At 45.1% G+C, this 72,089-nt stretch overlaps 1 protein-coding gene across 1 annotated transcript; it reads right to left on the bottom strand.

Annotated features, from left to right (window-relative positions):
• Nucleotides 1-7,880: 7,880 nt before the first annotated feature.
• LOC121871294 (N-acetylated-alpha-linked acidic dipeptidase 2-like) lies at nt 7,881-43,072 on the bottom strand. Its single transcript, XM_042373513.1, has 4 exons — nt 42,936-43,072; nt 42,623-42,728; nt 18,878-18,959; nt 7,881-7,993 (listed from the first exon to the last, which is right to left on the bottom strand). Exons 1-4 carry the CDS (start codon nt 43,056-43,058, stop codon nt 7,897-7,899), a joined length of 408 nt encoding a protein of 135 aa, XP_042229447.1. The 5' UTR covers nt 43,059-43,072; the 3' UTR covers nt 7,881-7,896.
• Nucleotides 43,073-72,089: the final 29,017 nt, after the last annotated feature.

A 72,089-nucleotide genomic window follows, 5' to 3' on the forward strand; every position in this document is an offset into this window, starting at 1 on the left:
GTGCTTTAGTGGTATTCTTGACTGATTATATACTGGTACAGTAAGGTACAGTACTGCACAACACAGATCACATATGGAAACAGCAGTGAAGGACTGAACAAGTGTGTACAATGACAGCAAACAAATAACTAAGAGTGTCATGATGCAAAGAGTTTAAGGAGATAGGCTATGAGATACATCCACCAATTGTAGGCATCCAAATGCAGTCACATGACAGTATAGTAGTAGCCAATCGTAGCTCACGAGCACTCTGAGCTCATTCTCCCACATTCCCGCCATGTGTCCTCACATCATAATCATGATGATTGATTGATTGATTGTGGTACAGTAAACCCTTGTTATTCATGGGGGTTAGGTTCCAAGGAATGGCGCGAATACGTGAAACTGCAAATAGCAACTTATACCACCTTAGTGCACTACTGTATACTTATACCAAACAACTGACCAACCACGGCAGCACTCATCCTCTCTTTTAACTTATCGAATAATTCAAATTTCTTTGTCAGGGTCATCGCTGACTTCGTCCTTTTATGTTTTACTCTGCTAGCATCATTAGCACTGAGAATAGGGAGCCTTTTAGGGGCAATTTCACACAGAAACACTAAAGTTTTGAGCGCAACACAAGAGATGGTATACCGCAGGCAATGGTTGAGCACAAACAAGGGAGAGGAGATGCTGCGGGTGTGTGGGGGTGACTCATTGTGCTGCAAGAAAGGCTCATAAGATAGCCACCATCTGCTTACCAGTAATAGTCGAAAACGTGAATCGTAAACCCGCGAATAACAATGGTTTATTGTAATTACATTCCTGGTGACACAACAACTCAGGTCATATGTCGCTGTATTAAAAGAAAGGCTTAGAAGACTAAACTGAAATAATGCAAGGTAAAAATCCTAAATAATAAATAGCATAAAACTTTTGTAAAAACCATTTAAACGTTAATAGAAAGAAGTAGAAGGTTGTGTAGAAGGCCTGCTTCCTTCACGAAGGAGAGGACGTCCCGTCCCACCCCCAGCACTGGGAGAGGCGCTTACGACAAAGATCTCTGAGAGTGGAGCATTTCACCAGGTGTTGAACAGTCATGATCATTATCATCATCTACCTGCCTCTGATATGAAGCCAGTAATAAGAGCTGCCATCTGCTAGTCGTCGAAGATAATGTCTAGGAAACAGATTTCTGTGACACACTGCACACGACGATCATAGAGCTGTAGATTGAGACCAGGGTGAACACCTCGGAAGTGGCAGAAATGCATGGCAATGGTCTTCAATGGAGAAAATCTGAAACCATGTTCTGTGGTCCAACGTGAAACCTTGTCTAGTGCAAGTTGCATGCAACATTCAGTCACTGACATGCAGGAAGCTGCATACCAAATGGCCGAGTCATCTACATATAATGAGATTGATACACCACCTGGAACCGATGCTGCTACCCCATTTATTGTGATGGCAAATAGGGTCACACTCAAAACACTGCCCTGAGGAACCCTGTCCTCCTGAATATGTGGTGATGACATTTCTGTGGCAATGTGGACCCTAGAGGTACGATATTCCAAGAACTGACTTATTACAGTATTGATGCAATGTCTTGCAAATTCGTTCCCATGAAACGTATAGATTTTATCAGAATTTTCCATTGTTGTGCAGGATGATATCCTTGGAATTTGTTCTCATGGTCAGAATGGAGAGATTTTTCCCGGAATATTTTGGATGACTAATTTTTTTCCCCAGCTATTGGAGAGCTCCGGGGATTGAAGATTCCAGCTAACAGAGAGATTACTACCTCCTCTTCTTACAAAAAATGCATCTGATGAGGGATTCAAATTTACACCAAGGTATTGGTAAAAGTAGTTGTGGTTGTTAGTAGTACTTGTGGTGGTGCTATGAGTGTGGGGGAATTGTGAGGCATCATATTGTACACATTTATCAGCTCTCGACATGGAAATACATTAACACAGTAAACAAGAAATAAATAAACTGAAATTTTTTTTTTCTTCTAATGTTGGTGTCTTAATGTGCAATGGATGTTACATAGAGCCACAGTAATATTGAATATAAGAGGTGAAAATTCCCATAAAGGATACACCAGGTTGTGTAAATTAGCAGTGTCCAGCAGCTCGGACATGCCCAGATTTGGGGGACAGACAAGTGATTTCAAGTCCGTGTTTCCACCACTTGTCTGGCAGTTAAGTTAATAGTTTGAGAGGAAAATACCCGGACGGGAATTTGTCAGGTGATATGTGACACCACCTACCTGTATATGTTTAAGCAGTGGTGTCTGTCATCTGGTGAGGTGATGGGGGTGGTGGTATTGGATATGATGGAGAGGGGGCTGTGTGTGTGTGTGTGTGTGTGTGTGTGTGTGTGTGTGTGTGTGTGTGTGTGTGTGTGTGTGTGTGTGTGTGTGTGTGTGTGCAGACAGGGTGGTATAATGTGTCTAGTGAGGCAGCATTATGTTTGTCTTAAGGTGCAAGCAATGCTTGATTCCTCTCACTTTCAGCTACCGCTGCTGACTATCCCTTGTGGCAAACAGGGAAGCAACTTGCATAAGTCTTCCCCTGCCAGTACACAGCCTCTTCACCATCAAGACTCCTGCTGTGCCTCCTCGTGGCAACACACAGTAACTGGGTGCCTCGTTGGCCCAGGTTAGACCAACAGGGAATCTCGGAGTAGCAGTGGGCACCAGAGGGACGGTGCATAGGCGAACTGGCAGGTGGACATGTCCTGGCGCCTACCAACCGCTGCGACGCTGCCTTAAGGATTAACTTTGGTAGGTATAAGGCTACGGGAGTAAACCCCGATCGAAAAATCTGTGGTGGAGCCCCTCATCAGGCAGACATACTTACAGAGCTCCAAGACCCCAACATGGGAACCCAACGACTACACCAGCATATGAAGGCAATGCATGACGGACAGGCTACTACGGGCGAAACCCAACAAACTGGGCTGTAGGCAGTCCATTGCAACTCTCTCTTTCCCTAGTCGCTGCAACACTTGCACCACTGGATCAGGAAAAGGGGAGCCAAGATGAGTGGTTGCAGTCTGCACTCCTGCCTCACCACATAAATCAACTAACGCACAGCCATCATCCAGCTCATCATACTCCGCATCATCATCAAACCCTTATATCCGAAAAGTCCTAGGGCAACGGGGACAGGCAGAGATGACTGCCGGGAGACTCTAGTCACAACTCTGCACAGGGACGGCACAAATAAAATGATCGTTTACGCACTGGGATCTAGGCAGCAGTACAATCCAATCCTGTCTGTGCGACTGAGCAGTCCTTTCGAGGAGCCACTCTGCTCACCCTACATGAGGAGGGGGCTAGAAAAGGTGCCCTAAACTTAGCATGCCTAAAGAACCAACCTGACTGGGCAGCTGCACCCAGTAATGTCATCCTGATGCAATAAAAAACACAATTATAATATCAGATCAAAACAAAAACAAACTATAAAAGTTCTTATGGACACTGCATGGAATGTCAAGACCCTTCTGGATACTGGCACAAATGAGAGTCCCGAAAGAAGAGCCGTCCTTGTGGCAAAAGAGCTGGCTAATAACATCGACATAGCAACCATGAGTGAGTCCCGGCTCCCAGACGAGGGTCGACTCACAGAACGGGGGTCTGGCTATACAGTAGGGTCGGGATATATCGCAAAATAGGGTCTAAAGCTGTTCGCTAAACTGTATACTAAATCGCGATATATGGGAAAAATAGGGTTGGGTTCTGGAGGCCCAAAAAAGTGACTAAACTTGACTTAACTAGTTCATTTTCTTACTAATTAAAGCGCCAATGAACACCAGACTCGGGAACAACGGGCTATATCAATATCAAGGAACACCAGACTCAGGAACACCAGACTCAGCAGCTGACGCACCATCCTGGGAGCACCAGACTCGGCAGCAGGCGCCACAATGCCACCCTCACTTGACAATCCCACACCTACATAAACGAACACCAAAAATATTAGTTACAGTATTAAATCTTTTCCATTAAGCTTTCCATTATCTTTACTTCACATTTCACGTCACTGGCAACCCATTTACACTCACTTTAGAAATTTGAATCTGCACCAGACTCAGCAGATGACACACCATCCCGAGAACAACAGACAACACACTGCCACCCTCACTTAACAATCATAAACGAACAAACCAAAAATATTAGTTACTGTATTAAATCTTTTCCATTAAGCTTTACATTATCCTCACTTCACTTTACACATCACTGCAACACATTTACACTCACCATAGAAGTCGCAATCTGCAACAGAGTCGGCTGATTTCTCGTCACTCACTCAGAAAGACTGAGCGGGCGAGCGTGAATATGTGAGTGAGAAGCCACGGTGGCGCCTCTGGTGGGCAAATAACGCATTTGTTTGCCATGGCGGTACATTTGAAATATTTCCCGCCCGATTTCCCTCACAAAATAAAAAAATTATCGCTATATATAGGAAAATTTTGATAATTTTGGTAGCTGCGATTTAAAAAAATCGTTATATAAAGTTGCGATATATCCCGACCCTACTGTATCTTTTTCTGGAAGGGTAAGCCTGCTGCGGAGAGAAACAGCATTTATGGATTTGGCTTTGCCATCCGCCAACACATCCTACACAGGCTAACTGAAACGCCTGTTGGGATCAACGAGCGCCTCATGACACCCATAGTCCCACTGAATCAGTCACGTCATACCTTCTTTATCAGTGCATATGCCCCAACACTGGATGCAGTGGATGACATCAAAGAGGCCTTTTATGCTGACCTTGACAGAGTGCTAATCTCTATCCCCAGAGAAGATAAGGTTATGCTCCTTGGTGACTTCAATCCCAGAGTTGGCAGGGATGCTAACATTTGCCAGGGAACCATAGGGAGGAATGGACAAGGCAAGTGCAATCTCAATGGCCTACTCCTCCCCAGGAAGTGTGCTGCACACAACCTCACTATCACCAATACTTTGTTTAGGCAGGCTGACAAGTTCAAGGGTTCATGGCAACACCCACGATCCATACACTGGCATCTCATGACTACATCATTGTCAGAGAAAGAGATCGCCGAGATGTCCTCATCACCCAAGTAAGCGTGGGTCAGACCACTGCGACACTGATCATCGGCTCGTCAGAGCTAAGCTCTCACTTCAAGTCGCCCCAAAACGGCGAAGGCAACAAGCCTCAAGAAGAGGTTTTAACACTAAGCGTCTGGAGGATCCAGCGGTAGCATTTGCTTCAGAGAACAGATCGAACATGGCTGATAAACAACCCGACAACAAACAACCCAAATCCCAGTGCCAAATGGGGTATTCTCGACACTGTCATGACAAAAACCAGATCGAAAGAATATACCAGGACCGGTTTGATGAAAATGACCCGGAAATCAATGATGATAAACGTGCTGCTTTAACTGACTGGCAGAACATTCCTCAGTCTCGGACCAAAGCTGATACCTTCCGCAAGAAGAAGGCAGCAGCCCAGCGGGAACTTTGCAAACTAAAGAACGACTGGTTTAAAAATAAAGCATGTGAAACGCAAAAACTTACAGATCAACAAAAGATGAGCGAATTTTTCAATTCCACTAAAACATTTTATGGGCCAATCACTCATGTCACAGCCCCCCTCCGTTCATCCGACGGTAACTCCCTAATTAAAGAAGAAGAAGGCATCCGCCAGCACTGGTAAAAGCACTACCATTCGCTGCACAACTGACACACCGATGTGGATGTCCTGACTACCCAGCAGGTCCCTCAGCATCCAGAGCTGATCCACCTCAGCTATCCTCCATCCCTGGACGAGGTAGTTACTACCACCAAACAGATGAAAAATAACAAAGCCTCAGGGCCTGATAGAATCCCAGTCGAGGTGTATAAAGGAGGAGGACCTCTGCTCATCAGCCGTCTCCACTCTCTCCTGGAGAATACTGTATATGGGAAAAGGAGGAAATCCCCCAAGCTCTTAAAGATGCCTCCATTGTCAATATTTAGAAGAACAAGGGAGACCGGTCAGACTGTTGCAACTACTGCAGGATCTTGCTGATATCCGTAGCCGACAACATTATCGCCAGAGTCCTCCAAAACAGACTTCTTCTTGGGGCAAAAAACTTCCTCCCAGAATCTCAATGTGGCTTTAAACCATCACATGGCACCACTGACATGATCTTTGCTGCCCGCCAGATACAGGAAAAGTGCAGAGAACTGCGTCGTGATCTGTACATGGCCTTCATCGCTCTAACCAAGGCCTTTAACTCAGTCAACAGGGAAGTCCTCTGGCGGACCCTCAGCCGTTTTGGCTCCCCACCAAAATTCATCACCATCATGTGGCAACTCCACGATGGCATGAATAGCAGCGTCCTGCACAATGGCACCCAGTCTGAGTTCTTCCCCATCCAAACTGGGGTAAAACAAGGATGTGTACTGGCACCAACTTTCTTCTCCATTTTCTTAGTTGCCTTCTTACTCGTGCCAGTGCCAATTTAACCAGCAGGGTGGACATTCAGTACCAGATGAAGAGTCTTTTAAACATAAGACAACTCCAGGCAGGAACAAAGGTGTCGGCAGCTTCCATTACTAAACTTCATGATGTAGATGACCTCACCCTTGTCGCTCACACTGAATGCGAACTACAGGAAATCCTGAACACCTAAGCAAATGCCTATGCACATTTTGGCCTTGACACTCAGATTCTCTTTCACCCTGCCGCTGGTTCAGCCACACCTCCACCATCCATCCAGTTTAACGGTACTACCCTCTCTAATGTTACCCACCTTCAGTATCTCGGCTCCCAACTGTCCACCACCGCGGACATCAATGAAGAGATTCAACATCGGATCAGATGTGTATCTCAAGCCTTTGGCAGACTCCGTACCCGTGTTTCAGCTGTAGGGAGCTGAAATTATTTACAAAGTTGCACGTATATTGAGCAGTGGTATTTCCCACCCTGCTATATGGCAGTGAGACATGGGTCACATACAGGAGGCACCTCAACACACTTGAAAACTTTTACCAATGTAGCCTACACTCCATACTCCCAGTTTGTTGGGAAGACAAAAGAACAAATGCCAGTATTCAGATGACATCAACTGTAGGAGCATCGAGGCTACCATTATCCATGAACAAGTATGTTGGACCGGCCATGTTACCCGCATGGATGACAGTAGACTGCCAAACCAGCTACTTTACAGTCACCTAACGAATAGTAAACGTAACGTCTGCGGGCAACTGAAAAGGTATAAGGATACTCTTAAGACAAACCTGAAAAAATGCCATCTTAAAACTCACCAATGATGGTGACATCCTTAATAACTCATATTATTGTCTCATAGCTGGATGATCGTCATACTTGATTCCGTGTGACAGCAAAGCAGTAGTAGTAGTAGTGTATGTGTGCATGCTTGACTTGATGCTACATTATGAGATGATCCCTGACTTTTGTGTTCCGATAATGACCTGACCTGTTCAAGAGGTGATGTCACAGCTGATCCCTCATATTTCTATTGGTCTATTTTCATAATGAATTGACCTGAAAACTCTGTTTAAAAGCTTCCACTGATTTATGTGAAAGCAAAGTTGTTCTATAAATTGAACTGAAATCATTAACTTGAATAAGAAGCAAGGAAAATTGACTGGGCTCTTTAAACGTCACTGAGAGGCGCAGGGGGAGGATTAAAGACATTTAGATGGAGCCAACTGATGTGAATAACCATATATCTAAATATATTTATAAATAAAAGAAGAAGAGATAAAAAAAAAAATTATATATATATATATACATATATATATATATATATATATATATATATATATATATATATATATATATATATATATATATATATATATATATATATATATATATATATATATATATATATATATATATATATACCTGTATATTAATATATAGAAACTTACTTGTACTCTGGACGTCCGGGTAATCCAAGGGGATCAATAAACGCTCGCTCCACCATCATTAGCTGATCGTTAACACGACGAACAGCTAGGTCACTGAAAAGTATTTATTCTTCATTATTCAGTCAGTCCAATTTCACTCAAGTCATTTACGTTTAGTGGTTATAACTAACTAACTTAAGAATAAAGAACTATTAACAGAGATGTCATGCAAGAAAAAAATTGGCAAATTTGGGGGAGCCACAGACTTAAGACCATGGGTATAGCCCATGAGGGGGATCATGATCATCATCAACCATGGGTATAGCCCATGAGGGGGATCATGATCATCATCAACCATGGGTATAGACCATGAGGAGGATCATCATCAACCATGGGTATACACCATAAAGAGGATCATGATTATCATCATTATTAACCATGGGTATAGACCATGAGGAGGATCACGATCATAATTTACCATGGGTGTAGACCATGAGGAGGATCATGATCATCATCAACCATGGGTATAGACCATGAGGAGGATCACGATCATAATTAACCATGGGTATAGACCATGAGGAGGATCATCATCATCATTAACCATGGGTATAGACCATGAGGAGGATCACGATCATCATCATAATCAACCATGGGTATAGACAATGAGGAGGATCATGATCATCATTAACCATGGGTATAAACCATGAGGAGGATCATGATCATCATTAACCATGGGTATAGACCATGAGGAGGATCATCATCATAATCAACCATGGGTATAGACCATGAGGAGGATCATGATCATCATCATCACCAACCATGGGTATAGACCATAGAGGATCATCATCATCATTAACCATGGGTATAGACCACGAGGAGGATCATGATCATCACTAACCATATGTATACACCATGAGGAGGATCATGATCATCATTAACCATGGGTATACACCATGAGGAGGATCATGATCATCATTAACCAAGGGTATACACCATGAGGAAGATTACGATCATCATTAACCATGGGTATAAACCATGAGGAGGATCATCATCATAATCAACCATGGGTATAGACAATGAGGAGGATCATGATCATCATTAACCATGGGTATAGACCATGAGGAGGATCATCATCATAATCAACCATGGGTATAGACCATGAGGAGGATCATCATCATCATTAAACATGGGTATACACCATGAGGAAGATTACGAGCATCATTAACCATGGGTATTGACCATGAGGAGGATCATGATCATCATCATCACCAACCATGGGTATAGACCATAGAGGATCATCATCATCATTAACCATGGGTATAGACCACGAGGAGGATCATGATCATCACTAACCATATGTATACACCATGAGGAGGATCATGATCATCATTAACCATGGTGTATACACCATGAGGAGGATCACGATAATCATTAATCATGGGTATAGACCATGAGGAGGATCACGATCATCATTAATCATGGGTATAGACCATGAGGAGGATCACAATCAACATTAAACATGGGTATAGACCATGAGGAGGATCACGATCATCATTAACCATAGGTAAAGACCATGAGGAGGATCATGATCATCATGATCATCATCACCAACCATGGATATAGACCATAGAGGATCATCATCATCATTAACCATGGGTATAGACCATGAGGAGGATCACGATCATCATCAACCATGGGCATAGACTATGAGGAGGATCATGATCATCATTAACCATGGGTATAGACCATGAGGAGGATCGAGATCATTATCATCATCAGCCATGGGTATAGACCATGAGGAAGATCATGATCATCATCAACCATGGGTATAGACCATGAGGAAGATCATGATCATCATCAACCATGGGTATAGACCATAAGGAGGATCACGATCATCATTAACCATGGGTATAGACCATGAGGAGGATCGTGATCATCATCATCGTCACCAACCATGGGCATAGACCATAAAGAGGATCATCATCATCATGAACCATGGGTATAGACCATGAAGAGGATCACGATCATAATTTACCATGGGTATAGACCATGAGGATCATCATTAACCATGGGTATAGACCATGAGGAGGATCATGATCATAATTAACCATGGGTATAGACCATGAGGAGGATAATGATCATCATCATCATTAACCATGGGTATAGACCATGAGGATGATCATGATGATCATCATCATCAACCATGGGTATAGACCATGAGGAGGATCACGATCATCATTAACCATTGGTATAGACCATAAGGAGGATCACGATCATCATTAACCATGGGTATAGACCTTGAGGAGGATCGTGATCATCATCATCGTCACCAACCATGGGCATAGACCATAAAGAGGATCATCATCATCATGAACCATGGGTATAGACCATGAAGAGGATCACGATCATAATTTACCATGGGTATAGACCATGAGGATCATCATTAACCATGGGTATAGACCATGAGGAGGATCATGATCATAATTAACCATGGGTATAGACCATGAGGAGGATCATGATCATAATTAACCATGGGTATACACCAGGAGGAGGATCACGATCATCATCATAATCAACCATGGGTATAGACCATGAGGAGGATCATGATCATAATTAACCATGGGTATAGACCATGAGGAGGATCATGATCATAATTAACCATGGGTATAGACCAGGAGGAGGATCACGATCATCATCATAATCAACCATGGGCATAGACCATAAAGAGGATCATCATCATCATGAACCATGGGTATAGACCATGAAGAGGATCACGATCATAATTTACCATGGGTATAGACCATGAGGATCATCATTAACCATGGGTGTAGACCATGAGGAGGATCATCATCATCATCACCAACCATGGGTATAGACAATGAGGAGGATCATGATCATCATTAACCATGGGTATAAACCATGAGGAGGATCATGATCATCATTAACCATGGGTATACACCATGAGGAGGATCACGATCATCATCATAATCAACCATGGGTATAGACAATGAGGAGGATCATGATCATCATTAACCATGGGTATAAACCATGAGGAGGATCATGATCATCATTAACCATGGGTATACACCATGAGGAGGATCATGATCATCATTAACCAAGGGTATACACCATGAGGAAGATTACGAGCATCATTAACCATGGGTATTGACCATGAGGAGGATCACGATCATCATTAACCATGGGTATAAACCATGAGGAGGATCATCATCATAATCAACCATGGGTAGAGACAATGAGGAGGATCATGATCATCATTAACCATGGGTATAGACCATGAAGAGGATCATCATCATAATCAACCATGGGTATAGACATGAGGAGGATCATCATCATCATTAAACATGGGTATACACCATGAGGAAGATTACGAGCATCATTAACCATGGGTATTGACCATGAGGAGGATCACGATCATCATTAACCATGGGTATTGACTATGAGGAGGATCACGATCATCATTAACCATGGGTATGGACCATGAGGAAGATCATGATCATCATCATCACCAACCATGGGTATAGACCATAGAGGATCATCATCATCATTAACCATGGGTATAGACCACTAGGAGGATCATGATCATCACTAACCATATGTATACACCATGAGGAGGATCATGATCATCATTAACCATGGTGTATACACCATGAGGAGGATCACGATAATCATTAATCATGGGTATAGACCAAGAGGAGGATCACGATCATCATTAATCATGGGTATAGACCATGAGGAGGATCACAATCAACATTAACCATGGGTATAGACCATGAGGAGGATCATTATCATCATTAACCATGGGTATAGACCATGAGGAGGATCACAATCAACATTAACCATGGGTATAGACCATGAGGAGGATCATGATCATCATTAACCATGGGTATAGACCATGAGGAGGATCACAATCAACATTAACCATGGGTATAGACCATGAGGAGGATCATTATCATCATTAACCATGGGTATAGACCATGAGGAGGATCACAATCAACATTAACCATGGGTATAGACCATGAGGAGGATCATTATCATCATTAACCATGGGTATAGGGTATAGACCATGAGGAGGATCATGATCATTAACCATGGGTATAGACCATGAGGAGGATCACAATCAACATTAACCATGGGTATAGACCATGAGGAGGATCATGATCATCATTAACCATGGGTATAGACCATGAGGAGGATCACAATCAACATTAACCATGGGTATAGACCATGAGGAGGATCACAATCAACATTAACCATGGGTATAGACCATAAAGAGGATTATCATCATCATTAACCATGGGTATAGACCATGAGGAGGATCACAATCAACATTAACCATGGGTATAGACCATGAGGAGGATCACAATCAACATTAACCATGGGTATAGACCATGAGGAGGATCACAATCAACATTAACCATGGGTATAGACCATGAGGAGGATCACGATCATCATCAACCATGGGCATAGACTATGAGGAGGATCATGATCATCATTAACCATGGGTATAGACCATGAGGAGGATCACGATCATCATTAACCATGGGTATAGACCATGAGGAGGATCACGATCATCATTAACCATGGGTATAGACCAGGAGGAGGATCACGATCATCATTAACCATGGGTATAGAACATGAGGAGGATCATGATCATCATTAACCATGGGTATAGACCATGAGGAGGATCACGATCATCATTAACCATGGGTATATACCATGAGGAGGATCATGATCATCATTAACCATGGGTATAGAACATGAGGAGGATCATGATCATCATTAACCATGGGTATAGACCATGGGAAGGATCATGATGATCATTAACCATGGGTATACACCATGAGGAGGATCACGATCATCATTAAACATGGGTATAGACCATAAGGAGGATGACGATCATCATTAACCATGGGTAATACCCATGGTTAATGATGATGATGATCCTCTATGGTCTATTCCCATGGTTGGTGATGATGATGATGATCCTCCTCATGGTCTATACCCATGGTTAATGATGATCATGGTCCTCCTCATGGTTTATACCCATGGTTAATGATGATCATGGTCCTCCTTATGGTCTATGGCCATGGTTAATGATGATGATGATGATGATCCTCTTTATAGTCTATTCCCATGGTTGGTGATGATGATGATGATCCTTCTCATCGTCTATGCCCATGATTAATGATGATCATGATCCTCCTCATGGTCTATACCCATGGTTGGTGATGATGATCATGATCATGATCTTCCTCATGGTCTATACCCATGGTTAATGATGATGATGATCATGATCCTCTTTATGGTCTATACCCATTGGGTATAGACCACGAGGAGGATCACGATCATTATCATCATCAACCATGGGTATAGACCATGAGGAAGATCATGATCATCATCATCATCATCATCAACCATGGGTATAGACCATGAGGAAGATCATGATCATCATTAACCATGGGTATAGACCATGAGGATGATCATGATGATCATCATCATTAACCATGGGTATCGACCATGAGGAGGGTCACGATCATTATCATCATCAACCATGGGTATTAGGGGGCAGGGAAAAAACACTTTTATTTGAGTTGCAGGCTGCACTTTTCAGGCATCGTTTGTATGGCTGTAACAAACACCTGTGCAAAATTTCATGCCATTTCATGCATACTTACCCTGCCGCATCGAGAACGACTTTTTGTCAACTTTTAGTGTATACCAAAAATTAGGTGTCATTTAATGTTTTCCAGGATAATGATACATTTTACATGGGTGACATCGATTTAATTCACATGTTATTTTACAGGTACACCGTATAGAAAATCATTACAAGTTCATATTGAAATTCTTTTTTGTGCGGAACCTTGGCATCATTTTCCAAGACAATAATCTTTGCCTAATATATCCATCTCTCGATTCGTATCCCGTCACTTCAGTGCAAGCTTCAGTCATCACTTTTATGCCTCTCTCGACCGCCTGAGTGCTGTTTGGCCACTTGGGCACCACTAATGGTGTCTCAAGAATGTCATTAACCTGTAGATTTGACAGAGAAGCAATGTAAGGAGGCTCAGTCTTGAGTTCATTCCTCCAGTTAATCATGGAATGATAGTTTTTTGCTTGCCACTTTAGTTTCGGAGTCACCACCTTTCTCATGTTGACTACAGGAGGCACATCCTCATTCCCATCTCCATCTTTACCCTCCTCATCAGTATAGTTTAACAAATTCTCGTCAACAGCAGCATCAGAATCTTCCTCCTCCTCTTCAGATCTGCCAGTGCATTCTTCCTTTTGCTGATTCTCCTCTTTAATTTTTCTTATCATTGAGACAGCTTTTTCTCTATCAGTCATGTCCTCATCTGCACACATACCAAGAAGAAGTTGATCTGTGTGGGCGAAGTATGCATTTCTCTGGACAGCCTTCTTCACTATCGTCTCCTCCTCACTATTCAGGTGTTTCATATATAGCAGGGACTGGAATACGTTCCTTGAGCCGTGTGTTACGTAAGGGTGTATCTTGATGTAAAACCACATTGGAGCACTGAACTTTATTATTGTAATGACAATTCTTTTCAACTCATGGCTGGGTCTTGATGTTGCTACATACAGCCTGAGGATTCTACTCCATAAGGTGTTCCACCTTGACACACAGGGAGGACCTGGTTCAATAGCAGCCAAGTCATCTTCAACAACACCTGTGATAACTCCTTTACAAATCCTATACAGGTATTTCTGATCCCGGGACAGATCTTTCTCCACTTCATCATTAAACACAGGGAAATCAGGGAAACTGACTTGCTGGAAGGCGACAACTGGAAGCTCAGACAAAGACTCCTTGATCTGCTTTCCAATGGGACCACGCCAATGCTCAGGACCACTTGGTTTACCATCATAGTGATAAAAAACTGCGCGGAAAGGCAGCTCATTTCCGTGAAGCTGACATATGAAATAATGGAGCGGGTGACCAAGTAACATTTCAAGATGATGAATGACTCCATTTTCTGATCCTACATTTACATTGGTTCCATCACAACCAACACACACAATGGGCTGCTGGGTTAGATTTTTCTCCACCAGAAACTCGTGAATAGTTTTAGCAATCTGCTTTCCGTGTCCAGTCTTGGGAGTCACATGTGTGAGATATTCATTGCCAGGCTCAACCATGATGACATAACGATATTTCACCATCATCCTCGAACTCCATTTCTCGGTCTTCTCATTCTTTATCATCACACGAGTGGCGGTCTTCTTACCATCAAAATAGAGTGACGTCAAATTATGAAAAAAAAGTTGATAAACACTGAACAGAACATTGCACCGCCACAGCGGCTGTTTGGCTAGTACTGTAGGTAAATTTAAAAATTTCAGTAGAAAATGCGGCAAACTAAACCTCGACATATCAGCTTCAAATTTGGCATGGAGTCTTAGATATGTATAAGGAACAATGCCTGAAGAGTGCAGCTTTGAGCAAAATTTCACTGCCCGCTAATGGGTATAGACCATGAGGATGATCATGATGATCATCATCATCAACCATGGGTATAGACCATGAGGAGGATCACGATCATCATTAACCATTGGTATAGACCATGAGGAGGATCACGATCATCATTAACCATGGGTATAGACCTTGAGGAGGATCGTGATCATCATCATCATCACCAACCATGGGCATAGACCATAAAGAGGATCATCATCATCATTAACCATTGGTATAAACCATGAGGAGGAACACAATCATCATTAACCATGGGTATAGACCATGAGGAGGATCATGATCATCATTAACCATGGTTATAGACCATGAAGAGGATCATGATCATGATCATCATCACCAACCATGGGCATAGACCATAAAGAGGATCATCATCATCATTAACCATTGGTATAAACCATGAGGAGGAACACGATCATCATTAACCATGGATATAGACCATGAGGAGGATAATGATCATCATCATCATTAACCATGGTTATAGACCATGAGGAGGATCATGATCATCATCATCATTAACCATGGGTATAGATTGATAAAATATATACCCAAGACCAAACCCAGTGCCTCTAGGAATACGAGGCGATCCCTACACATGAACCATGCGGCGGTCGACAAAGTTAAGAAGAAAACCCAGAAATTCAAGACGTGGGTTGGGTCAAAATATGAGCAGGGCAGGAGGATGTATGCAAGAGCCAGAAACCAAGCAAAGATAGAATGTAGAAGAGCTGAAAATGAGTTCCAGAGGCTGGTTGCAAAAGAGGTCAAGTCAAACCAAAAGGCGTTTTACCACTATGCAAAGTCGAAATTAAAAACACAAATAGGAGTTTCAGACCAAAAGCTTGAAGATGGTTGTTACGCAGATTCTGACCAGGATAAAGCTGAGGCATTGAACAGCTTCTTTTCCTCGGTGTTCACAAGACAGGATGCGATTAACCTTCCTGCGTTTGAGGACAGATGGATCGACACAGCACTGACCCTCATTGTGTTCACAGAAGAGGGTATTAGAAATAAACTGTCAAAGCTAAAGGTCCATAAGAGACCCGGCCCTGACATGGTACATCTTAGAGTGCTAACAGAGTTGAGCAACGAGCTTGCCGAGCCCCTGAAGCTCCTGTTTTGTTAATGCCTGGATGAAAGAAAGGTCCCCAGTGAATGGAAAGTGGCTTATGCAAGTCCTATCTTCAAGAAGGGCGATCGTCACTCCACGAACAACTATAGACCGGTGAGCCTGACCAGCATAATATGTAAAGTACTTGAGAGTATTATCAGAGATGCCGCGATGGAACATCTACTACGAAACAACCTTGTAAAGGATTGCCAACACGGTTTTATGCCGGGGCGCTCCTGCTTAACACAATTGCTCAAGGAATTGGATATTTGGACCCATATTCTGGAACGGGGTGGTAATATCGACAATTTTTACCTAGATTTTGCCAAGGCTTTCGACAGTGTACCCCACGAAAGGCTGAAAATCAAACTGGAAGGGTACGGAATTCGGGGAAATGTCCTAGTGTGGATAGAAGACTTTCTACATGACCGGAAACAGTGTGTGGTGATTAATGGCACGAAATCATCATCCGTACCTGTCACAAGCGGGGTACCACAGGGCAGTGTATTGGGCCCGTTGTTGTTTGTTTGTTTCATAAATGACATGCCTGACATTGTACATTCCTCCACACATATGTTTGCCGATGACGCCAAGTTATTTCGGGAAATGAAGAACCAAGCGGACTGTGAAGAGCTGCAGAAGGACCTCTGTGGGCTCCAAGAATGGTCGAAGAAATGGCTGCTGAGATTCAATGTCACGAAGTGTAAGAGGATGCACCTGGGGTGTACCAACGGTAAGGAGGCATATCATATGTCCCAACGGGATGAAGAAACTGCACTACAGTATTTGAGACTGAATCTGAGAAGGACCTAGGTGTGTATGTTGACAATGAGCTGAATTTCTCGGGCCATTGCGAGAAGAAGGTAAATCAGGCAAATAAATTATTGGGTCTTATAAGAAGGGTGTTCAGATATTTAGATGGTCCGTCTCTCGTAACGATCTTCAGGAGTGAAGTGCTTCCCCATCTGGAGTACTGTCTCCCCGTCTGGTCCCCGAGATATGCTAGCGACTGTCAGTTGGTTGAAAATGTTCAAAGGAGGGCCACCAGACTGGTGCCTGCACTTCGGCACCTCAACTACCCTGAGAGATTGGAGCGCCTGAACTTGCCAAGCTTGTACTATAGACGGGCAAGGGGTGACCTAATTGAGGTGGAAAGCATCTCAAGGGGCACTACTTTGTCAGGTGTCCTTACTTGGAGCTGGCGGACGCTCGCCCCACAAGGGGTCACAGCTCAAGATTGAAGAAGCAGCAAGTCCAGAAAACTGTGAGGACAAACTTTTTCGGAGTGAGAGTTGTGAACTCTTGGAACAATCTACCAGAAAGTGTTGTGACGGCACCAAGTGTGAGCTCTTTCAGGACAAGACTTGACCAACACTGGAGCGGGTTCAGGTACATTCAGGAGCCAGTGCATGTCCAGTACTTGCCAACAGTGCATAACAGAGTCATGGCCGATCGCCCAAGCGGCTAACAAGCCGATCATTTGGTGAAGAGGATAAAAGAAAAGGAAAAGTAATCAGAGACGTGACCGATCGCCCAAGCAGCTAACGAGCCGATCAGTGGTGAAGAGGATAAAAGTAAAAGAAACTCCCGTGCTACTTCTGGGTGGTGGTGTTCTAAAGCTAGTATATCACTGAGGTGAATAGGGAGTCAATGAGCATAGTTGACACTGTTGTTTGCAAAGAAATAAGGTATAAGTTCTAACAGAACATTGTGTTACATTTCAAAATTTGCTTCTCTGAATGATCGGACTAGTATGAATATGGTCAACTTCATGTCAAGGGCAACATTCCAGAATTAAAACTGTGGACTTTCAGATTTCCTTTGGTCACATCACTCTTCAAATCTCAAGGTTGTATCTTTAGGCACACCTGAACAGTGCTCATTATATGCGTCCTTCATAAGCTTGTACAGACTACAAGCAGTAATCTGATGTGCATGGCGTGTTCTTGTGACTCTAGATGCCAAGAGGAAAAACTCTGCTGTACATGATGAGGCCATTCCTGCCTTTACATGGAAATCACCTGAATTGATGAACACAATAATTTTTATGCCATAAAGGAAATCTCACATCCACATTTGGTGGCCATCTTGGAACTTTAAATGCCCAATCAAATAGATTTGAGAAGTTACCCATATTGAATATTCATGCCAATTTTCATACTTGAATCACCATTTGCAAGATTCCCTAAAAAAATTGACACTTAGCCGCTCCCCTATTCTATCTGAACATGCCTTGGTCCCAAGATTGAGGGTCAACCACCCCAAGATAGCCACTACTTCAAGTCTTACTAGCCACCCTTCATTCCCAATATCTTAGCCCAGGCAAGATGAAAAAGGAAAAAAGATAAAAATGTAATTGTCAATTTAAACTAACCTGTTAAGATCTAGAGTATTAAGGGATTCAGTGAAGACGGCAACACTTGCATTAAAAGCCTGAGCAGCATCAGCAAAGAATTCTGAAATTAAAAAAATACAGCAGTACAGTAATACTGTAGCTTTTTAAACACATCAGTATAGTGACAGATTGTTATACATCAGTCCAGTAACAGCTTGTTAAATACATCAGTCCACTAACAGCTGTTAAATAAATGTTAAAATGACTAATAATTTCAATATAAAATGCAAAAATATTAAAGAGCACAACTTTCTTGATATTTACTCCACTGGAAACGAATGTAAACATAGAACAGATTACTGAATTGGCAGACTAGCCCATCAGCTGATGCTCACAACAAAACGTGATGTTCATAAGGGTTTCGTTAATCGAATATTTGTTCGTTAACCGAATTGAAGATTCTTATGGAAGGTAATTCATTAACCGAAATTTCGTTAACCGAGGGACCAATGTATATATATATATATATATATATATATATATATATATATATATATATATATATATATATATATATATATATATATATATATATATATATATATATATATATATATATATATATATATATACAGTAGTACCCCACTTAATGCGGTCAACTGAACCCACAGGGTACCGGGTTAAGTGGTGTTAAGTGAAAACCGCGTTAAGTGAACAACAGAACATATGGGATTAATTCCAATAGAGACTGGCCGGACCCCCAAATTCTACTTTTTCCGACACAATACCTATGTTCTAGTAAAAATAACATCTTAATTTTATGATGGTACATGCACACAATTAATACTTAAGAGAAATAGAGAAATACAGTCGCCAAGTTAATGTCCATTCAAATAATGGACTCAACTCCCTTCCCCTCTTCTCACACTACACTCGCTGGCTCTTCCCTCTCTGAAAAATTTTTGGGGGAAAACCACTAAATATTAATAAATAATACCTCAGACTAAAGTTAGGATAATATAATTGACATTGCTGGATTCCTTGTAAGACCAGGAATATTTTGAATATAAATGTCATATATTTTGCACAAAAGATAACATATTTACTCAGAGTAAACATTATATCTAAAATTTGTATGTCTAATGCAAAATCTATGATGTTTATATTCAAAATGATCATCAAATTGTAAGAATTCCAGCAATGTAAATTATATTCTGGCCGGGTAATTTGTATGAATTTTATGAGCTAAAACAAATATCTTCAGTTAATAAAAAAAAAAAATATTCTTCACGACACTATCTGTCAATCAAAGTACCCCACCTTGCCTCCCCCCCTCTTCCAACCGCGGTGGTCCGTCCCAACCCTCCCCCCCACCCCCCACCAATCCTCCCTTCAAGAGATGTTGGGTGAAAAAACTAAATTTTAACATTTAGTATTAAATAATACCTCAGATTAAAGTTAGGATAATATAATTGACATTGCTGGATTCCTTGTAAGACCAGGAATATTTTGAATATAAATGTCATATATTTTGCACAAAAGATAACATATTTACTCAGAGTAAACATTATATCTAAAATTTGTATGTCTAATGCAAAATCTATGATGTTTATATTCAAAATGATCATCAAATTGTAAGAATTCCAGCAATGTAAATTATATTCTGGCCGGGTAATTTGTATGAATTTTATGAGCTAAAACAAATATCTTCAGTTAATAAAAAAAAAAAATATTCTTCACACTGTAACAGATGGTCGGTCGGTCCCTCCGTACCAGATGTGTGGGAAAACCAGAATATTTACCTTTTTAGGAATAAATAATTCCTCAAACTAAAGTTAGGATAATATAATTGACATTGCTGGATTCTTTGTAAGACCAGGAATATTTTGAATATAAATGTCATATATTTTGCACAAAAGATAACATATTTACTCAGAGTAAACATTATATCTAAAATTTGTATGTCTAATGCAAAATCTATGATGTTTATATTCAAAATGATCATCATGCTGTAAGAATTCCAGCAATGTAAATTATATTCTGGCCTGGTAATTTGTATGAATTTTATGAGCTAAAACAGACAGGCAGACAGGCAGGCAGGCAGGCAGGCGGGTGGCGGGTGGGGCGAATCTAAAAATAGCGTCTCGAGCCGGACACTCAGGTGGAAAAAACCCGTGTTAAGTGAAAGTTCGGCTCTGGCGAGGCACCGCGTATACGTGAAATCGCGCTAAGCGAAACCGCGTTAAGCGGGGTACTACTGTGTGTATATATATATATATATATATATATATATATATATATATATATATATATATATATATATATTATATATATATATATATATATATATATAGTCATGCGCCGGTTAACGTCCAACGAACAACGTCCGATCACATATACGTCTGTGCCCCCCCTCAAAAAAAAAACTTCCGTGACGCCTGCTGGACCACCACTCCACGACCCCCTGACGGAGACATGATGATCCTCCCCATACTGGCCAGATATTATGTTAAAGGAATATGCTTCCTTCCTTAGGCTTTTTTTAAGCATTTGCCTCCAGGTGTAATGTTAACCTACATCTATTGAAAAAATCTTTCACCTACAAATTGACAATAACACATTTGCTGTAATCAGACATATCTAGTTGCCTCAACAATTGCAACCCCAGTTGCAATTGGGGTTGCAATTTCAAATTCTGTGTCATTACTAAGGAATAACGAAGTCTCTGGTGCACTGTAATATTAAGAGAGAAACGGAGGACTCAGGCGTCCTGAAGCGAGAGAAAACGGACTCATATGATGGGGGACACAAGCAGACAGACCTGACACTCACTTACTTGACAAGTTTTACCAACCATTAGTTGTGTACGTTATCTAGTGAATTTAGTCAATATTGTACAGTACAAGTACACTGCAATACAGTGGTCCCTTTGGTTAACAATGGACCTAAGTGCAAACCTGTACTGTAGATGTACTAAATGATTACGGTACTAAAATTGTTATGTCTATTGCAAATATAGATTGTTTATACAGGTATTGAAATAAATCACTATCTTACAAGAATCCCAGCAATGTAAGTTATATTCACCCAGGTTATTTGGGTGGCAAATTATGAAAAGAGCTTAGTCACTCTTAAGGAATGATAAATAAACACGCAGGCCTTCAGCGCCAACTGTCAAATCATATCTCAAATAAATAAACAAACACCAGACACTCTGTCACCTCACCTCTCGCTTACCCCTGCTCCCCCCATCTTCCCAGGCTCACTGGCTACCTCCCTCCTTGCCTTCCTCCTTGTGTCCCCAGACAAAAGATTGGTGATAACTTTATGCTTTAAGGTGTTTATTTTATATAATATCTCAAACTGAAGTTAGGATAAAATAAATTGCATTGCTGAAATCCTTGCAAGACGGAGATTAATTTCAATATAAACGTCATATATTTTGCTCGAGATAAAAATTGTAGTACATTAGTGTACAATACTGTATAGTAGGGAGTGACAGTTTGGCAAAAGTTTTCAAAATCAAGTGGCTTGGGTTGGATTATTTGTCTATCGGCCACGCTGGTTCCGAATATGTTTGAATCTTTAACATCAGTGCATTAGAAGGTTTGTGGATACTTTTCGGTTCGACATAAAAAAAACAAGAATGGTAGACATTCTTTATTATTGGCATGTATGCTTCAATTTATCAGCAGCACACTAGCACAGTTGGCACACTAACATTGGCTGTCCCCACAGTGTCCCCTCAGTCCCCGTGTCCCCACAGTCTAGCACTGGTAGTCCTCTTTCTTAGCCCTCCGCTTGTTTCTCTTCCTGGCCTCCAGCTTGTTCCAGGTGACCTGGTCCTGCTGCCAGGCAGAGCTGGCCACGTCTGCCGCCTCCGTGGTGAGCTTCACTCCTCTTTCCACTGCGGTGGTGGTGCAGGGCAGACCTGGCTCACTGTACGGTTCCTCCAGAAATTGCTCCAGTTCCTGGTCACTGTGCTGGAACAGGATGGGAGGGGAGGAGCTGGCCTTCTGCAGATCAACCAACTCTGACAGCTTGGTGGCTGCCAGATTCAGTTGAGGGTTCCTCACTTTCCTCACTGTCTTTCTCTTGTGCCTTTTTTCCTTCTTCCTCAGCTGCTTGATGATGTTTAGGGCCAACTCCCTCTCACTCTTGTCCATGGAGGCCAGCAGTGAGACCAGCACCACCTCGTGCTGGCCGAAGTAGCCGTTGAACTGGAGGTATGGAGTAAGCAGCTCCACTTCCTCCAGGGTGCAGTACGTCCTCACCCGGTTGATGATGGCGAGGAGGTGGCGTGGGCCCTCCAGTAGCAGATTCCTCTGCCTGATCTCCAGGAAGGAGGGCACGTAGATAAGGATGATGAAGGAGGTCATCCGTCTCTGTGACTCGCTGGGGGAGGTGGTGCTCATGTAGGCCCTCAGCTCCCTGCTCTCCGTTTGTTGCAACCGTCGCTAAGGACAACCAGGAGGTCGGTGGTGTCAATACCGCGCTCCTCCAGGAAGGCCAGCAGGCTGGTGGCCAGGTCTACCCCCTTTCCCCCCACCGGGACCAGGTGACCAAGGAACTCCTCACCAGGGAAGCCGATCACTGCACAGTCTTCCCTCTTTTCCATGGCGAATCTCTTGTGGTTCTTCTCACCTACACCAGTCACTATCTTGTTCTCATTGATCCTCTCATCTACCATGAGACCTCTGACCTTGAATCCCCTGAACTTTTCTTTTTTCTGTTCTCGTGACCTCTTCCTGACTCTCTCCACTTTCTTCCAGTTAGTCACTTTAGACTTGTCCCCTTCAGTTATGATGTTGTCTGCAGCTCTGATGGTGTTTGCGATGTGAGCCACTGCATCATTGGATACCTTGAACCTGTCAGCAGTTTCTCCGATCCTGTCCTCGGCTTCTTTCTCCCTTTTCCTTTTCTCTGATCTTGCTCTCCTGTCGACCATAGCCTTGAACTCATTGTCATTGACATCCTTATAATCACTATCTTCTTCCTGAGCACTGTCATCCACTGCCGACACTTTACACGACATCCTCTCCATCTCCTCCTTACTCTTTGACCTCATCTTCTCAGTTTTCCTCTCTTCCTCAGCCCTTTTCTTTGCCCTCTTCGCTTCCTTCTCCCTCTCTTCTTTCAGCTTGGCAGTCACAATTTTGTCAACACCATCAATGCAGCCCTCCCTTCCCGGTTTCCTCTGGGCTGCCAGGAAGCTTTTCTCTCGTTCGTGCACTTTGCTGTCGTCTGCCACATCAAACAACTTCTCAGCTATATCCTCATCTTCAGCTTCCCGTTCTTCGTTTTCTTCCTTTTCTGTTTCTGTCCATTTCCCTTCATCATCATCGTCTCCCTCCGCATCCTCCACAGGTCGTGGACTCTCATTTTCACCCTGATTTCAGAGATAGTGGGGACAGTGGCCTTCCTATACACATCCAGTACCTTCTCAGTCACCTTGTTGGTGGCATCCATATAATCAAAAGCATTTGTTCTTCTCCTTAACCTCTCGTTTTCTGCTTCATAAGCCAGGGCACTTCCAACTTCCTTGTTCAGAGGCAACTTGTTAGATGGCAGAGGCATCCGAACCCCGAACACCTTATCGTTACCCTGGCGCAGCTGAGTGTTGCTAATCTTAGGACGACCCATCTTGGTGGCGGCCCTTTGAACTAACTGCAAAACAACACAGAAAAAACAACTTTCAGCACTTCAATATCACCACCTATTGAACAATATTTTATTCAAAAGTATGGACTGAGATTTTGTCCTTAACTGTCCAAGTCAAGCTACTTGGGCTGAATTCGTTGATCAGTCCTGGGACGAATATTACCAACGGCGTGAATAGATTCCGTGGAATAAATTCAGGGCATTCCCGTCCAGGGAGCCTCAACAAACTCTGTAAATATTGCCATTGGCCTGCCATTGGCACATATACGGAGTTTGGTAATGTTCCATGAGCGGGAATGTCCTGAATTCATTCCACGGAATCTATCCACGCCGTTGGTAATATTGGGCCCTGGTTTTCGAAATATACGTATGTGGTGACTTGCAGCAAAAATATCGGCATAATTTGTAGTGCATTGAGTTGTAAAACAATAGCATATTATGAACCAGTGTACACAGTAGTCGAATAATCCAATTCAATAACTTGATTTTAACAGGTTGTGCCACATTGCCAGTCCCTTTATTATTTACAGTTTTTTCGCGTTTTTCATGCCAAACCCAAAAGTATCCACAAACCTTCTAATGCAATGATGTAAAAAACTCAAACATATTCGGAATTAGCGTGGCCGATAGACAAATAATCCAACCCAAGCAATTAGATTTTGAAAACTTTTGCCAAACTGTCACTCCCTACTGTATAGTATTACCCCGCTTTATGCGTTTTTTTACGCGTTTACGCGGTACCCTGCCAGACACAGAATGCTTACTTTACGCGGTGCGTGTACTCTTTTAAGGGGAGAACGGCTGGTGGTCATTTCTTGCCGCGCCATTTTTGGATTCAAACCTCCCGCCATCTCTCCCGCCATGTTGAGTAAGCAGCGCGAGTAGGTTGAGCAGTGTATGTCTTTGTTGCGTTATCGGTGACGTCATATGACGTATCGGACTGTGATTGGTCCAAGCATCCTTACCTCCCTCCCCCGCTAGCTGTGACTGGTTCAATGTAATATGACGTGCCCGCGGTGGGAGCATGCAAGCCCCTTGACCTACCCGCGTCATTTACACCCCTCCTGGCTACACCGTGTATATCGGTATCTATTGTTCCATAAGAATGGCTTCCGCCAGACCACCACCACAAAGAAACCTTGCATTACCTGGACCCAGCCGCCCAAAGACAAAGAAGATACGACATTACCTAAGCTACGAAATTAAATACAAGATCATCCAAGAGTTGGAGAAAGGAACAAGACAGGTTGATCTTGCGCGCCAGCACGGTGTTAATGAATCTACGATCCGGACGATCAAGAAGGATGCAGCCAAGATAAAAGAACACATGAACATCACAAAGTCTAGAGGTGCTTCTATGATCAAGTATTGCCACAACAAGGTGCTTCTCAAGATGGAGAAATTACTTGTGAGCTACTTGATTCATCAGGCACGACGGAACATGGTGGTGGACACGCGCTCAGTTAAGGAGTACGCACGTGAACTGTATGCTGCAGTGTCATGTAAGATGGGAATTGCAGAGCCCAAATCCTTCAATGCTTCCTCTGGGTGGTTGCAGAGGTTTAAGAAGAGGAACAAGATCACCAACATTAACATTGGTGGTGAAGAAGCTAGTGCTGACCGTGTTGCGAGGGACTTTCCTCCGTTTTTACGTGAGATTATGGAGGAAGGACAGTACACCAACGACCAGGTATTTAACATGGACGAATCTGGTCTTTTTTGGAAAAAGCTACCTTCCAAGACCTTCATTGTGAAGAATGCCAGCAAGTGTCGGGGCCGGAAGTTGCAGAAGGAGCGCGTCACCGTCCTGTTTCCCACCAATGCCTACGGTACCTGTAAGCTCAAGTTATCGGTGATCCACACAGCACACAAGCCGCACACCTAAAAGAGCATGGACATGACCAAGCTAAATGTCCACTGGCTGACTGCACGTAAGGCGTGGATGTTCTCTACTCTGTCCCTCTCCTGGTTTCATGACAGTTTCATTCCCGACGTGAAGAAATTCTGTGAGCAACAGAATGTTCCATTCAAAATTTTGTTGCTGCTTGACAACGCACCAGGACACTAGCCCATACAGTTGAATCGTCACCCCAATGTAAAAGTGGTCTTCCTTCCTCCCAACACTACGTCATTAATACAGCCCATGGACCAAGAATTAATCTGCAATGTGAAAGCTGCATTCTCTGCAAAGAAGTTTAAGCTCCTGAACGACTATACAAACACCAAGGATGAGTTGCGTAACCTGGGTGACACTGATAGCAAGAGCGAAGAGGACGAGGAACAACAGTTGGCAGAGCAAGAAGTACTTGTGAAACATTTTTGGAGAAAATTCAACGTCACGAAAGCTGTGGACTTCTTGGTGGAGGCGTGGGATCAGCTGTCTGTAGCAACGGTTCATCACGCATGGAGACATGTGTTGCAAGGTATTCCAAGTGGGAGGCAGAGTCAATCTGTGACTGGTGAGGTTCAGACTGTTGCAGTAGCAGTGGACCTTGCCAGAGAAGCTGCGCAGAGTGTTACAGCTGTAGGCTTCTCCCAGACCACCAACGACGCCATTGTGGAGTTGATAAGGGATCCTCATGTGACTGCTGACGAGATGTTACATGATGATGACGTCAGTGAAGAGGCAAGTGGTGCATCATCCCAAGAAGAACGCAAGTTATCGGATAGTAATGTAAGGGGTGCCATTGAGTGTCTTGAGAAACTGAAGCTCCTCCTTCCCGACGACCCTGACGATAACCGGTATGAAGTCTTCACTACCCAGCTGTTGCAGACTATGGAGCCCTACATCAAGGTGTATCAAAACAACATCAACACTAGCCGTCAACAAAGCATTACCGAGTTCTTCGCCCTCAACTCACCACAGCCAGCCCAAGCCAGTGATAGTGACAGAGACAGTGATGGTGACTTTGAGGGATTTGTCAGGGAGGCACTGATAAGTGTGGATGACAGTGATGAAGACTCACCTGAGGGCCAGTAGCCTGCCCTCTGCCTGGGAACCAGCCTCCATTCCCATACGCCGACTCATCTCTTCTACTAACGTAAGTGTTAAACCTAACCTTGTTTTTTTTCTAACCTAACCTACAGTATATTATTCTCTTATTGATTGTTCTCTTCTATATTATGTGTGTGTGCATACCATCATAAAGTTAAGATGTTATTTTTACTAAAACGTACGTATTGTGTTGGGAAAAAGTGGAGTTTGGGGTCGGCCCGGTCTCTATTTCAATTAATCCCATATGTTATGTTGTTCACTCTACGCGTTTCTCGCTTTACGCAGGCCGCCGTGGGTTCAATTGACCGCGTAAAGCGAGGGTTCACTGTTGTACATTTTATAATATTAAGTTTTTCAACTGTATTTTTGGGTAGATTTACATAAATTTCTTCATTTATTTTCATCCATTTACATGCACACACCATACTAAAAGAAACGTAAAAGAAATGCTGCAAATGACTTAAGTGCAAAGCTGGAGTGCACATGTACTAATTTGATTACGGTACCAAAATTGTTATGTCTAGTAGGAATTATAGCATGTTTATATTTAAATATATCGGCATCTTACAAGAATCCCAGCAATGTAAATTATATTCACCCAGGTTATTTCACTGTTTTTTTATAGGAGAGAAGCTTAGTCACTTAAGAACTGATAAATAAACACGCGTTAGACCTGGGCCTGTGCCAACTGTCAAACCGCTTTCCTTCCCCAACGCCCCCTCGCCCTGGTAGCTGTGATTGGTCTAATGTTATATGACGTGGCCTGGCCGCGCCAGTCTCATTGTTCTTAGTCACCGCATACACTGGTCTCTCTTGTGCCTGCTAATCTGTTCAACAATGGCTTCCGCTGGACCCCCACCACCCCAGAAAAACCTTGCATTACCTGGACCAAGCCGCCCCAAGCCCAAGAAGATACGACGCGCCCTAAGTTACGAAGTAAGGTACAAAATCGTGCAAGAGTTGGAGAAAGGAACGAGACAAGCTGATTTGGCGCGCCAGCATGGCGTGAACGAATCTACGATCCGGACGATCAAGAAGGATGCCGCCAAGATTAAAGAACACATGAGCATCGCAAAGTCTGCCGGTGCTTCAATGGTGAAGTATTGTCAGAATAAGGTGCTGCTCAAGATTCAGAACTTACTGGTGAGCTACTTAATTCATCAGGCAAGACGTAACATGGCTGTGGACACGTGGGCAGTGCGGGACTATGCTCGTGAACTGTACTCATCACTGGCGCGCAAGATGGGAATTGCAGAGCCCAAACCCTTTCCTCTGGGTGGCTACAAGGGTTTAAGAAACGAAACAAGACAACCAACATTAACATTGTTGGTAAAGGAGCCAGTGCTAACTGTGCTGCCGCCATGGTTCTTCCTCCATTCTTATGAGAAGTTATGGAGGAAAGACAGTACACCGACGACCAGGTGTTCAACATGGATGAATCCGGTCTGTTTTGGAAAAAATTACCTTCCAAGACCTTCGTTGTAAAGTCTGCTAGCAAGTGTCGGGCCGGAAGTTGCAGAAGGAGCGCATCACTGTCCTGTTTACCACCAATGCTTCTGGTACCTGTAAGCTCAAGTTGTCGGTGATCCACACAGCCCACAAGCTGCACGCCTACAAGAACAGGGGCATGACCAAACTAAATGTCCACTGGCTAACCTCACGTAAGGCGTGGATGTTCACTGGTCTGTCCCTCTCCTGGTTTGACGACTGTTTCGTTCCTGACGTGAAGAAATTCTGCGTACAAAATAACGTGCCATTCAACATTTTGTTGCTGCTTGACAACGCATCAGGACACTCGCCCCTACTGTTGGATCATCACCCCAGTGTAAAAGTGGCCTTCCTTCCTCCCAACACTACGTCGTTAATCCAGCCCATGGACCAGGAGTTGATATGCAACGTTAAGGCTGCATTCTCTGCAAAGAAGTTAAAGCTCCTGAACAACTACACCAACACCAAGGATGAGTTGCGTAACCTTCTGAGTGGCACAGGTAGTAAGAGCGACGACGAGGATTCAGAACAAGAGTTGGGAGAGCATGAAATGCGAGTTAAACAGTTTTGGAAAATGTTTAACGTAAAGAAAGCTGTTGATTTCTTGGTGGAGGCATGGGGGCAGCTGTCTGTGGCAACGTTTCGTCACGCGTGGCGGCATGTGTTGCAAGGTATCCCACGTGGGAGGCAGAGGCAACCTGTGGCTGGTGAGGTTCAGTCTGTTGCAGTGGCAGTGGACCTTGCAAGAGAAGCGGCACAGTGTTACAGCTGCAGGCTTCTCCGAGAGCACCAACGAAGACATCATGGAGGTAATCAGGGATCCTGAGGTGACTGCCGACGAGATGTTGGAAGATGATAACGTCAGTGAGGAGGCAGGTGGTGCGGCAGCACGAGAACAGAAGTTAACACATGGTGATGTAAAGGATGCCATCGAGTTTGCCGAGAAACTCAAGCTCATCCTTTCCAAAGACCCTGTCAATCACCGATATGAAGTCTTCAATAACCTTCTAGACCAAAGTATGAAGCAGTACATCAAGATGTATCACGACCACATCAACACTAGCCGTCAGCGTAACATCACGGACTTCTTCGCCCGCAACCCACCACAGCCAGCCCAAACCAGTGATAGTGACAGTGATGGTGACTTTGAGGGGTTAGTCAGGGAGGCTCTGACATCTGTGGTGGATAGTGATAATGATTCTTGTGAGGGCCACTAATCTGCCCTCTGTCTCAGAACCAGCCCCCGTCCTCATATGCCGACCCATCTCTTTTACTAACGTAAGTGATAAATTTTGATTTTTTTTTACCTGGTACAGTATATTATTCTCTTATTGATATTTCTCTTCTATATTATGTGTGCGTGCATACCATCATGAAATTAAAATAATATATATATATATATATATATATATATATATATATATATATATATATATATATATATATATATATATATATATATATATATATATATATACAGTTGTACCCCACTTAACGCGGTCAATTGAACCCAGAGGGTCCCGCGTTAAGTGAAAACCGCGTTAAGTGAATAACAGAACATATGGGATTAATTCCAATAGAACCCAGCCCGACCCCCAAACTCCACTTTTTGACGACAAATAACTATGTTGTAGTAAAAATAACATCTTAATTTTATGATGGTACATGCACACAATTAATACTTAAGAGAAATAGAGAAATACAGTCGCCAAGTTAATGTCCATTCAAATAATGGACTCAACTCCCTCCCCCTCTTCTCACACTACACTCACTGGCTCTTCCCTCTGAGAAATTTTTGGGGGAAAACCAGGTATAGTAATAAATAATTCCTCAAACTAAAGTTAGGATAATATAATTGACATTGCTGGATTCCTTGTAAGACCAGGAATATTTTGAATATAAATGTCATATATTTTGGACAAAAGATAACATAATTACCTAGAGAACAATTTTTATCTAAAAATTGTATGTTTAATGCAAAATATATGTTGTTTATATTCAAAATGATCAGCAAATTGTAAGAATTCCAGCAATGTAAATTATATTCTGGCCGGATAATTTGTATGAATTTTATGAGCTAAAACAAATATCTTCAGTTAATAAAAAAAAAAAATATTCTTCGACACTATCTGTCAATCAAAGTACCCCACCTTGCCTTCCCCCCCTCTTCCAACCGCGTGGTCAGTCCCAACCCTCCCCCCACCCCCCACCAATCCTCCATTCAAGAGTTTTTAACATTTAGTATTAAATAATACCTCAGATTAAAGTTAGGATAATATAATTGACATTGCTGGATTCCTTGTAAGACCAGGAATATTTTGAATATAAATGTCATATATTTTGGACAAAAGATAACATAATTACCTAGAGAACAATTTTTATCTAAAAATTGTATGTTTAATGCAAAATATATGTTGTTTATATTCAAAATGATCACCAAATTATAAGAATTCCAGCAATGTAAATTATATTCTGACCGGGTAATTTGTATGAATTTTATGAGCTAAAACAAATATCTTCAGTTAATAAAAAAAAAAATAATTCTTCACTGGGTAACAGATCGGTCGGTCGGTCCCTCCCTCCCCCCCACCCCCCACCAACCGTCCCAAGGAGATGTGTGGGATAACCACTAAATTTTAATAAATAATACCTCAAACTAAAGTTAGGATAATATAATTGACATTGCTGGATTCCTTGTAAGACCAGGAATATTTTGAATATAAATGTCATATATTTTGGACAAAAGATAACATAATTACCTAGAGAACAATTTTTATCTAAAAATTGTATGTTTAATGCAAAATATATGTTGTTTATATTCAAAATGATCACCAAATTATAAGAATTCCAGCAATGTAAATTATATTCTGGCTGGGTAATTTGTATGAATTTTATGAGCTAAAACAGGCAGTCAGGCAGGGTGGTGGGTGGGGGGTGGTGCGAATCTAAAAATAGCTCTCGAGCCGGACACTCACCGCGTATATGATGAAAAATGCCGCGTTAAGTGAAAGCGCGTTAAGCGGTAATATACTGTATATATATATATATATATATATATATATATATATATATATATATATATATATATATATATATATATATATATATATATATATATATATATATATATATATATATATATATATATATATATATAGTAATTTCATTTTACAAATACCAACCCACTGCCCCGCTTAAAGTGAAAACGCGTAAAGTAACAACATAACATAAGGGATTAATTGAAATAGAGACCGGGCCGACCCCCAAACTCCACTTTTTCAGACACAATACCTACGTTGTAGTAAAAATAACTTCTTAATTTTATGATGGTATGCACACACAATTAATAATTAAGAGAAATATAAATAATATTAGGTTTTTTAACACTTACATTAGTAGAAAAGATGGCTGGCCACACAGGGATGGGGGGTTGGTTCCGAGGCAGAGGGCAGATTATTGGCACCTCACCTGTATCACTTGTATCAATTGTATCACTATCCACCACAGAGGCTTGCAGGGCCTCTTTGTCAACCCCTCAAAGTCCATATAAGTCCATATCCTCACTTTCATTATCACTATCACTGACTTGGGCCGGCTGTGGTGGGTGGCGGGTGAAGAACTCGGTAATGTTTTGATGACTGGGCGACCTTGTGCGCACCCTGATCGCGCCGCTGTCCGCGTAAAAGGGTACACACACCGCGGAAAGTGAGCATTCCGTGTTCGGCAGGGTACCGCTGTCGGTGTCATCCAGCTTACGCAACTCATCCTTGGTGTTGGTAGAGTCGTTCAGGAGCTTGAACTTCTTTGCAGAGTACGCAGCTTTCACATTGCAGATCAACTCCTGGTCCATGGGCTGGATTAATGACGTAATGTTGGGAGGAAGGAAGACCACTTTTACGTTGGGGTGACGATCCATAAGTAGGGCCGAGTGTCCAGGTGCGTTGTCAAGGAGCAACAAAATGTTGAATGGAACATTCTGTTGCTCGCAGAATTTCTTCACGTCGGGAACAAAACAGTCGTCAAACCAGAAGAGGGACAGAGAAGAGGACATCCACGCCTTACGTGCGGTTAGCAAGTGGACATTAAGCTTGTTCATGTCCATATTCTTGTAGGCTTGTGGGCTGTGTGAATCACCGATAACTTTAGTTTACAGGTACCAGAGGCATTGGTGGTAAACAGGACGGTGATGCGTTCCTTCTGCATCTTCCGGCCCCGATTCTTCCTGGCATTCTTTACAACGAAGGTCTTGGAAGGTAGCTTTTTCCAGAAAAGACCAGATTCGTCCATGTTAAACACCTGGTCGTCAGTGTACTGTCCTTCCTCCATAACCTCACGTAAGAACGGAGGAAAATCTCTAGCCGCCACACGGTCAGCACTCGCTTCCTCACCACCAATGTTGATGTTGGTGATCTTGTTCTTCTTCTTAAACCTATGCAGCCAACCAGAGTAAGCAGTGAAGGATTTGGGCTGTGCAATTCCCAGCTTACGTGACACTGCTGCGTATAGTTCACGTGCGTACTCCTGCACTGAGCGCGTGTCCACCGCCATGTTGCGTCGCGCCTGACGAATCAAATAACTCACCAGCAAATTTTCCACCTTTGCCAGCACCCTGTTCTGGCAATACTTGATCATTGAAGCACCTGCAGACTTTGTGATTTTCATGTGCTCTTTGATCTTGGCTGCATTCTTCTTAATAGTACGAATCGTAGATTCGTTGACGCCATGCTGGCGCGCGAGATCAGCTTGCCGTGTTCCTTTCTCTAAATCTTGAATGATCTGGTATTTCACTTCGTAGCTTAGCCCACGGCGAGTCTTCTTGGGCTTAGGGCGGGTGGGTCCAGGTAAGGAAAGGTCTCTCTCTGGTGGCGGTGGTCGGGCGGAAGCCATTTCACAGAACAACTGATTCACGTATACACGGGGTGGCCTGGAGGGATGAAACTGCCGCGGCTAGGTCAAGCTTCGTCTTTCCTCCCTCCCTCCCTCCTCCGGGTGGACACGTCATAATACTTTAAGTCAATTACAGCTAGCAGCAGAGGGGGGGTAGGGATGCATGGCCAATCACAGTCCGATACGTCATATGACGTCAGTGATAACGCAACAGAGACATGCACTGCGCAACCTTACCGCGCGCGGCTTGCCCAGGCGGTGGCGGGAGGAGGCGGGAGCAGGCGGGTGGGGCGAATCTAAAAATAGCGTCTCGAGCCGGGCACTCTGCGCATATACGTGGAAAAAACCCGAGTTAAGTGAAAGTTCGGCTCTGGCAAGGCACCGTGTATACGTGAAATTGCGCTAAGCGTAAACCGTCATATATATTGTATGTATATATATATATATATATATATATATATGGTTGTTGCGTTGCCCCTAGTCCCATCAGTCCTTGAAACCCAAATCCTAACGATTTTATTTCTGTCCAATAGGTGAGCAGTTTTTTTTTTTTTTTACTTATCTGGAATTATTATTATTACAGGAGTATTAAATTTTTGCCCCTCAGGCCCTAATGTGGGTCAGTGACCTATTCCCGGGTGGGCTAATCCCCTTAAAAAAAAAAGCCGCGGGAAATTAAGGTTTGTTTACATCCGGCAGTTCGGCTGCGCTCTCTCTCTCTCTCTCTGCTTGTCTATACAGAGTACAACATTTAACCCTTCAATATATATGAGCAGTAAATAAGTGTTGCTTTCATATTCTTATGTAGAGTAATGACAATATATTTTCACATGTGCGCACTTACATACGAGCAGTCTCACTTTTTTTTTACCATTAATGGTTAGCTACTTATATTGTTCCATTTATTAACATTAAATAACATTACAGGTACTTCAAGCAACCATATTAATTTTTTTACATTAATTTTACTACAGCTAAACTCAGGGTCTTATTTTCTTCAGTTTTATATGTAGAACCAATCAGTCACTGGTTTCATAAGCTTTAACATAAACAATGCCGGCAGCCGTCTCGTCTCCTCTAATATTCCACGTATTATTAATAAATTGTATTGTTAATTTTGCACACACGTACATTAATTCAATAAAAACAAATTCAGAATCATTAATTAAAATATATATGAACAGTAAATAAGTGTTGCTTTCATATTCTTATGTAAAGTAATGATGATATGTTTTCACGTGTGCGCATGCGCACTTACATATGCGATCTCTCTTTTTCTTTACCATTATCGTTAGCTACTTCTATTGTTCCATTTATTAACATTAAATAACATTACTTAAAACAACCATATTAATTTTACTACAGCTACAACCAAGGTCTTATTTTCTTCAGTTTTATATGTAGAACCAGTCAGTCACTGGTTTTGTAATCAACGAATACAATGCTGTGTCATTTCCTCGTGTGTTTTAATATTCTACGTATTATTAATGAATTGTATTGCTCATTTTGCACACAAACATTAATTCAATAAAAAAGACATTCAGTAATAAACAATAATGAATCTTTGGTACATAAGAGAAATGACGCTGTTTACACGATTATGCACGTCGTCTGCACGTTGGCGGGCAGTTCAAACCCGTCAAAATTCAAGTTTCCGCCGTCAAAATTTTTATTTATTTACTTTTTGTGTGTTCCAATAAAATACGTTAAGAATTAAAAACTCGCGAAATTTGAGAAGCTACTATACGACATTTAAGCCTTCAATATGTCTTCAAAGAGACCATGATGCAGAGAAAGTGGTGCTAGTGCTTCCAGGCATAAACACAAGTCACTATCTATCCAGGAAAACGGTGAATTTCCATGGTCCGGCACCGGTCAGGTCCCGAGGTTGCCGGACTAGAGAGGTACATCCTGTATATATATATATATATATATATATATATATATATATATATATATATATATATATATATATATATATATATATATATATATATATATATATATATATATATATATATATATATATATATATATATATATATATATATATAATATATATATATATATATATATATATATATATATATATATATATATATATATATATACACATAAATACTGCTATATATACTATACTGTATATATGTACAGTAATACCCGCTTAATGCGGTTTTTAAGCTTAAGCCTTGATTTCACGTATCTTGTGATTGCCTGGCTAAACTGAACTTTCATAGCAGCGGGTTTTTCCGCGTATATCGCGCAAGTGTCAGCTCTAGAGCTGTTACAGGTCCATACCCCCACCCGCCACCCACTGCCTGTCTGCTGCCTGCCTGACTGCCTGTTTTAGCTCATAAAATTCATACAAATTACCCGGCCAGAATATAATTTACATTGCTGGAATTCTTACAATATGATGATCATTTTGAATACAAACATCATAGATTTTGCATAAGACATACAAATTTTAGATATAATGTTTACTCTGAGTAAATATGTTATTTTTTGTGCAAAATATATGGCATTTGTATTCAAAATATTTCTGGTCTTACAAGGAATCCAGCAATGTCAATTATATTATCCTAACTTCAGTTTGAGGTATTATTTATTATTAAAAAGGTAAATATTCTGGTTTTCCCACACATCTGGTAGGGAGGGTTGGTGGGGGGAGGGTGGGGGGGAGGGAGGGACTGAACGACCATCTGTTACCGTGTGAAGAATATTTTTTTTTTTATTAACTGAAGATATTTGTTTTAGCTCATAAAATTCATACAAATTACCCGGTCAGAATATAATTTACATTGCTGGAATTCTTACAATTTGATGATCATTTTGAATATAAACATCATAGATTTTGCATAAGACACAAATTTTAGATATAATGTTTACTCTGAGTAAATATGTTATCTTTTGTGCAAAATATATGACGTTTATATTCAAAATATTCCTGGTCTTACAAGGAATCCAGTAATGTCAATTATATTATCCTAACTTTAATTTGAGTTATTATTTAATACGAAATGTTAAAATTTAGTTTTTCACCCAACATCTCTTGACGGGAGGATTGGCGGGGAGTGGGTGGGAGGGTTGGGACTGACCGACCACCTGGCGTGGTTGGAAGAGGAGGGGAGGCAAGGTGGGGTACTTTGATTGACAGATGGTGTCGTGAAGAATATTTTTTTTTTTTAATAACTGAAGATATTTGTTGTAGCTCATAAAATTCATACAAATTACCCGGCCAGAATATAATTTACATTGCTGGAATTCTTACAATTTGGTGATCATTTTGAATATAAACATCATAGATTTTGCATTAGAAATACAAATTTTAGATATAATGTTTACTCTGAGTAAATATGTTAACTTTTGTGCAAAATATATGACATTTATATTCAAAATATTCCTGGTCTTACAAGGAATCCAGCAATGTCAATTGTATTATCCTAACTTTAGTTTGAGGTATTATTTATTAAAATTTAGTGGTTTTCCCCCAAAAATTTCTCAGAGGGAAGAGCCAGTGAGTGTAGTGTGAGAAGAGGGGGAGGGAGTTGAGTCCATTATTTGAATGAACATTAACTTGGCGACTGTATTTCTCTATTTCTCTTAAGTATTAATTGTGTGCATGTACCACCATAAAATTAAGATGTTATTTTTACTAGAACATAGGTATTGTTAGCGGAAAAAGTAGAATTTGAGGTCCGGCCAGTTTCTACTGGAATTAATCCCATATGTTCTGTTGTTCACTTAGCGTGGTTTTCACTTAACACGGTACCCTGTGGGTTTTATTGACCGCGTTAAGCGGGGTACTACTGTATGTATATATATATATATATATATATATATATATATATATATATATATATATATATATATATATATATATATATATATATATATATATATATATATATATATATATATATATATACATACATACAGTAATACCTCGCTTTACGTGGTCAACTGAACCCTGGGAGGCCCGCGTAAAGTGGGGAACGTGTAAAGTGAACAACAGAACATATGGGATTAATTGAAATAGAGACTGGGCCGACCTCCAAACTCCACATTTTCCCGACACAATATGTATGTTTTAATAAAAATAACATCTTAACTTTATAATGGTATGCACACACACATAATACAGAATAGAAATATCAATAAGAGAATAATATACTGTACCAGGTAAAAGAAAAATCAAGGTTTAACAAATATGTCATGGTAGGTTAGGTTAGAAAAATCAAGGTTAGGTTTAACACTTGTGTTAGTAGAAGAGATGGGTTGGCGTTCGGGAATGGAGGCTGGTTCCAAGGCAGACGGCAGGCTACTGGCCCTCAGGTAAGTCACCATCACTGTCATCCACATTTATCAGTGCCTCCCTGACAAATCTCTCAAAGTCACCATCATTGTCTCTGTCACTATCACTGGCTTGGGCTGGCTGTGGTGGGTTGCGGGCAAAGAACTCTGTAATGCTTTGTTGACGGCTAGTGTTGATGTTGTCGTGATACACCTTGATGTAGGGCTCCATAGTCTGCAACAGCTGGGGTGTGAAGACTTCATACCGGTTATCGTCAGGGTCGTCGGAAAGGAGGAGCTTCAGTTTCTCTACACACTCGATGGTACCCCTTACATTACCATGTGATAACCTGCGTTCTTCTCGGGATGACGCACCACCTCTCTCTTCACTGACGTCATCGTCATGCAACATCTCGTCGGCAGTCACATCAGGATCCCTTATTACCTCCATAATGTCGTCGTTGGTGGTCTCGGAGAAGCCTTTAGCTGTAACACTCTGCGCAGCTTCTCTGGCAAGGTCCACTGCTGCTGCAACAGTCTAAACCTCACCAGTCACAGATTGACTCTGCCTCCCACCTGGGATACCTTGCAACACATGTCTCCATGCATGACAAACCGTTGCTAGAGACAGCTGATCCCATGCCTCCACCAAGAAGTCCACAGCTTTCTTGATGTTGAATTTCCTCCAAAAGTGTTTCACAAGTACTTCTTGCTCTGCCAACTGTTGTTCCTCATCCTCTTCGCTCTTGCTATCGGTGTCACCCAGGTTACGCAACTCATCCTTGGTGTTGGTATAGTCGTTCAGGAGCTTAAACTTCTTTGCAGAGAATGCGGCTTTCACATTTAAGATCAATTCTTGGTCCATGGGCTGTATTAATGACATAGTGTTGGGAGGAAGGAAGACCACTTTCACGTTGGGGTGACGATCCAACAGTAGGGGCGAGGCGAGTGTCCTGGTGCGTTGTCAAGCGGCAACAAAATCTTGAATGGACAATTCTGTTGCTCACAGAATTTCTTCACGTCGGGAACGAAACAGTCATCAAACCAGGAGAGGGACAGAGTAGAGTACATCCACGCCTTACGTGTGGTCAGCCAGTGGACATTTAGCTTGGTCATGTCCATGTTCTTGTAGGCGTGTGGCTTGCGGGCAGTGTGGATCACCGATAACTTGAGTTTACAGGAACCGGAGGCATTAGTGGTAAAGAGGACGGTGATGCGCTCCTTCTGCAACTTCCGGCCCCGACACTTGCTGGCAGTCTTGACAACGAAGGTCTTGGAAGGTAGCTTTTTCCAAGAGACCGGATTCGTCCATGTTGAACACCTGGTCGTCGGTGTACTGTCCTTCCTGCATAATCTCATGTAAAAACGGAGGAAAATCTCTAGCTGCAACACGGTCAGCACTAGCTTCTTCACCACCAATGTTAATGTTAGTCATCTTGTTCCTCTTCTTAAACCTCTGCAACTACCCAGAGGAAGCATTGAAGGGCTTGGGCTCTGCAATTCCCATCTTACGTGACACTGCTGCGTACAGTTCACGTGTGTACTCCTGAACTGACCGAGTGTCGACCGCCATGTTCCGTCTTGCCTGACGAATCAAGGAGCTCACAAGTAACTTCTCCGTCTTGAGAAGCACCTTGTTGTGGCAATACTTGATCATAGAAGCACCTGTAGACTTTGTGATGTTCATGTGTTCTTTTATCTTGACTACATCCTTCTTGATGCAGCCAAATCAACCTGTCTTGTTCCTTTCTCCAACTCTTGGATGATCTTGTACTTCGCCTCGTAGCTTAGGGCAAGTCGTATCTTCTTTGGCTTAGGGCGGCTGGGTCCAGGTAATGCAAGGTTTCTTTGTGGTGGTGGTGGTCCGGTGGCAGCCATTCTTATGGAACAATGGATATCGATATACATGGTGTAGCCAGGAGGGGTGTAACTGACGCGAACAGGTCAACGGGCTTCATCGCTCCCGCGGCAGGGCACGTCATATTACATTCTACCAATCACAGCTGGCGGGGAGGGAGGTAAGGATGCGTGGCCCAATCACAGTCCGATATGTCATATGACGTCACCGATAACACAACAAAAACATACACTGCGCAACCTACTCGCGCCGCTTATCCAACAAGGCGAGATGGCGGGAGAGGGCGGGAGAGATGGCGGGAGGTTTGAATCAAAAAATGGCGCGGCGCGAGATGACCGCCAGCCGCTCTCCGAGTAAAAGAGTAGATGTACCACGTAAAGTGAACATTCCAGTTCTGGCGGGGTACCGCGTAAACGTAGAAACGCGTAAAGTGGGGTAATACTGTATAGTGAAAAATAAAATTACGTTCTTCCTTCCTTTACTTCTTTCATGAATTTCCCTGCTTTCCTCAATCCCCTCCCTCTTTGATGAGCAACTTACATCACAGCCCTCCTGCAAGTCGACCATGACCCCCCTCCACCCCATGTGACTTACAGTGCAGAAAGGACCCAGCTAGGTGCAGGGGTTAGATGGTGGATTGGATGATTACTTTTGACTACGATTACATGAATGATGTTGACATTAAGAATAACTTATTACCCATGAAATTTTTGAAAATCAATACAGAATTTTAATTTCTACCGATTGAAATAAGACTAAAATTTACACTGAACACAATATTCCTCTAGCATAATATTCTTCTCGTGTTTCTCTAGTTAGCGAATCAGTCAATCTGGCTCCACCATTCTGCTGGTACTGATGGAATGATAGAGAACATCATTCTTTTTCTTTTATCCTCTTCACCACTGATCGGCTCGTTAGCCGCTTGGGCGATCGGTCACGTCTCTGTTACGCTCTGTTGGCAAGTACTGGGCATGCACTGACTCCTGAATGTACCTGAACCTGCTCCAGTGTTGGTTAAGTCTTGTGTTGAAAAAGCTCACACTCAGTGCCGTCACAACACTTTCTGGTAGGTTGTTCCAAGAAATCACAACTCTCACTCCGATAAAGTTTGCCCTCACAGTTTTCCGGACTATGCCAAGACTATTTCTTTTTGGACAGAGTCCAAATCTCAAGTTTTAGAATAAAAAACATACTGGGCTTTAAAATAGCCCTTGACAAGAGTATCAAGAACAATGGAGGCATTTTTCCCTCTGTATGGCCACCTCTAATTTGGGTGGCCATTAGATAAATAAGGTACAGTGTACATGTTACCCTGGAAGGCCAAAGTAAACAATGATATGAAATTTTAAATTAGAAGAATTACAATATAACCTAAAGTACAGTATTACCCGCTTTACACGGTTTCACTTTCCGTGATTTCTCATTTACGTGGTATCTTGCCAGAACCGGACTTTCACTTTCCGTGGTGCATCTACTCATATACGCACGGTGAAGTATAATTTATTTTTTATTTTTTTATTTAGCTCATAAAATTCATACAAATTACCCTGCCAGAATATAATTTACATTGCTGGAATTCATACAATATGATGATCATTTTGAATATAAACATCATGGATTTTGCATTAGACATACAAATTTTAGATCTAATGTAATAATTTGGTTTACACAAAGCAAGTATTTTATTGTTTGTGCAAAATTTATGAAGTTTACATTCAAAATATTCCCTGACCTGCAAGGAATCTAGAAATGTCAATTATATTATCCTAACTTTAGTCTGGGTTATTATTTATTACTAAAAATGTAAATATACTATTTTCTCCCAATCGCTTCTCTGGTAGGGAGGGAAGGTGGGGGGTAGGAAGGGAGGGAGGGCGGAGGTGGGGTATTTTGATTGACAGATAGTGTCCTTGAGGAATATTTCTTTGTTTATTTACTGAAGATATTTGTTTTAGCTCATAAAATTCATACAAATTACCCGGCCAGAATATAATTTACATTGCTGGAATTCTTACAATATGTTGATCATTTTGAATATAAACATCATGGATTTTGCATTAGACATACAAATTTTAGATCTAATGTAATAATTTGGTTTACACAAAGCAAATATTTTATCTTTTGTGCAAAATATATGAAGTTTACATTCAAAATATTCCCTGACCTGCAAGGAATCCAGAAATGTCAATTATATTATCCAAACTTTAGTCTGAGGTATTATTTATTACTAAACGTTAAAATCTAGTGGTTTCACCCAAACATTTCTCAGAGAGGTAGGAGCTAGTGAGCTGGGAAGAGGGGGGGGGGGTGGGGGATTTGAGTCCATTATTTGAATGGACATTAACCTGGCGACTGTATTTCTCTTAAATATTAATTGTGTGAGCATACCATCATAAAATTTAGATGTTATTTTTACCACAACATAGGTATTGTGTCAGAAAAAGTGGAGTTTGGGGGTCGGGCCAGTCTCTATTGGAATTAATCCCATATGTTCTGTTGTTCACTTTACGCGGTTTTCACTTTCCGGGTACCCTGTGGGTTCACTTGACGTGTAAATCGGGGTACTACTGTACAGTAATAGCCTGAATACAGTACTTACGCCATGAAATATTTTGTGAAGAAATAAGCTCTCCATACTTTTCAAAAATATCTTGTTGAGCTCCAATGATAAAGGTGGCGTAGGTAACCAATGAAAATGGAAGTATCTGAAAAATAAAGGTAAAAATATTAAACATATCGGTAAGTATCCCTTAAGTTACCGGTATGTATAAAAATGTTAAACACTTTGACTACAGTATCTGAGTACAACTTCAACCATGTGAACCAGTACTGTTATTACATTAGTATTATCATCAAATATCTAATTGCATTAATAAAGTAAAATAGAAAATGTACAGTGTACTGTATATAACCTTAGACTCTGCAAGTACCACAGCCAAGTCCCCCCACAAGGCTGTCACGGCTGAGTGGAAGTAGAAACCTTTGTCATATATCTCATCTACCAGAGCGAAGGTTTCATACAAAGTGTGGTACATGGGCTCTCCAATAGTGTTCTAAAGGAAAAGAAAAGTTAATTACATATATTTCATGACTTAAGATCATTGACGACAACAAAATCCAATTATTTTTTTTTACATAAATCTTTCAATAGTATTCTATTATTCCAAAAACATTCTAATATAAATGATAATATAATTAATAAATGAAGCATCCGTAGATAAAAAAGTATTCCTTCAAGTATGAAAAAAATCAAACTTGTGAGATTCCCTCTGGAAAGAATTGCAAAAGTAATCAAACGGAATTAAAATCTGGTCTTGTTCGGGTGAGGACTAAATCTGGTCTTGTTCGGGTGAGGACTATATCTGGTCTTGTTCTGGTGAGGACTATATCTGGTCTTGTTCTGGTGAGGACTATATCTGGTCTTGTTCTGGTGAGGACTATATCAGGTTTTGTTTTGGTGAGGACTATATCTGGTCTTGTGCTGGTGAGGACTATATCTGGTCTTGTTCTGGTGAGGACTATATCAGGTTTTGTTTTGGTGAGGACTGTATCAGGTCTTGTTCGGGTGAGGACTATATCTGGTCTTGTTCTGGTGAGGACTATATCAGGTTTTGTTTTGGTGAGGACTGTATCAGGTCTTGTTCGGGTGAGGACTATATCTGGTCTTGTGCTGGTGAGGACTATATCTGGTCTTGTTCTGATGAGGACTATATCTGGTCTTGTTCTGATGAGGACTATATCTGGTCTTGTTCTGCTGAGGACTATATCTGGTCTTGTTCTGGTAAGAACTATATCTGGTCTTGTTCTGGTGAGGACTATATCTGGTCTTGTTCTGGTAAGAACTATATCTGGTCTTGCTCTGGTGAGGATTATATCTGGTCTTGTTCTGGTAAAGACTATACCTGGTCTTGTTCTGGTGAGGACTATATCTGGTGAGGACTATATCTGGTCTTGTTCTGGTAAGAACTATATCTGGTCTTGCTCTGGTGAGGACTATATCTGGTCTTGTTCTGGTAAAGACTATACCTGGTCTTGCTCTGGTGAGGACTATATCTGGTGAGGACTATATCTGGTCTTGTTCTGGTGAGGACTATATCTGGTCTTGTTCTGGTAAAGACTATACCTGGTCTTGTTCTGGTGAGGACTATATTTGGTCTTGTTCTGGTGAGGACTATATCTGGTCTTGTTCTGGTAAGAACTATATCTGGTCTTGCTCTGGTGAGGACTATATCTGGTCTTGTTCTGGTAAGGACTATATCTGGTCTTGTTCTGGTGAGGACTATATCTGGTCTTGTTCTGGTAAAGACTATACCTGGTCTTGTTCTGGTGAGGACTATATTTGGTCTTGTTCTGGTGAGGACTATATCTGGTCTTGTTCTGGTAAGAACTATATCTGGTCTTGCTCTGGTGAGGACTATATCTGGTCTTGTTCTGGTAAGGACTATATCTGGTCTTGTTCTGGTGAGGACTATATCTGGTCTTGTTCTGGTAAAGACTATACCTGGTCTTGTTCTGGTGAGGACTATATTTGGTCTTGTTCTGGTGAGGACTATATCTGGTCTTGTTCTGGTAAGAACTATATCTGGTCTTGCTCTGGTGAGGACTATATCTGGTCTTGTTCTGGTAAGGACTATATCTGGTCTTGTTCTGGTGAGGACTATATCTGGTCTTGTGAGGACTATATCTGGTCTTGTGGTGAGGACTATATCTGGTGAGGACTATATCTGGTCTTGTTCTGGTGAGGACTATATCTGGTCTTGTTCTGGTAAGGACTATTTCTGGTCTTGTTCTGGTAAGGACTATTTCTGGTCTTGTTCTGGTGAGGACTATATCTGGTCTTGTTCTGGTGAGGACTATATCTGGTCTTGTTCTGGTGAGGACTATATCTGGTCTTGTTCTGGTAAGGACTATATCTGGTCTTGTTCTGGTAAGAGGGTCTTGTTCTGGTATATATCTGGTCTTGCTCTGGTGAGGACTATATCAGGTCTTGTTCTGGTGAGGACTATATCTGGTCTCGTTCTGGTGAGGACTATATCTGGTCTTGTTCTGGTAAGGACTATATCTGGTCTTATTCTGGTGAGGAATATATCTGGTCTTGTTCTAGTGAGGACTATATCTGGTCTTGTTCTGGTGAGGACTATATCTGGTCTTGTTCTGGTGGGACTATATCTAGGTCTTGTTCTGGTGAGGACTATATCTGGTCTTGTTCTGGTAAGGACTATATCTGGTCTTGTTCTGGTGAGGACTATATCTGGTCTTGTTCTGGTGAGGACTATATCTGGTCTTGTTCTGGTGAGGACTATATCTGGTATTGTTCTGGTGAGGACTATATCTGGTCTTATTCTGGTGAGGACTATATCTGGTCTTGTTCTGGTGAGGACTATATCTGGTCTTGTTCTGGTGAGGACTATATCTGGTCTTGTGCTGGTGAGGACTATATCTGGTCTTGTGCTGGTGAGGACTATATCTGGTCTTGTTCTGGTGAGGACTATATCTGGTCTTGTGCTGGTGAGGACTATATCTGGTCTTGTGCTGGTGAGGACTATATCTGGTCTTGTTCTGGTGAGAACCATATCTGGTCTTGTTCTGGTGAGGACTATATCTGGTCTTGTGCTGGTGAGGACTATATCTGGTCTTGTGCTGGTGAGGACTATATCTGGGTCAGAAACTCAAAACAAATAAAAACAGTGATTCCAGTGACTTAAGTGGCACTTTAAGTGAATCATCAACAAACAAGCATTTACAAGAAAAATAAATGGACAGTGGCTAGAAACACTTGCATACATATACACAGAAGCATAGAGGTAACAAAAACATTATAAAATATTGCCAACTTAACAGGCAAACCCTCAGTGACACCCAACTGAAGGTTACCCCGACCGGAGACGAGAGCAGTCGAGCCTCCCCAAGTCTGGACTGAGATCACTACCAGCTAACACTACATCACCGGAGTTTAGGAAGTTTGTCACAGTGGTTCCAGACAAGGAAACAATCTCTTGCTTAAACAAGCAAGCCTCTTCAGTGCGCAAGACCCAGGTCAGTTTCCAGGCTGATCGCTGCAAGAGAAAGTCAGCCCCCCAGGTGGATCATTGCAAGAAAGTCAGCCCCCAGGCTGATCGCTGCAAGAGGCCAGCCCCCCAGGTGGATCGCCGTAAAACCTGACGTCATCGCCAGAGCGAAACTACACAGATTCTCCACTCAGGCAGATCACAAACGATCACTATTTTATAACACAAACACAATTGAACTTCAAGAAGTCTTCACATGTAGTCAATATAAAATACAAATTATTTGCACAAATGAGCAAAGGTAAAATTAAATAAACACATTTAGAAAGTACGTCCTCTACTTACAAAAAGTATATATATATATTCTATACTTTTAAATACTTTTAGCACTTTTTAATAACTTTAATATTTTTTCTCTTCATTCTCATAACTCAGTGAGTGGGCAATGTAGTGACTTTCATACAGTGAGTGAAGTGATAAATATTCCTATATATGGACCCTCTTCCAAAAATTTTGGGTATCAAATTGGAAATTAGTGACTCAGACTCTAATAGTCAGTCATCTAAAAAGTCATAGGAGCTAGTGGCAACTGATAGTGAGGAAGAACTACCACAAATTAGCCAAATAGAGTTAACACCTACCAACTCTTTAGCTAGCTGTGAAAATTTCTTAGATTCTCAGTTTGAGGATTTATACAGTAGACAATAAAGGTCAGGTAACATTTACCTATTACGTTCACCTGTTACTAACGCTAGTGCTTTAACTAACACAACAAAAATGGCATCAGGTGGTTCTACTAACCCACTGATTTCATCGGTTTGTCAAACTGTAAAGATACTTCCAAATAACATGAAGGTACAAGAGTTTACTGCAGACGATCCAGATTATACTACTTTAGCATTTTTGCGTAAGTGCGAAGATGTAAAGAGAAATAATAATGTCACTAACGATATAGATAAAATATCACACGTCCAAATAGGTGTAGGGCGGGCGGGCGGGCGGGTCGTGTTGCATCTCTGTAACAAAGCGTGTTCGGCATTCGGGCCTTCGATGTAGAGTGGCAGAAATTGGACAGTGATTACATAAGATCGTCAAGATCGTCTTAGTGATGTGAAAGTGTAAATCGATGTAGGACTTTTAATGCTAGACGCGATTGTATTTTTGAAAACTCAATTTCCACCGAGTTGGAGGTACAGCCAGGGTCACAGGCCTATAACCACAAAATCACTGCCACATGACAAGGCTTCTATTTTATTTTTTTTTAAGGTGTTGTGGTCACTGCTGTGATAAAGGCCAATCAGGGAGTGTAGTACTGTGATTTTAGGTAAACCAGTTCATAGTGTCATCAGTGACTGCAGAAGAGACTGTAAATAACTTAAAGTGAATACATATTGGCAATCAAGCTGGTAAGGACAACTGCCAGCCTATTCGTGTCATAGGTGCCACAGAGACTTTAAATTTTATTTTGTTTGTGTGCTTTCTCAAGGACTGAAACTGTGCCTGCAATACACCATTCACAGGGCGATACAGTGTACGCAGTCGCAGACGACAACTCTATAGGCAACAGAGAGTAGCTAAGTACTTTTTCTCTCTTTACTTTTTTAAATAGGTGTAGATCTATACACAGTCTGCACCCCCCCTCCCCCAACAACAACAACAACCATGAGTTTGATATGTGATTACTGCAGGGAAACGTCGGATATGGAAGATATAGGCCTGACTAATGCACCGTTTAGGAAGTTACTAACTGCAGTAAAGCACGATGGCTGTTGCTGGTATTGCCCTGGCTGCATAGTCAAGGTGAATGAAGCGATTGCAAGCCATAAGGGAACGAGTTCTCTAGGGACGAAAATAGATGAAGCTGGAGCCATGCTGGTTGACAAACTGGAGCAAGTTGGGAAAGAGATCCTTGCTAAGACTGAGGAAGTAGCCGATAGAATGGAGGTGATTGCTAAGAGGAGTTATGCTGACGTATTAGGAGGGCCACGGGAGGGGGCGGAGAGTAATGCAGGATCAGTACAGGTTCTACAACAGCTTGGGACTTTGAAGAAGTGTGTCGAAGAAATGAAAATTAATGGACCTACTGTTAGGGGAGAGGAGGAACACCAGGAACGTCTCCAGCGCAGGAACAATGTAATAGTTTTTGGAGTCCCAGAGAGCCAGGCGGAGGGAACTGTGAGTAAGGTGTAGTGGATTTCTCCCCTACAAACACTGTTTGTCGCTGAGTAGCCGACCCCGCGAATTCCCCAGTGTATGCCTCGTGGTCTGGGTCAACCAGCGCCGCCATCCATCACAGAGGTCAACTACTAAGCCATGCCTACCCCCGCTATTTAAGACCTGACCTCGTGGTGCCCTCCCTCTTCTTCTAGCTACAGCCGCAGCAAGTAACACCACCTCCTCCGCCGCTGCCTGGCGGCCCTCGCTCCCGCCGGCGAGCATGGCGACCCACAAGCTGGTCCTCCTCTGAGCACCCTCACCAACCAGCTCTCTCTACATCACGCTTGTAACCACGCTGCCACTTCCCAGCACCAAGCTGCATTGTACATCCAATACAACATGTATACAGTAAGCACATTGTGAGTTTCCTTTCTCCATCCCATCCTGAGTGTGAACCCAAACATCCCGTACCCCACAAATGGTGACCCCCGGAGATTCGTACTCACACAGGATGGAGGAGAAACAGATCACGCTCCCAGTCTTCAAGCAACATGGAAGACTGGCTTATCCACCCAGAGGCAGCTCTCATTGGCTCTACAGCTAATGTCTCTACACCGCAGGCTAGACACCCTAGAGCAGCACTGCTTCTCTAAGCAGACACCAGCTCCTCTTCCTGCCCCAAGCAAACGTCCTACCGACCCCAGCACACCCGTCCTGCCTCAGACGCCGCCCCCGGCCCAGCAGTACCCCCTGCCGCTCCTCCTGATGCAGCCCCTGCTCCCGACGCGGCCCATGCGGACCTTCAGGTACTCCCTGCTAATGTCCTGCACCCTGCTGCTGTCGTGGACCCAGCTGCTGTCACGAGCCCTCATCCGCTTCTGCCGATGCAGCCCCTGCTCCTGACCCAGGCCCACACACCCCAGCAGGCGCATCTGACGACTTTGTACCTGCCGTGAGGGAAGCACAACATTCATCGCCTCCACACACCCTTTTTCTCCCTCTCTACTCTCACAGATAGTGTGTATCTAGACAGTTGTCTCCTCTAGCGGCCGGCTCATCCACGCCATTGCCGTTATGGCTCACATGTGCCATGCAACCCTGCAGACAACAAGTCTCCTACACCGCCTGGAGGGAAGGAGGGAGTATTGTAGTGGATTTCTCCCCTACAAACGCTGTTTGTCGCTGAGTAGCTGACCCCGCGAATTCCCCAGAGTATGCCTCGTGGTCTGGGTCAACCAGCGCCGCCATACATCACGGAGGTCAACTACTAAGCCACGCCTACCCCCGCTATTTAAGACCTGACCTCGTGGTGCCTTCCCTCTTCTTCTAGCTACAGCCGCAGCACGCAGCACCACCTCCTCCGCCGCTGCCTGGCGGCCCTTGCTCCCGCCGGCGAGCATGGCGACCCACAAGCTGGTCCTCCTCTGAGCACCCTCACCAACCAGCTCTCTCTACATCACGCTTGTAACCACGCTGCCACTTCCCAGCACCAAGCTGCATTGTACATCCAATACAACATGTATACAGTGAGCACATTGTGAGTTTCCTTTCTCCATCCCATCCTGAGTGTGAACCCAAACATCCCGTACCCCACAAAGGAAACACACGATAAGGTGGGATTCCCCACAAACGCTGTTTGTCGCTGAGTAGCTGACCCCGCGAATTCCCCAGTGCAGGGGCGCCTTTCCTGTTGTCTAGGTCAATCCAGCGCCGCCCACGGAGTGGAGGTTCAACTACAAAGCCACGCTTCACCCGCTATTTAAGACCTGGACCCTCGTGGTGACCACTCTTCTACCTGCACCAACCAGCCAGCAACACCTCCTCCTCCTCCTGCCTGCCTGGCGGTCCTCACCCCGCCGAGACATGGCGACCCACTAGCGATCCCTCCTCTGAGCATCCTACCCAACCAGCCTCTCTTCTTCTAGCTACAGCCGCAGCAAGCAACACCTTGTAGGGGTATCGAGATATTAATGTTGTCTGCACTCCAGGATGGAAGGAAACCTCTACGTGGGTTTTCTTTGTGTAACATATAAGTTATATGATAGACAGTCTGCTGGAGATGCTGTGGTGGGAGCTGCTCCAGAAGACGTCTGGTGAGTGCTGCGGTTGAAGGGAGGTAGATGTGCAGAGCCTGTGAGAAAAGATGCTGCCTGCTGTTGGCCTCCTGGTTGAAATAAATGTTAACAGAGTGGAGCTTGCTGGAGCAGGTGTTGCTTGTTCAGGAAGATGGGCAGAATGAGAGTTGGCTAGAGGAAGCTCAGAAGGATACGTTGGTGTCGCCATGCTCTGGCGGGAGGCGCGAGGACCGCCAGGGGCAGGCGAGGAGATGCGAGGGCGCAGGCAGCGGCGGAGGAGGAGGTGCTTAAGTTGTAGAAGAATGGTCAGAATGAATCTCAATGGAGAGACAGAGCTTTATATAATTCCCCAGCAGCCGCCAGTCCTCTATGAATCATTTTGGGAAACCCAGAAAAGCTACAGATTAGTTTCGTTGTGCCAAATGCATTATCTGGGACAGCCTTGCTTGGGGTTGCTAGGCAGCAACGGCACGTTGGAATGTGGTGGCAGGTAGCTGAGGGCTACGCAGTTGTAAGAAGTTGTAGGGGAGACGTCCACTACATTACTCCCCTTCCCTCCAGGCGGTGTAGGAGACTTGTTGTCTGCTGTAGAGTTGCTTAGCACATGAGGCAGACTGGGCGGTGCATGCCTCTATGAGACAACGGCGATGGCGTGAATGAGCCGATCGCTGAAATACAACCGTTCAGATACACACTATCTGTGGGAGAAGGGAGAAAAGGTGTGTGGAGGCGATGAATGTTGTAAGCTTCCCCACGACAGGTACAGGGTCGTCAGGATGCGCCTGCTGGGGTGTGTGGGCCTGGGTCAGGAGCAGGGGCCGCGCCAGCAGAAGCGGATAAGGGCTCGTGACAGCAGCTGGGCTGTCCATGACAGCAGCAGGGTGCAGGACACAGCAGGAGCACCTGAGGGAGAAAAAAGAGGGGTGTGAAGGATGGATGGTGTGTGCTTCCCTCACGCAGGTACTGAGTCGTCAAATGCGCCTCTGGGGCGTGTGTGGGCCTGGGTCAGCCGCCCCTTCGAGGCAGGACGGTGCTGGGGGTCATAGGGATGGAAGCTGGGGCAGTGAAGAGTGGTTTTGCCTGCTTCTGAAGACCGAGTCGCGGATCAGTGTCTCCTCCTAAGTGTGAGTGCTAATATACTGCCAGACTGGGGGTTGTAGGGTTTCGTGGTATAATGTTGTCTAGCACTCAGGATGGATGGAAACTCTAATGTGGTTTTCTTATATAATATAAGTTATATGGTAGACAGTCTGGTGCTGGAGGTGCCGTGTGGTGAGGAGCTGCTCAGTAGACACGTTCGGTGAGTAGCCTGTTGAAGGAGGTAGATGTGCAGGAGCTTCGTTAGAGAAGATGTTGCCTGTTGCTGGCCTCCTGGTTGAATGAAAGCTGGACAGCGAGGAGCTTGCTGGAGGAGGTGTTGCGTGTTCAGGAACAGAGAGAAGAATGTGAGAGCTGGTTGGTGAGGACGCTCAGAGAAGGACAGCTGGTGGGTCGCCATGCTCGCTGGCGGGAGCGAGGACCGCCAGGCAGGCGAGGAGAAGCGAGGGCCGCCAGCCAGCGGCGGAGGAGGAGGTGTTGCTTGTTCAGGAAGAGAGGCCAGAATGAATCTCAATGGAGAGACAGAGCTTATATACCCAGCAGCCGGGAGCCATCTATGAGTCATGTTGGGAAAACCCGAGAAGTAACCGGTCTTTGGCTCCGTTGCTAGGATACTGCGGCATCTGGTGACGCCGCCGCCTGGGCCACTAGTTTGGTTGCTAGGGAAGACGTCGCAGGTGGCCTGCAGCTACGCAGTTGTAGGCAGTTGTAGGGGAGACGTCCACTACAGGGTCATTAATGCTAAGGGGGAATACTTAACTCTAATCTTAATTTCTAAGGGTCGCTGCCACCAGACCCCCTCTGGACAGCATGTAGCTCATTAGGTAGTGTGCAGAGTGGACTAGGCATTGGGTTAGGTTTTCCACTGACCAGATCGATAAGGGGAAAGAAGGGTGAAACCATAACATGTCTTAATTAATTTATTCCTTATAAAGCATACTGGTAAAAAACATACAAATGAATTGGTCTTCCTCAGAAGAACAACGAAAATGTTGGTTACCCAGATGGGCACCAGACGTCTTACATTAATGGCGTGTCATCCACATACTTATTGCATAACAATCTGTGACCACCTTACCTCGGTCATTCCTTCTTACACTATCCCTTAGCACATCAGACTGCTCCACCTGTATGGAATATACTGTAGCATCGTCGGTTATCATACATAGCAGCACCATCTCAACACACATGTTACACTCCACCCCTGCAGGTATGGGACTCCTTGTAACTTTTAGGTATACACAACAGGCACCTCGTTCGCACACCGCCCTCGGTGGGTAAAGACGAGGGCTTCACCCAGAGACATACCAGTACTATTTCTACGCCTGGTATTATAGGTCGCTCCAAGTGACGACCGCAGAGTTTCTCACGGTCTCCATATTTGTTACTACTCATTTGGAGTGGTGTGCTGGAAATCCACAGGTTCACAGTGGATTGGCATAGCTGGGAGTAGTCACCACCTGTTGGGACGCTCATAGGGATAATGGCTGCCGCGCAGCAAGGCACTCCGACCAACTGCATGGAACCTGAGGTGACGGTAGAACGAAAGGGACTCAGAAATAATGCCTGACGGGCGGTTATCACACCCCCTAACACATTACTATTACACTTATACATCAGGCAAAGCTTTAAACTGTAATAACTTCTATATAAGTCTTAATTATAGGGCGGGATATAGCCCGATAGGACACTGACCCGAGGTGACGATAGAACGAAAGGGACTGAGTGCAGTGCCCCACCGCTCGTCACCGCGTAGGCCTACAGTTTCCAATCTTTAATTTTTACTTTTATTTCTTACGGTTCTCACCTGAACACTTTTCGGCATATTGTCACTCATGCCTTATAAACACATATTTTAACCCTAAAGTACAAACTAAGGTAAGGTTCAGGTTTGCTAATTCGTGGGTAAATTCATTGGGTTATAATATCAACACGGCACACTCGAGGCGGGTACAGGAGGCGCCTTAAAACAAAGGCCGAATGTTCATGGCGGGGGTGTATCAACTTCACTTAAAACTGTAATTAGGGATCCTCCTCTCACACATTGCCCTATTTGAACACAGACATAAGATTCTCTGATCACTGTACCTGTCGTGGGTATATGTCACGTGAGGATACGAGGTGTATTAAGTTTGTAGGGTTTCGTGATATTATGTTGTCTAGCACTCAGGATGGATGGAACTCTAAGGTGGTGGTTTTCTTATATAATATAAGTTATATGGTAGACAGTCTGGTGCTGGAGATGCCGTGTGGTGAGGAACTGCTCAGTAGACACGTTCGGTGAGTAGGGTGTTGAAGGAGGTAGATGTGCAGGAGCTTCGTTAGAGAAGATGTTGCCTGTTGCTGGCCTCCTGGTTGAATGAGAGCGGGTCAGCGAGGAGCTTGCTTGGAGGAGATGTTGCATGTTCAGGAACCGAGAGCAGAATGAATCTCAATGGAGAGACAGAGCTTATATACACAGCCGCCGGAAGTAAACCGTGGGAAGTCGCCGGTTTCTCGACCCGTTGCTAGGATACGGTAGCAGCTGGTGGCTGGTTGCTAGGATACTGTGGCATCTGGTGACGCCCCCCCCCCTGGGCCGCTCGTTTGGTTGCTAGGGAAGACGTAGCAGGTGGCTGGTTGCTAGGATACTGTGGCATTGGAATGCGGCTACGCAGTTGTAGGGGAGACATCCACTACAATACTCCCCCTCCCCTCCTGGCGCGGTGGGAGGCTGGATGTTGTCCGGGTTGTGTCCCACACATAACACATACCGGGCAGGTGTATGTACGACTCGACCGCTACGTGTAACAACTCCGTTTAGTGACACAAAACCTGTGGGAGAATTAGGAGGAGAAAGAGGGTTTGGGATTAGAGGAGGTTGTACAAGCAATGGTTGTTGTGCTCCTGCTGCTGCAAGGGCTGCGTCAGGAGGAGGGTCCATGGCAGGAGCAGGTTCTATGACAGATGCAGGTTCTATGACAAGAGGAGGGTCCATGGCAGGAGCAGGTTCTATGACAGGAGGGAGGTCTATGACAGGAGCAGGTTCTACAGCAGGAACAGGGTGTACATGAGGGTGAAAAGAGGGTGCCCAGAAATGTCGTGGGCGTGGTGTTGCTGCCGGTGGTAACTGCGGGTAGACTGGTGCAAGCGTAGTTTGTTGATGGTGCTGCTGGGCTGGGGGCCCGACGGGTAAGGTGGCCGGTTTGACTCGGTCTATGGTGACGGTGTCATGTCTGCCATTCAGGATAATTGTCAGGAACTTTGCTGAACGGGTAACCACCTGGAAGGGTCCATCGTAGGGGCGTTGTAATGGGTTGCGTTGAGCATCATGCCTGACGAAAACATACTCGGCTGTGAGTAGTGCAGGAGGGATGTGTTCAGGGCGCCGAGGAGGCTGGCGTGGAGCAGTAGCTCTGAATGCAGAAACTGCTTGTCGTAGCTTTTGGAGTAAGTCGTGACGAACGGCTGGAGTGGTTTGGTTGGGATCAGGAGGGAGTGAGAAATCGCCGGGTAGCCGAAGGGGCTCGCCTAGTGTAAGATCTGCTGGGCTACAGTCCATATCCTCCTTGTGTGACGCACGGATGCCGAGGAGCACTAAGGGAAGCGCATCAGTCTAGCTGTAAGGGTCGTGCTGTGCCTTGAGTGCGTCCTTCAGCTGCCGGTGAAAACGCTCTACCATGCTGTTGGCTTGAGGGTGGTATGCTGTAGTGCGTTGTCTAGACGTGCCGAGGAACTGTAGGAGGTGCTGCCAGAGTTGTGACTCAAACTGTACTCCTCGGTCAGTGATTACGGTTGCGGGGGGCCAAAACAGGAAACCCAACCGGACATGAAGGCGCGGACAGTAGTCTCTGCTGTAGCATTGGGCATGGGAATTGCTTCTGTCCACCTGGTGAAACGGTCGATGCAGGTGAAAATGTAGGTGCTACCGTAGGATGATGGAAGAGGTCCCACGATGTCGAGGTGTACTACTTGAAAACGTCCTTTGGGAATAGGGAAGGTTTGTAAGGGGGCCCTTATGTGACGATGTATTTTGGAGGACTGGCAGGCCAGGCACTGGGCAGCCCATTTCTTAGTATCAGACTTGATGCCGGGCCAGACGACACGTTGCGTGAGGAGGCGCTGGGAGGCCCGCACACCCGGGTGGCTGAGACCATGGATGCGGTCGAAAACAGCGCGGCGGTGGACGTGAGGCACGAACGGTCTAGGCTGTCCACAGGATACGTCGCACCACAATTTTATCTTTGTGCCAGGAACAGGGAGTTCTTGGAGTGTGAGGCCTGAGGGGGATGTCTTGTATGCCGCCAGGTCTTCGTCATTCTCTTGAGCCATGGCTAGCTGCCCATAATCAATGGGTGGAGATGAGGGAAGAATGTTGGATATACAACGAGAGAGGGCGTCGGCGATCTCGTTGTGGCTGCCTTTAATGTGTTGGACGTCGCTGGAGAACTCCGAGATGTAAGCCAAGTGGCGCAGGACACGAGGTGTATGTGACTGGGAAGCTGAAGCGAAGGCGTGGACGAGGGGCTTGTGATCAGTGAAGATGGTGAACTGACGGGCCTCGAGGAAGTGCTGGAAATGTTTGACAGCCAGGTATATGGCCAGGAGTTCTCGATCAAAGGCGCTGTACTTAAGGTGTGGTGGTTGAAGCCGTTGTGAGAAGAAAGCAACGGGCATGAGAATTCCATTGATCTCCTGCTGTAAGACGGCGCCCACTGCAGTAGAAGAAGTGTCTGTTGTGAGAGTGGTCCGGGCGTTAGGTGCGGGGTGGGCCAGGAGGGTGAGGCGTGTAATGTGCTGTTTGATAGTGGTGAATGCCGTAGTAGCCTCTTGAGTCCACACGAGAGACTTGTGAGACTTCTTTGGGCGTCCCTTGAGAAGGTCGTGTAGGGGGGCTAGGACGGTGGCAGCTTTGTCAATGAAGCGGTGGTAGTAGTTGACTAAACCCAGGAATTCTCGGAGTTTCTTCGCCGTTTCAGGTTTGGGGAACTCCCTAATCACAGTTATCTTCTGTGGTAGGGGTTGTATGCCACTGGGCGAGACTCTGTGACCGAGGAAATCGATGGCCGAGGTTCCAAAGACGCACTTAGCAGGATGAACTTTCATGTTGTTGTTTTGCAGGCGTTGGAGAAGGAATTGTAGGTGGTGGCGGTGCTCGGCAGGCGTCGAAGATGCGACGAGGATGTCGTCAATGTAGACGGTGACAAAATCGAGGTCGCGAAGCATATGGTCCATGTACCTCTGGAAAGTCTGTGCTGCATTGCGTAAGCCAAAACTCATGAAAGTGTACTGGAAGAGTCCAAACGGAGTGGTGATGGCTGTCTTCTGGGTATCTGCCGGTGCTACTGGGATCTGGTGGAAGGCACGCTCCAAGTCGATCTTTGAGAAGATAGTCTTGCCATGAAGTTTGTGGTGAAAGTCCTGGACATGCGGAATAGGGTACCTGTCAGGTTTGGTGACGAGATTCAGGGCTCTGTAGTCGCCACACACCCTCCACTCGCCGGGTGTTTGCTTAGGAACCATGTGAAGAGGCGATGCCCAGGGACTCCTTGAAGGGCGAATGATGCCGTCTTGCAGTAGTTTGTTGAATTCTACTTTGGCTGTGTTCAGGAGCTCAGGGCGCAGGCGGCGAGGGCGTGAAAAGACTGGTGGTCCTTTGGTTTCGATGTGGTGGAAAATTCCTCGATGTAGGTGGTGGGGGTAGGGAGACTCGGGGTGAGAAAAGCTCCTTGAATTCGTCGAGCAGGGAGGAGAACTCGTTGGAAGGCGCAAGACAAGTGATAGTGTCGGTGTGTCTGGCACGAGAACCCTGGATCTTGCATGCTGTAGGCTCATGGATGAGGCATAGATGACTTGGTTTGACGCCGAGCTTGTGGAAGGTGAGGAAATCGAAACCAAGGATGGGTTGAGACACGTCTGCTATCACGAATAACCAACGCAGAGTCTTGGGCAGACCGAGGTCTAAGGCGAGGGTGCGTACGCCGTAGGAGGCGATGGAGGTACCGTTGGCAGCGAACAGGTCATAAGAGGGTTGCTTTGACTTGTCTTGTAGTGAGGGAGGGATGAGGCTGACCGATGAACCTGTGTCGATGAGGAACTTCTTGCCAGAGGTGCGGTCGGTGACGCGCAGTAATGAGACGCCTGAAGGGACGGAGGCTGAGGCGTCTACCAGCCTCCGGTGTTGCCGTTTCCCGAATAGGTGCAATAGGGCTCACAGTTTCGAGCATTGCGGCCGAAAGTCTGGTGATACCAGCAGAGGGTATATTTGTTGTGCTGGGGGCTGGCTGCTGTGCGTCGGAACTTGTAGGGCATGGTGTGTGAGTCAGGAACTGGCGCAGCAGCGGGTATGGAGGAGTAGAACTGCTCAATGGTGTCCATCCTGCGGTTCAAAGTTTGCAACAGGTCCTTGATGTCTTGTGAGGTATTGCTCGGCTGAGGGGTGTTGACCCGGCTTACAAGTTCGGTGGTAGGTACTGGTGTGACCGTGGCGGCAAGGGGTGCAGCAGCGCACTCGTTGAAAATTCTGTCTGCCACGGTTGCATATAGTTCTGGTGTCGTAGAGTAATCTACTGCGGACAGGATGTTGCGTACTTCTGTGGGTAGCTTTTGTGCGTGAAGCTGGCGCAGGATAGATTCGGGGAGTCTGTCTGTGTGACGGGAGTTCAGCCTACACATCTCCTCCCAGAGACGTCCCGGGGTTGAGTTCCCAAGGGAGATAGAGGATAGATCTTGCAGGAGATTGGGGCTGGTCTGTTGATAACGCGTCTTCAAGGCAGCCCGCAGGGTAGCGAATTTGTTGTCATCTGGAGGGTTGGAAATGGTCTGTGAGACCCGCGTGGCGACTTCCGTGGGCAAGGCACAGAGCAGGGCGCCATACTTTTGCTCGTCAGTCGCTCGTGAGCTGACGAGGGCTGCTTCCACATGATCTAGCCAGTCCTCGACGTTGTGGTTGAAAGTCGGTAGAGAGATCCGTCCGTCCTCCATCCTGTGTGAGTGCTTTTTTCCGGGGCCACCATTTGTAGGGTTTCGTGATATTATGTTGTCTAGCACTCAGGATGGATGGAAACTCTAAGGTGGTGGTTTTCTTATATAATATAAGTTATATGGTAGACAGTCTGGTGCTGGAGATGCCGTGTGGTGAGGAGCTGCTCAGTAGACACGTTCGGTGAGTAGCGTGTTGAAGGAGGTAGATGTGCAGGAGCTTCGTTAGAGAAGATGTTGCCTGTTGCTGGCCTCCAGGTTGAATGAGAGCGGGACAGCGAGGAGCTTGCTTGGAGGAGGTGTTGCGTGTTCAGGAACCGAGAGCAGAATGAATCTCAATGGAGAGACAGAGCTTATATACACAGCCGCCGGAAGTAAACCGTGGGAAGTCGCCGGTTTCTCGACCCGTTGCTAGGATACGGTAGCAGCTGGTGGCTGGTTGCTAGGATACTGTGGCATCTGGTGACGCCCCCCCCTGGGCCGCTCGTTTGGTTGCTAGGGAAGACATAGCAGGTGGCTGGTTGCTAGGGAAGACGTAGCAGGTGGCTGGTTGTTAGGGAAGACATAGCAGGTGGCTGGTTGCTAGGATACTGTGGCATTGGAATGCGGCTACGCAGTTGTAGGGGAGACGTCCACTACAAGTTCATACCGACGCATACAAGATATTTCCTTTCAAGTATAGTTTCTGGGTCACTTCCAACACCTCACATAATTCTGATACATTTATCCTTTTTCCAGACCATTGTTCTCATGTATTTTCATATGATATCTGTGGAAGTTATGTTCGCTATACGTTCACAGACGTACAGGTAAATAGTATGACCTTCAAACCCTGATCCACACTTAGTCCTACAGTACACTAGTCCGGCTCAACTGGACTTTAACATTCATCTTATGGATACCCTGAGTTCTCCTTAATGCTATGAATACATACAATTAATATTATATAACTGTACCTGGGTACAATACAACACATGGTCTAGTAACATTGAGTAGGTGAGTTATCCTTTATCAATATTTCCCGTTTTCTGAGGTTCTACAAGCGCGGTGGATTTGAATGTTATATAGCGTAATATGAATTAAATGGGATTTTTAGGAATGACAATGATGTGCGCAGTACATTGTGGATCCCGAGAACTTGGTGTAGGGTGTTTGCTGGCTTGTGTATCTCCTGCCGAGTGTCTATTCCTTTCCTCCTTCAATCCCGTTCTGATTTTCTTAAACTTAGTTATATCTACTCTTTCAATTTTGTTGTATTTGTTGTTTATTAGTCCTGCATTTATCAACTGGTCTATGTAGGATTCTTCTACCCTAACATCTTCGTAGGTGAATTTTATTGTGCCTTCCTTGATTTCCTGCAGAAGTCTATCATTTGTTATTGTAGGTGGTGTGTTGACTGAGTAGAAGCGGATACCGATCTCATTTCCTAGGTTTGCTGGCTGCACATCGCTTGGTGAAGATGGTGGGGCACGATGGCCAGAGTGGGATTCTTTTCTTGATTTCGCTTTGGTTGGGTTAGCTTTTGCAGGTTGTGGTTTCTCTGTTTGCTGAGTTGTGGAATCTGATGATTTGCGGTGTGGTGTGACTGCTTGACTGATAGGGTCTATTTCCATGACGTTTTCTTCTGTGCCTAGTTTGGTTATGTGCTCCTGTGGTTTGGTTATTCCCAGGCTACTCTCGGTGACAATTTTAAATATTTCTGTTGAGGGGGCGTCGTCTGGGAATTTCACCTCCGGCAGATTATTTGCAGCAAACATTTCCCTGATCGTTTTTCCAAAGGATCCTGGTTTTGCGATGTTGTTGATGTGTGCATGAATGATACTGGTTAGAATTGTGAATGGTAATCCTTACGCTCAGATTAAGGTATGTAGGTTGCATGAGGGGGTTTTCTTTCGCTTTCTTCAGAACTTTGGAGGTGGTATCTTGCAGCTTTGCAATTGCTGCATATGTCGTGTTAGGGTCTGTTTCTATCTTCTTATTTGCCTTTTCTTTTTCTCTCAGATTCCTAATTATTTCTTTCCTTATGGGGCAGCGTGCCGCTAGTGTTCAGGCATTTGGGGTTATCTTTATTGCTACATTCTCTGAATGTGTGGCCCTCTGCTGCACATTCGGAGCAGAACTTCTTATCTTTTTGGGGACAGTTTATTGCTAGATGATTGTATTTATAGCAGTTCCAACACGGTGTTATTGCGTAAAATTCCTCCTGCTCAATTTGTTGTTTTGACAGATGGTAGTGGGAGATACAGAGGCCATTCTCAAGGGCTTTTTGTGCCATGGAGATCTCTCCAAACCTGACCTTCATCATGGTGGGAGCACCAGGCATTAGCACCACCTCCTCAACTCTGGCCCATGGGTTCTTCTCTTCTATGTTAGCAATGTAGCTTGGTGTTTCTTTCAGTATATTTCTATCTACCCTTTTAATTACTATGGATTTTTTTGCACGTAGTTGTGGTGGTATTACTGTTTCAAATCCCCGTTTTTTTAATTTCTTTGGTGAGTCGGCAGAGAGCATATTGTCTACATCCTTTTCTTCCAGGCACAGGACTATGAAGGAGTCCTTTGTTTCAATCAAGGCGGCGAATTTGATGTTTAGCTGGGCACATAGTAGTATGCCCAGTTCCTCCTTGCGTTTTTCGGATACGCCCCCCTGGAGGGAGCGTACCGGTATCCTGTTTCCAGTTGTCCTAGTCATTTGCTTTGGTTGTTCTCCGTGGCATCAGTCTTGTTGTGGTTTTACGGAAGTTACAGGCACCCTACCTATTCCGGGCGAGCAACCTAAACACAGGAATTACAGCACTCCCCACCGCCACTTGCTGGTCGAGTGGTCGTGGAGTAGTTCCTGTGTCACTCACCCAGAATCCCCGTTAGGGGAACCTATTTCCCTATTGTTGATAAGTGCTCACTTATAGGCGTGAGCTTAAAGTGTACCTATTCAGAGGGGGGGGTGGAGGATTAAGGATTGCGACCCCCTTCCTAGGTGGACCCGCACGATCACGGTTTCCCAGGAAGGCTCGGCGGAGGGATGGGTTCTGCTCCTACCCCCTTTCGTGTTCACAATCTCCTACAGTGGAGGTGAACAGTTACAGGGGGGACCCAAGGACGAATACACCTCTAGGGTGCAGGTCCCCAGGCCAGAGCGAAAAAGAAGGAACATCAAAGAAAAGCAGCCACTGGTGCAAGTAACAACAGTGGGATCGCGGCCCAAGTCCGCTGCAGAAAGCCGTTACAGATCTCCCAATCAGGGCCGCCTCTGATCAGGAGTCACCCCTGATCAGTGGGGAGGCACAGAAAGGGCGTTGTCTGGAACGAGCTTCCAGGGTGTGTGAGTAATGGTGGTGAGGTGGTCGTTTTAGTTCGGGTCGTCAATGGTTAGAGACAGGCTGGCAGGCTTTAGCAGTGAAGGGTCAGAAGAGAGGTCGGTTCACGGCGAAGGCTGGCTGGCGAATGATGTGAGTTACCCGGTCAGCCGGGGCCGTATTTATGTGATTTAGGAACCTCAGGATATGAGGTGCTCATAGCGCGAGGGCCAATCACGGGAGCAGAAGCGTAAGGTGTGAAACGCTCTAATCCTGAGCTGGAAGTTGAAGGTCGAGACTAGGTCGGCGATCGTACCCCTACGTCCTCTGCATAGACCTAGTCTCTCGGCGTAGCTGGCTGTACGCATCACTCAGCACTCAATCTCAAACCCTCTCTCACCATGAACGGTTACGAGTTTGATAACGTGGCGCGGATACGTCCGGATACGCCGACCTGCCCCAAGAAACTAAACCTCCTAGTTCTCCAGAAGTTTTTTGAAGCTAATGGGATCGTGGGGGTCACCAAGGTGGAACGTCTAAAGCTCCATGGTGACATCAAGATCACCTTCGTCGAGAAGGGCATGCCCGCACAGCTCGCGGAGATTCCAGACATCAACGGCATTCCTTTTAAAATGATTGCCTACATGTGGGACAACTTGAAGCTGGGTGTAATCTCCCACGCCGAAATTGCCCACATGGACAAAGCAGAGCTGAGTGAGCTCCTCAAGGGGCAGCAGCTCCAAGTTGTGCAGATGCTGTCCGACACCACTGCCCTCATCAGACACCACTCCACCCTACCCAAGGAAGCTCAACTGGCGTGGGTAACTGTGCCAGTCAAGCCCTACTGCAGACCGAAACGGTGTTACAAATGCCAGCACGATGGACACACTGTAAACAAGTGTGAGGCGCAGGAGGACACCTGCTCCATGTGTGGCAGCCCTGGACACTGCTACACGGTCTGCCCCAACAAAGAGAAAAAATGCGCTGCCTGTGGTGGCCCACACCCCTCCGCCGACCGGACCTGCCCCAAATGGAAGGAGGAATGCAGGGTAGCCAAGGCTCGTCTTGAGAAAAAACTGAGCTTCAAAGAGGCCCTCCTTGCTGTACGCTCCCAAGAAAATAAAAAACCAGCAGAAAAGAAAAACCAAGAAAAGAAAACTCAAGAGAAGACGCCCACCACACAGAACCAAGAACACCACGTGGCCCGTGGAGCTGAAGCCCACGTGGTCAACCTCACCGTCTCTGACTTCTTCCACACCTATGAGGACTTAATACACGAGGAAGACGAACAACAAGACCCAAACACAAACGAATGGACACTTCAAGAGAGCAAGAAGAGGAGGAGAGTGAGAAGAAAATCGACATCAAGCTAAGAAGACCAAGACATCTCCTCCACACAAGAAACCAAAACACAATCAAGCCGACCAAGCACTGAACATCCATTGCCCAACCCAACACGCACCTGACGCTTGACCTGACGCTAGCCTGGCTTTGTCTTGTCGCCTCCCTGCCGCGTCCAGGCGAGTTGCTGCTGCTGCCTCCATCTTATAATCCCTCACGCAAGCGGTGTTTAGCCACTGCATCTGTTCTCTCCTCCTAAAATTCACTTTAATCCTCCCTTTATTCTTCCCCTGAACCTCCTTCCCCCCTGTCACTAGCATTTTCGATCGATCGATCGGCTGTACGCTGATTGGCTGGTAGGCGCGCGGCCGGAGCTCAGTTGGGAGTTGTAGGGGAGAGGATCCACTACAATACTCCCCCTCCCCTCCCGGCGCGGCGGGAGGCTGGATGTTGTCCGGGTTGTGTCCCACACATGACACATACCGGGCAGGTGTACGTACGACTCGGCGGTTACGGGTTACAATTCCGTCTGGTGACACAAAACCTGTGGGAGAATTAGGGGGAGAAAGAGGGTTTGGGATTAGAAGAGGTTGTACAAGCAATGGTTGTTGTGCTCCTGTTGCTGCAGGGGCTGCGTCCTCATGGTCTCTAGCTGGGATGACCAGGTCAGGGGCGACGTCAGGAGGGTCCATGGCAGGAGCAGGTTCTATGACAGGAGGAGGGTCTACGTCAGGAGGAGGGTCCATGACAGGTGCAGGTTCTATGACAGGAGAAGTGTCCATGGCAGGAGCAGGTTTTATGATAGGAGCAGGTTCTACAACAGCAGCAGGGTCCAGGACAGGAGCAGGGGGTACCTGAGGGTGAAAAGAGGGTGCCCAGAAATGTCGTGGGCGTGGTGTTGCTGCCGGTGGTAACTGCAGGTAGACTGGTGCAGGCGTAGTTTGTTGGTGGTGTTGCTGGGCATGGGGCCCAACGGGTAAGGTGGCCAGATTGATTCGGTCTCTGCTGACGGTGTCATGTCTGCCATTCCGGATAATTGTCAGGAACTTTGCTGAACGGGTAACCACCTGGAAGGGTCCATCGTAGGGGCGTTGTAGTGGGTTGCGGTGAGCATCATGCCTGACGAAAACATACTCGGCTGTTAGTAGTGCAGGAGGGATGTGTTCAGGACGCCGAGGAGGCTGGCGTGGAGGAGTAGCTCTGAATGCAGAAACTGCTTGTCGTAGCTTTTGGAGTAAGTCGTGATGAACGGCAGGAGTGGTTTGCTGGAGGTCAGGAGGGAGTGAGAAATCCCCGGGTAGGCGAAGGGCCTCGCCTAGGGTGAGATCTGCTGGGCTACAGTCCATGTCCTCCTTGTGTGACGCACGGATGCCGAGGAGCACTAAGGGAAGTGCATCAGTCCAGCTGTAAGGGCGTGAGAATTCCGTTGATCTCCTGCTGCAAGACGGCGCCCACTGCAGTAGAAAAAGCGTCTGTTGTGAGAGTGGTCCGGGCGTTAGGTGTGGGGTGGGCCAGGAGGGTGAGGCGTATAATGTGCTGTTTGATAGTAGTGAATGCCGTAACAGCCTCTTGAGTCCACACGAGAGGCTTGTGAGACTTCTTTGGGAGTCCCTTGAGAAGGTTATAGAGGGGGATTAGGACGGTGGCAGCGTTGTCGATGAAGCGGTGGTAGTAGTTGACTAAACCCAGAAATTCTTAGGGTTTCTTCGCCGTTTCAGGTTTGGGGATCTCCCTAATGGCAGTTATCTTCTGTGGTAGGGGTTGTATGCCATTGGGCGAGACTCTGTGTCCGAGGAAGTCGATGGAGGAGGCTCCGAAGACGCACTTAGCAGGATGAACTTTCATGTTGTTGTTCTGCAGTGCGTCGGAGAAGGAGTTGTAGGTGGTGCTGGTGCTTGAAAGGCGTCGAAGATGCGACGAGGATGTCGTCAATGTAGACGGTGACAAAATCGAGGTCACGAAGCATATGGTCCATGTACCTCTGGAAAGTCTGTGCTGCATTGTGCAGGCCAAAACTCATGAAAGCATACTCGAAGAGTCCGAACGGAGTGGTGATGGCTGTCTTCTGGGTATCTGCAGGAGACTGGGGCGGGTCCGTTGGTAATGCGTTTTTAAGGCATCCAGCAGGGTGGCGAATTTGTTGTTCGCTGGAGGGTTGGAGATGGTCTGTGAGACTTGTGTGGCGACTTCACTCGGCAAGGAACAGAGCAGGGCGCCGTAATTTTGCTAGTCTGTAGCTGTAGAGCCGATGAGGGTTGCTTTCACATGAACTAACCAGTCCTCTATGTTGTGGTTGAAGGTCGGTAGAGAGATCCGTTCGTCCATTCTGGCGGGAGTATGTCACACCTGTTAGGGAAGGATGAGGGATGGGTGCTTGTTCCGACCCCCTTCCGTGTTCACAATCTCCTGGGAGGGAGGTGAACAGTTGCAGGGGGAACTTCGGGATGAAAACACTTTTTAGGGTGCAGGTCCTTAGGCCAGAACTAAAAAAACAAAAGAAAAATAGGAGAATAGGCAAAAGAGATCAAACCACGTTTGGAATATCGCACAATAGTTGCTCTCCAGCTGTGATGTGGGTCATTCACACCGCCAGTGGGGAGAACAGACTAATGCGTTATAAACCTTACGGTCGTGAGATGGTGTCGTTGTGGAGTAGTGGGGTAGTGAGTGGTGCAGGTAAGGCGGTTGGCCTCGGCTGGCAGCAGGCAGGACGATCTTCTCAGCTCCAGGAGTAAGGCAGCAGAAAGGAGTGTGGTATTCACGGCTCCAGGGGTCACCAATTGTAGCGTACTGTATGTGGCCAGTAGTCAATTCTCTTTAGTTGTCTATTTTCTCTTTGTATGGGCACACAAACGTACGTACATGTAGATATCTCACACTCAGGAATGAAGTAGAATAGAAACTCACAATGCGCTTTCTGTATATATATATTGTTGTACAGTGCAGTGCTCAGGAGTGACTAGGTGAGGAGTAGCTTGCTCAGAGGTCCTGTAGGGCGAGGAGGTTTCTGAGGAAGCTGGGTGGTGAGGAGCTGTTGAGAGATGTTGCTGGTCCGGTAGCCGAGTGTAGAATGAGTTCCCCAGTTCAGTTCAAGTTTAGAAGCTCCAAAAAAGTTGTTGGTAGCGAAAGGCAGAGCGGGGAAGATGTCAGAGGAAGGAGCAGGAGGTTAGGAAGGGAATTGTAGTGGGAGAGATAGTGCCGTGGCTTTACACGACTGCGTTTATTTGGTTAGCGCATAGCGCACGTATTTGGTTTTGTCTGTGTTGGGTGTGTGATCCTCAGGTCACCACTCCTCCGGATTGTGTCAGTTCAAGTTTAGAAACTCCAACAACTTTCCCTGAATACGAATTCGCAACCTTTCGATTTACAACAGGTACCTACTTTACTGCTAGGTGAACAGGGACCAAGGGGGCTAGGAAGAGTGTCCAAACAACTTCCGCTTGCCCGGGAATCGAACCCGTGACATCTTGCTTGCAAGGCAAGAGCGGTACCGCTTCTACCACAAGCGCCCCTGTTCCCCAGTTGTTGTTGTTGTTGTTGAGATTGTCGGACCGTAGTCCGACACGGGCCTTTGCCTATAGGCGGCCCGTTCGGTGGTTCCGGCTGGAGCTCCTGGAGCAGCCAGACCGGATTGGGATTGGAGGTTGTCCTACCTGCAGATATGGAGGATACTGCAGGTTGCAAGTGTGAGCAGACCCCCGATCAGTGGACGCTTACCACCAACCCCCACTCTTGGACGTGGTCGGTTTCGGAGTGGCGCGCCCCCTGAACTGGGGTCCACACTTGCTGGGAGAGGATACTTTCTAAGCTATCTGGGTGGTGGGTATTGTGTGATGACCCGGAGAAGGTGGTGAATGTGGTTTGTTTGGGCCTTTCGGGTTAGAGTGGCCGCTGGTGTTGTGTGTGTTTCTTGGAAGTTTTGAGTTCTGTCTCGGAGACTTTGTGTGACTTCGCAGTCGAGGAGATAGTGTTCAAGTGGGTTGGGTGCTGGCTCCTGGCAGTAGGTGCATTCCATGACGTCATTTCCGATCATCTGCCAGGAGCACTTGTTTCCTAGTCGTAGTCGATGAAGGCTGACTTGGGTTTGTCTTGGTGTTTTCTTGTCCACAAAAGGTGGTTCCCCTTTTGTAGCCGCCAGGTACCATTTGGCTGATTGGGAACCAGCGTTGAATACGTGAAGGAAGCTCTTTTGAATGTGGAGCTTGCTAGTCTTTCTGAGGTGATTCTTGATCTGTTGCACGCTTGCTGGAACTTGGATGTGTGCGCTACTGGAACGTGTAGCTGCCTTGGCTGCTTCATCTACCACGTCGTTTCCCCCGATCCCTACATGACTGGGAATCCAGTGTAAGACGACTGGGCGGTTTTGTCTTTGGAATTCCTGTAGATGTGCGAGGATCGAGGTTATGATGTGGACGTTGTCTCTTGGTAGGCTGTGTTGCAGCGCCTGCATGGCCGATTTCGAGTCCGTGTGAATTATGATGGACTTGTTGTGTTGTGTTGCAGCGTGTTGCAGGGCCTTTGAGATTGCTACCAACTCTGTTTGTAGGGTGGAGCAATCATTAGAAAGTCTCCATCGGAGGGTCTGACCTTGGGTGTAGAAGGCCGCTCCGGATGTATGATGTTTTGGATCCACCGAGCCGTCTGTGAAGTATGATGCTGCATCAGCCGGTGTCTCGGTAGCTATGGCTTCCAGAGTTATTTTTTTGAGGTCCTCCTTCTGGAGGTTGGCTTTGCTATCGCCTAGGTCGGTAATTTTGAATGTGACTGGTGGAGGGCTCCATGGTGGAGGAACTACGTAACCATTGTCTCATGTGTCTTGGTTGTTCTTGACGAGTGTTTCTGCTTGCAGGTGTCGGATGACCTCGCTTGCCTCGTGCGACCAGGTGGCCCCTCTCTCTCTGTGGTCGAGGTGGAGGGAGGCACTGATTCGCGTTTTGGCAGCTGTGGGCTTATCTGATCTACAGATTTTGGCAAGGAGACCGGCTGTCACCTGCTTGACTTGTACTGCCAGGGGTGGTAGTTCAGTTTCCATTTGCAAATTGCAAATTCTGGTCCACATGGGTGCTCCGAGCATGGTCCTGAGAGCATTATTTTGGATAACTTCTAGCTTAGCTATTTGGTTTTCTCTCAGTCCAATGAGTGCTGGAGCACTGTAATCTACCAGCGATCTGATGGCGGCTGTGTAGTAGGCTTTGAGCACATGAAAGTTTGCTCCTGCGGTTGTGCTGGTGAGCGACCTCATTATATTGTGTCTGCTCTTTGTCCTGTGCCTGAGATACTCGAGTTGCGGCTTGAAAGTGAGTTTCTGGTCAAACCAGATTCCAAGACACTGGTGGGTGTTGGTCCAGACTACCGGCGTGTTTTGTATGGAGAGCATCTTGTCTGGTGTATCTGTGCAGATGGCCATCGCTTTCGACTTGGCTGGATTTATCTTGAGTCCAAGTCTGTTGCACTCCTCTTCTATAAGTTGGAGTGCGTGTTGCATGTTGGCTAGTCTGTTTGATCCTCTTATTATAAGCTGTAAGTCGTCTGCATAGCATAGGAGCTTGGCTGTTTGTCTGAAAGGAAGTTTGATAAGATTTTCCATCAGGACATTGAACAGCATTGGACTGAGGATGCCTCCTTGAGGGTGTAGCTTGGAGGCTGCTCCCTGAAAGCGTACTCTGGCTTTCCTGTGTGAGGTAGTTCTGGGCCCACGCCAGCACCTTCCTTTGACGCCTTTTTCAGCGAGCGTCGTTGTAATGGCCAGTGGATCTTCAAAGGTTGTTGTTGAGATTGTCGGATCAGAGGTCCGACACGGGCCTTTGCCCGTGGGCGGCCTGTTTAGGTTCCGGCTGAGGCTCCAGGAGCAGCCAGACCGATTGGGATTGATAGTCCCACCCGCAGATTTGAAGGATACTGCAGGTTGCAAGAGGAGCGGACCTCGGATTGCGGACGCTACTACCAACCCCTCACTCTTGGACGTGGTCATTTCAGAGTGGCCTCCTTAACTGGGTCCGACTTGTTGAGAGGATACTGGTTATCTGGGTGGTGGGTATCGTGTGATGACCCGGAGAAGGTCGTGAATGGTCTGTTTGGGCCTTTTCGCTAGAGTGGCCGCTGGTGTTGTGTGTGTGCTTCTGGGAGATTTGAGTTCTGTTTCGAGGCTTTGTGTGACTTCAGCCTATGAGATAGTGTTCAAGGGAAGGCTGCTGGCTCCTGACAGGGTGCATTCCATGACGTCAATTCCGATCATCTGCCAGAGCACTTGTACCCAGTCGTAATGATGAAGGCTGACTTGGGTTTGTCTTGCGTTTCTTGTCAGCTTAAAGGTGTCTCTCTTTGTGCCGCCAGGTACCATTGTAATGGATTAAACCAGCGCGATCGCGTGAAGGCCTTTTGATGTGGAGCTTGTCAGTCTTTCTGGAGGTGATTCTTGATCTGTTGCACGCTTTGCTGGAACTTGGAATGTGTACGCTTACTAGAACGGGTAGCTTTTGTTTGCTTCCCGGATGACAAAGGAGGATCGAGGTTATGATGTGACGTTGTCTCTGGTTGACTGTGTTGCAGCGCCTGCATGGCCGATTTCGAGTTCCTCGTAAATTGGTGATGGACTTGTTGTGTTGTGTTGTAGCGTTGTAGGGCCTTTTGAGATTAATACCAGCTCTGTTTGTAGGGTGGAGCAGTCATTAGAAGTTCCAGATCGAGGGTCTGACCTTGGGTGAATGCCGCCCGATGTGGATGCAAGTGATATTTGATCCACCGAGCTGCCCTGTATGGCGATGCTGCATCAGCTGGTGTCTCGGGTGGCTATGGCTTCCAGAGTTATTTTTTTGAGGTCCTCCTTCTGGAGGCGGTTTTACTATCGCCTAGGCTTGGTAATTTTGAATGTGGCTGTGAGGCCCCATGGTGGAGGAACCAATGCAACCATTGTCCTTGCAGTCTTGCTGTTCTGGAATGAGTGTTTCTGCTTGCAGTGTGTCGGATGGTCTCTGCTTGCCCTCAGTGACCAGGTGGGCCCCTCGCACTCTGTGGTCGAGGTGGAGGGAGGCACTGATTCGAATTTCAGTAGCTGTGGGCTTATCTTGATCTACAGATTTTGGCGAGAGGATTTGGCTGTATCACCTGCTTGACCTGTACCTGCCAGGGGTGATAAGTTCGGTTTCCATTCTGCAAATTGCAAATTCTGGTCCACATGGGTGCTCCAAGCATGGTCCTTAGAGTAATTATTTTGATGACTTAGCTTAGCTATCTGGTCTTCTCTCGAAGCCCAATGAGTGCTGAGCACTGTAATCTACCAGCGATCTGATGTATGTCAGTAGGCTTTGAGCACATGGAGGTTTGCCCTGCACAGCTGGTGAGTTAATCATTATATCAGGCCCGTTTCTTGTCCCAGCCTGAGTTACTCTGAGCAGGCTGAAAGTGAGTTTCTGGTCAAACCAGATTCCAAGACACACTGGTGGTGTTGGTCCAGATCAATGGGCGTGTTTTGTATGGAGAGCATCTTGTCTGTGTGTCTGCAGATGGCCATCGCTTGACTTGGCTGGATTTATCTGAGTCCGTCTGCTGCACCTCTATAAGCTTATGCGTGTTGCGTAAAAAAGTTGGCTAGTCTGTTTGATCCTCTTACTATAAGCTGTAAGTCGTCTGCATAGCATAGAGCTTGGCTGTCAGTCTGAAAGCGAGTTTGACAAGATTTTCCATCAGACATTGAACAGCATTGACTGAGGATGCCTCCCTGTGGGGTTCCGTTTTGCGATCCCTGTAGCTTGGAGGTTGCTCCTTGAAAGCTTTATTCTTTGCTTCTCTCAGAGGTAGAAGTTTCTGGATCCACCCTGAAGAACCTTCCTCGACGCCTTTTTTCAGCGAGCGTCGTTGTAATGGCCAGTGATTTGCTAGTTCGGAAGGTCTTTCCAGGTCGAGTAAAATATTCTCAACGAGCTGGTTTGTAGTCCACTGTGCTGAGTATCTCGGCGATGTTGTTGCTCAAAGCCGGTGTTCTCGGTAAGCAAAGATGAGGTGCGGGCTGCCTACTTTCTTCACTTGAGTTGGTTGAGAGTTATTCTTTTCTCCTGCCCTCGCTATGCAGCCAAGAAGGAGATGGGCCTCGGTTTGTCTGGTTCTCTCTCGGCTTCGGAATGGGCTGTATATCTGCCTTCTTCCATCTCCGGTGGGGAGTCTTTTAGCGTCCACGAAGCATTGATGACTTGTAGCAGAGCCCTCGTGTCCAGCTGTACCGGGCATGGAAAGCATGTGGAGAGGTTATCCTGTCAGCTCCCTGGTGCTGTGTCCTTTTGCTTCGTTTTAGCAACTTCTGGAGTTCTTGCTGGTTGAAAGGTCTGTCGGTGTCATCTTCACTGTTGCAGGCCTCTTCGATCACTTGAGTTCGACCCGTCGCAGACGCTTAAGCAGTTCCTCCATTCTGTCTCGATAGTTTTTCGTTGCTGCTCAGAGAACAGTTTTTGCAAGTCTCGGCTTCTCTTCAGCGATGGGTTGGTGGTGGTGGAGTTGCCTTCCAGATGCCCTTCGGATCTGGGCCCACATCTTGCCAAGGGGAGATGCTCGTTCAGTTCGAGCACCAATTTGAGCCATAGCTTACGTTTCTTTTATTTCTTCCTTCTCTTCCTGGCATCCTTAACTATGACTTGGTGAGATGTCTGTTTGTTTCGTGGATGTCCCCTGTAGTTTCAGCCATGTTCACCTGTGGTTGGAGTTCTTCACCCTGGGACAGTAGTACCAGTAATCATTGTACTGTCTTGATGTGGGTTCGGTTTTTGGGATAGCCCTTCTGCCGCTTGGTGAAACGCTCCCTGACCAATTGTTGGTGGAGGGTTGTCTCTGGCCCATCGGTGCTGCGCTGACATGATTTTTCGCGCCACTTAGCCAGGTGTTTCTTAAAGAGTCCCCAGTCTGGCCTTTAGGTATTGTATTCCATCCTGGGGAGGGGGGGTGGAGGGGGAGTTTGTTCACCTTCAGTTAGTTAGGTGGAAGTGGTCACAGTCAGCGTGGGGTGTAGCTGCCAGGAGGCCGGCGCCGTAGTGCACCGAGACGAAGGTTGATCTAGCCTTCTCCCCTAGTGTGGTGGGCCTCCGGTGTTCCAGGAGGCAGATCTCGGGTGTATCTTGAAGGTGGTGTATAGGTGTAGGCCGCTC

Source organism: Homarus americanus, unplaced genomic scaffold (assembly GCF_018991925.1).
Source record: "Homarus americanus isolate GMGI-L3 unplaced genomic scaffold, GMGI_Hamer_2.0 scaffold45698, whole genome shotgun sequence".
Classification (NCBI taxonomy): domain Eukaryota; kingdom Metazoa; phylum Arthropoda; class Malacostraca; order Decapoda; family Nephropidae; genus Homarus; species Homarus americanus.

What these genes read in the sequence shown, in the direction of transcription:
- LOC121871294 (XM_042373513.1), bottom strand. Translation starts at nt 43,058, where the DNA reads ATGTACCACACTTTGTATGAAACCTTCGCTCTGGTAGATGAGATATAT. An exon ending in TGGTACTTGCAGAGTCTAAG is followed by an intron (nt 42,729 to 42,935) that starts GTTATATACAGT and finishes TTTATTTTTCAG; the next exon opens with ATACTTCCATTTTCATTGGT. An exon ending in TTCACAAAATATTTCATGGC is followed by an intron (nt 18,960 to 42,622) that starts GTAAGTACTGTA and finishes TTTTAATTTCAG; the next exon opens with AATTCTTTGCTGATGCTGCT.